The following is a 69718-nucleotide window of genomic DNA, read 5'->3' as shown; positions in this document are numbered from 1 at the left end:
GAAAGAAACCTGTTTCAACAGGGAAATGCAAAACCGACATCGTGTATGGAGCAGATCAGAGTACTGACTCCCCCAGTCAGGCTTGGGAGCCCAGTGCGTGAGCGGTCAGGATCCGTCCCACAAGCTCGGACTGATGGGTGCGTTGTGGGAACACGCATCCTTTGGAAACAAGAGACAATAACGCACCAACAGCAAGGAAGAAAGAATAGAGCTAAACCTTGCCGCTAATCCCTCGCAGATGAAGGTCCCACATGCAGACAGGGACTTTGGAAGTAGGAAGTTCTGGGTTGCTCCAGCGCCTAGGTATAAAGACATGCAGACAGCGACGTCGCACCCCGCGGCTCTGGGCGCGTGTCCTTACTGGGTTCCCATGTTGTTTGTGTGGGATTCGCCTGTGCCCGGGGGCAGAGAACTGAATGGACAAGGGGGACAAGGTCACACCACGGAGGCGTTCCCGCTTCTGTTCTCAGCGAAGGTCACAGAGCACAAAGGTCACGTTAGCCGAGGCCCCTGGCAGCTTGTGGAGGAGCTGGAAGCAGGTGGTTCCAAGACGTGGAGGGACAGAAAGGTGCTCCTTCTTTTGGCTCTGCGGGTGCTGCCAGAAAGAAGAGCACTGAAGGCTCCGTCCTCCCGTTGGGAGTTTCCACCCAGGGACCCATGGAAGGGCGGGGCGTCCCGTCAGGCAGGAAGTCAAAGTGGCATCCTGTCCTCTCCTGTTCAGGTTTTCAGGTCCCTCTGGAAATGAAAACACAGCCGTCACCTTCTGTCACACTTCAGGCCGACCCCCCACCCTGAGACAGAGCAGGCACCCTCATTTGGCCCTGAGTGAGCATGGACAGGTCCCCGCCCTGCATGGGGGACACAGCTGGCCTCTGCTAGAGGAGGCCTGACCGGGGGTGCTTTCCTTAGCCACCACGTGGCCTTTCCAACCCTCACATTGAGGTCCTAAGTCCCAGTTTGGATCAAAGCAGGTTTGTTTTATGGCCCCTGTGCAGAGCACAGTGGATGAAAGCAGGCAGTCCCGCGTCAGCGGATGACCGGGCCAATGTCCCTCGACCCGTGTGGGCCCTTGGAAGGCCCATGGGAATAGTCAAAAGGAACAACCAAAAATGCAGACCTCTGGAAAAGCTCCCGTGGGAAGGGAAGCCTCTTCTGGGTCTTCCCCTCCTCCCGGACATCTGAAGAGACTTGCTAAAGGGCAACTCTCACACTGGCCCCCAGGGGACCCGAGGCAGCTGGTGGTGGTGTCTCAAGCCTCCAGGAGGCCCCCAGCCACCATCTCTCCATCACTCGTGGACATGCTCATCGGGGCAGGGGGAGCACGGATCCAGGTGCGGGGAGGGGATGGAAGCTCTTTTTAAGCCCTCCCAAGTAGACACGGGGTCCCCACCCAGAGTCTTCCCTTGAAGGCCCCGTGCATCAGAATCGCCAGGGCCCTCACTGCATATCCCCGACCACACGGGGCTCCTGGGGATCCTCAGCGTGCACCTGTTTCCAGCTTGGCTTTCATGACAACTAACTTGGGCGCAAGGACCGTCTGTCCCAGAGCGGGGCTGCGTGGAGGGAGCACTTCCGCGGCCTCTGTGGGTGACCCCCCCTTTCCCACCCTTCATCCCCCGGTCCCACGGCCATCTGTACCCCAGGGGTTCTGCCTGAGAGGGGGCGGGGCAGGGTGGGGGGGTCGCTGCTCTTGCAAACATCTGTTCTCTTGCTTCCAAAGAGGTTGGTGGGTGTGGGCTGAATTTTGTGCTTAAGGGCGTTACGTGTCCCTCAGTGGTGCTCCCTGGCTCACAAAATGAGAGCCAGCAGCGTTTCTGGAAAAGGCCTGTCTTCTAGCACTGCTTTGCCAGGAGCCAGCCCTGGGGTAGGAACTATGTGAGCCTACAGAGGATGGGCAGTGCGGCGGCGCGGTGGGGCCAGAAGTCAAAACAGGCCTCAGCAGGGATGGGGCAGCCCTGACGCAGCTTTTCCTTCAAAACAAAAATTTCCAGCGGAAGCAGAACATGACGTCCAGGGCCCAGGAGCGGCTTCATGCCTTCCCTAGCCTGTTGTTTCCCGTTGAAAGGAGCTTTTTACAAGGTCTTTGATGGAGGGAAAGGAGCAGATGATGGCTGCTGGAGACCCGCTGGGGGGATGCGGGGCGGGGGGTGGAGGGGGCGGGGGAAGGACGGCTTGATGAGGTTGTGAAACGGGTCCTGGAACATCAGAGCCTCGAGGTGTGGGCTACACAGCTCCCCGAGGATGCTAGGCCCACAGATTGTCCACTTGAAAATGGTTAACTTTATGTCACGTACATTTGGCCGTACTTTTGAAAACAAAAGGCAAATCCCATGTTCTCTGAAACAAGTCCAAGGCATGATGTGGGCTCAGCGTCGGAGGGCAAGTCAGCAAATATGTGCTGGGGGTCCGCAAGGTAGAAGGCCGCGCTGCCGGGGCTTCCTGCGTGGCCGGCCCCCCCCCGCCGCTCCGGCCTGCTCCCCCAGGGGAGGCCGCCCCCCTCCCACCCCGTCTGCCTGGGCCACTCCCTTCTCCTGCCCGCCCTGGTCCTGGAAGCCGGCCTCCCTGACCTGTCTCCCTCCTGCAGCGCCTCCCTTTAGAGAAGCTCCCCCAAAGCCCAGAGCTCCCCAGGCCCCCCGAGATCAGAGACTGTCCAGCCCATCCCTGGCTCTTAGCCAGGTGCAGATTCTTCAGAGGGTGCCGGGGGCCTGCAGCTCAGACCCTCACCCACTGTCTGCAGCTTGTCCACCCTCAACTCTATGCACGCAGGCCCACTGGACTCACCCCCTCCCCAGGGTCTCCTTCTCCGTCACCCCTCCTCTTCTCCCCACCTGGTGCAGGAAGTTCTCCTTCGTGTCCCTGCCGTGGCCGCCCGATGTGCACCCATCCCCCAGGCCCATCCATCCCACACAGAGCCTTGCCTGTGGGACTGGCCATGCTCACATCCGACACCCAGAGGTCACAGGGCACCTCTTGCTGGACCAACCCAGGCAGTCCTGGGGCCACAGAAAAGGACGCTGGAGGCGAACGACGGGGACCAGCGTGAGCGGCACCCACCTCCATCTGCTCGTGAATCCAGTCCAGGAAGGAGGTGATGCGCGTGTAGACCCCGGGCTTGTTCACGTCGGCACAGCCGATGCCGAAGCTCGTCGCTCCCACCAGCTTCCACACCCTCCGCTCCTGACACACCAGTGGCCCCCCGCTGTCGCCCTGGATGGTGAGGAAAGACGCACTGTGGGGGTGTCCCTTGTCTCCACACCAGGATCCCCCCCTTCCTATCACGAACTCGGCTCCGTGCTCACACCCCCATCTCCGAGGACTCATGCTGGAAACCCCGAACAGAGGAGTCCTTGGCCCCCCAGGGATCGTCTCCCCAAGCTGTGTCCCTGCCAGATTCTAGAGGCGCTGACCCCGTGAAGGTCGAGGCAGATGGACACAGCCTCGGAAGCCAACTAGAGGGAGGGTCTGCCTGGCCGGGCTGGACCCCCGCGGTGTTGGAGTCTCGCTCCCTGAGGCTCTGGAGGCCAGACTGGCCAGTTCCCACCCGCCTACAGCCCCCCTGCGCCCCCCTGCAAACTCTGAGAACCAGGGCTGGGAGCGGGAAGCACCGAGACCGCTCCTGCCGCCAGCGCACAGGCGGAACGGGAGCGCCGGGTAAACTGGGCCGCCGGCCAGGAAAGGGAGTGCTATCTCGAGCAAACGTCTTCCCCACACCCTGTAAATTTGCTTTCCAGCCAGTCACGGAAATGCCGGCCGTGGCCCATCCCACGGGCTGGGTCACCGTCCAGAGCCCCCCGGCTGCTGGGGCACCCGGAGGTCCCCAGGGACCCCTACCTGACAGCTGTCCACGCCGCCCTTCAGGTAGCCGGCACAGAGCATGGAGGGTGAGATGATGCCACCATACACGTCTCTGTGGTTGCAGATCTTGTTGGAGAGCAAAGGCACGGCTGCGTGGTTGAGGACCGGGGAGCCGTCCCCTGTGTCAGAGAGAGGGCAGTACCTGCAGGAAGGAATTCAGGGCGCCCCCGGGGCGGGGCCATGCCACCACACTCTGGTGGCAGAGGAGGCCACTCCTGGAGGTGGCCAGTGCCTGGTCCGCGGCGAGCTCCCCGATGGGCGGGCCGGGCAGCCCTGCTCCTTCATGTCTGGACCACGCACTCCCCTAAAGTGGCCAATGCAGGAGGAGGTGGGACGGCAGAAGCCATCAGGGATCCCCCGGGATCCGCCCTGGGCCAAGCGCTCGACCCACACTGGCCTGTTCAGTCCTTAGAACAACCCAGGTTACAGAAGGGAAACAGAGGCCTGTGAAGGACACGGGCGCAGGGGCCCGCGGAACCTCCGTGTGGTCAGCAGAGAAGTGTCCTCCCAAAGGCGTCTGGGTCACCTTCCACGGCAGAAGGGCCCTGAGATGGGGACACGATCCTGGGCTGTCTGGTGGGTTCTTAATGGGACCACAAGCGTCAGAGGAGACCCCAGAAGGGCTCCAGAGGGAATGAGTCCTGCTGGCTAAGCCCCTCTGTTCGTGGAGCTTTGTTACGGTTGCCACTCTCCTCCCTTCAAGGAACTCTACCTTTCCTACCAGAAGGAAAGGGATTGATGGAAAACCTCTGCGTGATGAGCACAGGGGTGCCCCACCCCGACGGGACGGGCTGCGTTCCAGCGGCATGTCCTCTTCTCATTAGGGTGACTACTTCCATTACGATTATAGACTAAGTTTCCGTACGTCTGCTTCCGCTAATGAAATAAGACGTCTTCCAACCTCCACAAGAGGAAAATCCCTCACCGGTTACAGACATTGGCTTTCTGGATAAACCTTGGGAGGGGTTCTCTGTGGGCTCCTTCTGTGCTTTGCTAGCACAGTGGGGAGGAGGAGGGAGAGCCGTCCGACGATTTAGTGAATGTCTTCCCAACACGGGGTGTCCCCAGTCCTCCTTTTCCATTTATTTCTCTCCGGGCAAAGTCTGCAATTTCATGCCCCAAGACAAATAGAACCATGACTCTGACCCACAACCACTCTGCTGAGAGCGTGTGTCCAGCAGCAGACGCATACCCCCTGCCTGGGACGTGTGGGCCTCCCATGGGGACGCCACACAGGGACACGAAGGGCAGAATGTCATGGTGGGCGTCCACCCCAGGCCTCGTGCCTCTGGGCTCCCTGGACTTGGAATCTTGATTTTGGGTGACTGACCTCCATCCTCTGTGGCCCCCCATCCTGACGTCCAGCACATTTTTCCGTCAGGAAAGTTTTCTTCGGAGTTGGGCAGGCAGACCGGCTGGATCATGTCTGTTGCAGGGGAGACAGCAGCCTTGAACTCAGTTGAAGCACTCGTCCAAGAAAACAGTCAATGTCCCCAAAGTCTACCTCTCTGAAAAGCTCAAATGACCTCCTGAAGAAAAGTCAAGCCCTTGACTGGTCTGAAAGCTACCAGGCAGAGTCCGATTGGGACCGAGGGCCCTAACCTGCCCACTGCTGGTCTGGACCACGGCCGCATTGCCTTATGAAACACCCCCTCGTGCCTGCTGTGGTCCTGCCTGGCCCACCTGGAGGCAAGAAGCTGGCCTGTCCCCACGGGCTGTGTCACATACACCCTCCAGCAGAGATAGTGTCACGGCTGCCGCGAGGCTGTCTCAGGAACACGCTAGGCGATGCGCTAAGCATTTCCTCACGGGACGGTAATGGAAAGACAGAGAAGTCGTCAGCACTCACCTACTTTTATCAAAGTGCAGACGTCGGCCCCTCATTTTTATAACCAAGAACCACTAGTATTAATAAACAAATGTCACCGTTACAATTTCTCTCTGCTTCTCCAGAAACACGCATTCCAGAGCATTACAAGAGAACGTTCAGTGTGCGGTGTGGTGAACACGCGGACCCTGGGCCAGGGCTCCACAGCATCAGGGCCCATTCAATATGCCTGTGCCAACACTCCACGTGGCCGTGCGCTGGGCAAGGTGAAGGGGCTTGGGTGTGCTTAAGAGTGGGGTCCTAATCCTTTGTCTCTGCAAAACGTTTGGAAGTTCTATCCCATGTGCTCCGGTATAGAATAAGCTCCTGGGCAGGTAGGAACTCTTTGAGCCCACGGGGCCAGCGACCCCCCTTCTACCACCTAGAGACACCTGTGACCTGGCCTGGGGAAGTCCCTCTCATCTCCAGCTGGCACCAGCAGGAAGAACGTGGTCCCAGCATGAACCGAGCTGACCAAATTCGGACCACAGGTCTCTAAAATCAAATGTCCACAGAAGCGCCACCCACGACATAGGCAAGTCACACGTGGGAACCGCAACGGGGACCTCCTGCAGAAGCTGAGGAGGTAAATGGACCCCACGTCTCCTGAGGCAGTAGCCCGATGTCCAGAATGCTGTCAAAAATTTCCAAGAACCAGGAAAATCACAACTTCAGTGAGGAAAGGTGATCCCCATGGCCAGCGGGGAAACGAGTGAGCTCCTGGAACTGCCCGGCAAGGACAGCAAAGCGGCTTCAGCAAAAGGCTTCAGGGGGTGACTACAAACTCTTCTGAAAGAAGGGAAAGCAACAGAGCGGGAGGGAACCCGGACGTACCGCTGAAGGTGAGCGGCCCGGCCAGCTTCATGAGCGCGATGTCGTTTCCCAGCCTCTTGGGTTTGTACTTGCTGTGGTAGATGATTTTCTCCACCAGATGGGAAGGGGCGGGACTGTCCAGCAGGGACACCAGCCCCACCTGGATCGTCCAGGACTTGGGGAGATACAGGCTGAAATGAGAAGGCAGAGAGTGAAGCAGTGGCTCCCGCAGAATGTTAACCCGTGGACCGCGGAGGTCTGGAGACGCAGGGCCAGGCGGTGGCAGAGCCGGCCGCGCTCCCTGCTTGCGGATGCTCGGCCCCGGCCGAGGGTCCCGCGCCCTGCAGGAGCAGAGACCCGCCCGAACAGCCTTCAGGCAAGCCTCGGTGCCTGCGTCTCCGGACTTCTCAGCGTCCGAGGGGTCCGTCAGAGCCCGTTCTCCGTCAGACAGCAGCCAAAACAGAAACAAAAACGGAGAATTCTCCTCTGTGCTTGGGAATCTTCCTGTGGTTTTTTTCCCTGTGCTCAGGTCCCCCGAGACACGGCCTGGGACCCCGGTGCCACGCGGCCAGAGGCCCCTTTCACTCTCCCCATTAAGTAGCAAGAGGGAGGCTGGCGGTTTCCCTCCTGGACGGAAGATTCAGCCCAGAGCTTTCTACCTTTTCTGTAGGAGCGGAGGTCTGACATCCTTAGAATGAGCTCAGGGTCACCGGTCACAGCCAGCAGCGACAGGGATGCGTCCCCTCCGCGGGACATTACTTTGGGACAATCTGGCTGGCTTCCTGCTCTCTGGAGCTGCTGCTGACCGCTGGAACCGACCCCAGCCTAGCGCCCCCCAGTGCAGGCCAGGGAGCGTGGGCAACGAGCACTCACTCATAGACGCAGTGCGCGGCGGTGACAATCCACACGGGGGTGATGACGGAGCCCCCGCACAGGTGATAGCCCTGGAACTGAAGGCTGGCCTGCCACGGCCACTGCATGAGCGAGGACACATTTCCACCCACGATGCGCGAGCTGTAGCCCATTCTCAGACCACAGACTGCAGAGGGAGAACGAGGGCTGGGGTCGATCCCACAGACCTTTCTAGGGAACCTGCTGTCACCGCCACAGACTCCCCCCGCCCCCGTCGGCCTGCTGTCCTCGCAGAGCTCACAGCCCAGGACGAGAGCTGGGAGGGGAGAGGGTAGGAGCAGGGGTGGAGGTGCGGGGGGAAGAGCCGGTGCTGGCCGCGCCCTTCACCATGACGCCCGCGACCCCAGTAGGACCACAGCTCGCCAGGTGTGTGGGAACCTTGCGCAGCCCTCTCCTCAGTAATGCAGGGCTAGTGGGCACCTGCCTGACTCCAGACCTCACCCCTGCAGTGCGGACACCAGGCAGGGAGCCCGGGGCACTGAGCAGCCTGGGCCCACTCCTCCTTGAGGTGGGCAGGGGGAGAAAGTGACAGCGAGTCAGGCTGCCGGAGCCACCGCGGTGACAGGGCATCACGGACCACGGTCCTGTCTGCCGCTGAGGAGCGGCTCTGGGCTGCCTCCCCCTGCCCACTGGAGGCTTTCCTCCTCCATCGGGTGGGGTCCGCAGGGCCCCCCACTGGCACCCAGGATGAGGGACCTGAGCAGAACAAGCAGGCGGGGGAGACGGAGCGCGTGAGCGAGGGCGGGCTTCGGCTCCTCTGCCCTGCGAGATGGCTCACCCGAGCACTGCAAGGTGACCGCACGGCCCGAGACGCAGCCCTCCCTGAGGAACAAAAGAGGGGGCTTGCGGTAAGTGCCCGCGGGCGAGCACTTGTCTAAACTTAGTCTTGGGGTAAAAGAAAACCGGACTCTATTCCCCGCTCTTAAATACAGATGGCAATTTTGGTCCGTATTTTTTTAAAAATGCACGCGAGTGAGGTCACACATTCATCCCAAAACTTTTGGCCACAGTGCAGTGCTGTGTGACAGGTGACTGTTTCTGAGCTCTGCGCGGCTAAGGACAGGACGCATGGGAGGGGCTCTACAACAGAAACGTCACTGCCGTCGTCTAGAGGCCAGCTTCACCCCAGCCTTCTCCGCTGGCCCCTGGAGGACACAGAGTGCCCTTGGGACAGCGTGGCAGCCTCTCCTGGCACCAAGTCCTTGCAGCCTGGATCGCACTGCTGTCCCCTCCCCCTGCGAAATGACACATGCTCGCCCTTGCATGGGGGGAGGGGAGCAGGGAATGTGCTTTGCTTATAACCCACTGCGTCCCTTTGTGACTCATCCTGCATTTAGAGCCCCAGTCCACTCGTGAAATCATGCAAGAAAATGGGGGCATCACCAGACCAAAGTTTTAGGACCTAAGCGATGAGTTGTCCCCACAAATTGCATGTGGGTCCCCGAGTGACAATCAATTACACAATGGACAGGCTGACAAGCTGTTGTTTCCCAGAGCGGAGGACACGCTCCTGGGATTTGGTCCCAAGTGTCAGGAAGAGCCTATGGGGACGCCTAACTGTAGAGGCAGGGGACACACTAAGCTGAGGGTACCGTCACTTACGGGCACCTCATTTCACCTTTCTCGTGAGTCCTCGGGGGAAACACGGAACACGAACGGTAAACGTTACCGTACCTTGTAATACTTTCTAGTTTCCTTGCCCCTCCGCCCCTGTCCGCACACACCCCTGCTGCCCACGATGAGAACAGCAGGACGCATGCGGTGCCCCTTCCTCCCTCTCTCTGTTGGGCCCTATCTGCCCTTCCGGGCTGGGTTCCCGCATCCCGCGTGGAGCTCCCTCCCTCCAATCTAAGCGAGGCGGCCAAGCCCCTGCCTTGCATTTGGAGAAAGACACTCTCACGTCCCTTGGGTCCTCGCGGGGCCGTGCACAGCTCAGCAAAGCCAGCGGGGACACTGCAGACGACCGCCCTGCCCGGCCGCTCACCTCGCGTACACGGAATGGTGCAGAGCTGTCACCTTGTCGTCGGGCAGGAGATGATTGATGGAAGCAAAGTCCTCCCGGAGCCGCTCCTCGAGCAAGCCCACGCTGAGGGTGTCCGAACTCACGTAGCTGCAAGCACATCGGAAACACAGACCCAACGCGGGATGCACTCCGGGCTCCAACCAGCCAGTGCTCAGTCCCGGGGCTACCCGGGTCCTACCGGGCGATGTCGGTCCCACCCCTCCATCCATCAGCAGCTCCTTTGCTGGCTTAGGAAGCCACTGCAGACCTTGTACTGTCTGGGCCCACAGACCACCGGGTCCCCACCCCACTCTCAAGTCTCTTGGGTCCTCGTGGGCCCCCACGGCCCCTCCACCCGCCGCAGGCTCCCGACATACGCCGGGGAGACCACTCCCTGATGTAGCCAAGCCCCACCTCGATGCATCCAGCTGAGCTGACCCTTGCTTGGCCTGACACGAGCCCCAGACAGAGCAGAACACAGAACTCGGCGGAGAATTTTTGGGCGGGATCAGAGTGGGGGTGCCGAGCACCCAAGGACCATAGGTTGGGGACAACGAAAGCCAGAGCTGGGGGGGTTCCCACTGGAGAGAGATGAGCACAGAAGGAAAAGGCTCAGGGTGCCCCAGCAAATGATGAAAGTGTCCAGAGACAGGTCTGGAGAACCAGGGTAAAGAAGCCGTGATCTTTAAAAAAAAAAAAAATCAGGTGTTGGAAGAGTTACGAGATGGGTGACAAGCGTCCTCCCCTTTTCTCACAGAATGAACAAAACATGAAGCAGCTGGTTGTTTCGCTCACAAACACACCAGTTTATCAAACAGGATTGCATCCCGTTACAGAGATGCTATGCGCAGGGGGGGTAGATGCAGACGAGGTTCCGTCGAGTTTGAGCCTGGGGGACAAGGGCCCTCCCAGCCCTGGTGGGGACGGTTCTGCCACCGATAGGGCAGGCGCCCGAGGACGAGCTCCCGAGATGAGACAGAGAGCTGTGGGACACACAGGGGCCCTGAGGGCCACCCCGGGATCCCCAAAAAACGGCCCAGTCTCCAGGGGGTCGTGACCATCACAGCGGCCAGCTCTCCCAGCACGTTCCTGTGTGCCCGGCTCGCTCTGATGCGAACTGCACCCCACCCTTCAGAGCAGGTCCTACTGTTGTCCCTGTTTCCGAGGCCGGGTCAGGGGACTGGGCTGAGGACTGAGGATTCGAACCCAGGCCATCCTGCTTGACAGTCTCCCCTTTGGCTGCCATCACAGACAGCTGACATGGGATTCCCCCCGCAGAGATCAAAGAAGGGCTTTCGGGAGAGGAGGAGGAAGGAAAAGGCTACGGAAGTCAATCTCGGAAGGGGAGCATCGATGTGGAGGGCAGAGCAGGTTCACGGGGAGGGAAGCAGGCTGTGCTGAGGGGCCGCCTGGGGAAACGGCCTTGGCTAGATTCCCCCAGGGGGGCACGCGGAGGGCAGGAGGAACCGTCTCTGGGTGGGCGGATGGGAATCTGACGGAGAGGAGTCTCTGGGCCCTACTGCATGGGAGAGGGGGGCCTGGGGGTTCAGGGGAAGGGGGAGCATTCCAGGAGGGAGAGGGAGGAGAGCTGGGGAGCGGTAGGGACGCCCCCCCAAAGTCCAAGAAAGGGCCTCGGGAGGGAACAGAGATGCCTGAGGAGGCTTTCCTTGGTTCACAGAGGTGGTGGTTTGTGTACGTGTGCGCACAGGTGTGTGACTTAGTGTTTGTGCAATGTGGGTATTGTGTATGCGTCCATACGAGTAATGTAGCTGTGCGTGCATGTGGTACGTGCGCGTGCGTGTGTGCCTGCACGTGGGCTGCGAAGCCCCTCCTCCCCGTCTGTGGGGGGTGCGATCCACAGCCCCAGGTGTGTGGCTCAGCCGCTGTCCCCAGCTGGACCGAACTGATTCCTGAATGCAGGCTGTCACAAGGTGAGAGGGATGTGGTCTAGGGACACAGGCTGGGGGACGCTGGGGTGCATCGGGCACCGGAGGAAGGAACGGAGACAAACATGCCCCAGACCTAGAAACCGAGACTCCCTGGACTCCAAGCAGTTTCCGGCTTTGATGCTGGGGTTGGAGGACTGGGCCAAGGACACGGGGACTCGGGCGCAAACGCCCAGGAGCGTGGGAACACAGAGAGCCCACTTTGAATCTGGGGCCAAGAGCGAAAGGGGCTGGGGTGCCGTGGTGGGAGGCCACGGAGGACAGCGTGGTCGGGGGTCAGAGGAGGGGCCAGGAGAGAGAAGAGACGTGTGTCCCCTCAGCGCACAACAGCCCGGGACAAAACCAAACACTGAGAAGTGAAGACCCCACTGCCAGGGCTGTCCCTTCGACATCTTTCCAAATAACTGTGGGAAGGGACTGTGCTTTCACTATGTGGCGGGCGTTTCCAACTTGGTTCTTTGGGGCTCCTTGGAAGTGTGCGTGCCCGCCTGGGGGGCCGCCAGCACCCAGCGCGTGGGGGCCCTGTAGGTACCCTGTGGCTGCAGCCCGAGCCGCTGGGGGCTTAGTCTTTGGCTCGGAAGTTCCATATTTCCCGTGTGCATCTGGGGTCTGGGGTCCTGTCCCGACCATGAGACGCCCCCAGACGTGTCCCTTCCCACGTGACCTTGACCGAGCCACTTAGCGTGCGAGGGCCTGGTGTGCGCACCAGGGGATCAGGGATGATGTCGAGGTTGGCGTGGGGTGCGCTGTGATGGCGGGCAGCGGCACCCCATAAATGCCCCCTAAAAGGAGGCTCTCTCTCCCCATCGTCACCACAATCAAATGCTTTCTTTACCCATCGGCGGGAAATGTCCTTGAAGTTACCTTGGAAAGCCCAGCTGGGCACAGGCGACGTTAGCGTGGTGACCTCTCCAGTCGTCAGAGCAGACGGTCCTCCAGGCAGCAGCTGTGAAAACCTGGAGCACGGCGTTCTGGCCGCTCACACGGACTGCCCAGCGCACGGGAGGAAGAGCCATGAGCCGCCCGCGGGCGCAGAGGTCTCTCTGCAGCTGGCTCAGGTCCCCGCCCTGCTGAGTCTGACCTGCCCCTCCCCCGCAGCACCCCCACCCCGCGGGGCCGCGCCAGCTCCTACGGCCTGGACCCCCTGAGCTCTCTTCCTTCCGCCCCTGTGTTCTCCCCAACCGAATTTTGGCCCCAAGGGACAGCCCCCGCTTTGCTCCCAGCTCAGCCACCCCTGAGGACGAATGCCAGGGGGATCCCACTTAAGGACGTGACTTGACCGTGGCATGGATCTGGGCCCATGGATCTCACTGCACAGATGGGTAAGGTCAGGTTTGGGGTGTCCTTCTACAGGAGGAGCATGGCCTTACCGCACCGGTACTCGTCTTCCCCGTCTCTGCAGTCGGAGACCCCGTCGCATCGAGCAGTCAGATCGATGCACTTAAAGGACGAGCGACACCTGTACTTTCCGGAACAGTCGAAGTGGACTGAGGAGAGGGGAGGACCAGGGTGTCAAGGACGGGCTGGCTTTCTCAGTGCACAACACTAACCTCCATCCCCAGGCCGCCGTGGCCTCGAGCGTTTCATTTCATCAGTAATGAAACCTGCGTTGAAACCGCAGCCACTTTCCTTCAGCCCAGTTTCTGTCCCAAATCCCAGAGGGTGGGGCTGCTACACCCCACTTTGGCTCAGTATGTAGCCTCGAGCCCCAGGTCTGGGGCTCAAGGTCAAGAGAGAAAGTGCATGGCTGTGGGCCGACTGGCTGAGCCAGCTGAGCAGGGGGTTCCGAGTGAGGACGCCTCGGCCCCCCAGTCCACCTCCTGTCGTCTCCGACCCTGGGCGAGAAGAGACGGGACCGGGGACCCCACAGCTGAGCAGGGGGCTGGTTATTTGAAAGAGAAGAGACAGTGTTCTGTATCAGAGCCGCCCGAAGGACTCACTTTCTCGAAAGTCACATGAACCTCTTTTTAAAATAGCAGGTAGGCTTGGCCCAGCCTGAATGGCCTCCTTGTCTCCTCCTCCCGGCCCCGCACCCCCTCCAGGCCCACAGAATCGCATTTCATCGGCTGCCTCTCGACGCTTCTAACTGGGCAGGCTCCTCGGTGACAAAGCCCCGAGCACGGCCAGCAGCCCTCCCCCAGCCCCCGGGCCCCGGCGGGCTCCACGTTCATGCAGGCAAAGAAAACTCCAAGTCAGCAAGCCCCAGAGATGTTGGTCTCCAGTAATTAAGGCTGGGGGGCAGCGTCCTGATGGTGTGAGCCATGGGGGGCTCATCAAAGTTTAACCACCTGAACAGGCATTTGAGAGCCCACTGAATAATGAATTGTACTCACTGCCCAGCCCGATGGCCAGCGCCAGTATCAGGGCAATGATCCCAATGACGATGATGGGGAAGAAACGCAGTGGCAGCAGGGACAGGATCTGCGCCGCGACCGCGTCTGCGTCTGGAAACCGACAAGGGGGCGTGGGGAGAGCAGAAAGCCGCAGAGCCGCGGATTTGAATAAGATAAAACTTGAAATTGAGCTATTCCACCCTCCTCCCCTCAAAGCGGAGAATGTTCTGGCCCAAAGAAAGTCGCGGTAGTTAGAGCGAAGGTCATCTATCTGGGGACACACCCTCCGGAGGCTCAGCCCCAGCCAGGCTCTCCACCCCTGACCCAGTTGCAACCGTCCCGGGTTAGGGGATGGCGTTACTGACGAAAACGTGTCCCCCCCCACCCCGTCCACCCTGCAGTATGTTGAAGTGTGGACCCCCAGGACCTCAGAATATCGTCTTGTTTGGAAATGGAATTTTTACAGGGGCTGTCGAGTTAAAACAAATAATCATGTGCGTCTAATCTCATCTCACTTGTGTCCTTTAAAAAGGGGAGATTTGAACCCAAAACAGACATGCCCAGAAGGGAGTGGTGTGAAGAGACACAGGCAAGACACCATGTGAAGGTTCAGGCAGAAAGGGGGGTGACAAACCTACATGCCAAGGAACCCCAAAGATGATCAGCAAACACCAGAAGCTGGGGAGAGAAAAGGAGGGTTTCCCTGTGGGTTTCAGCGAGAACACAGCCCTGCTGGCACCTGGGTTTCGGTCTTCTGGTCCCCAGAGCCATGAGACAATAGACCTGTGTTCTTCTAAGCCACCTCGTTTGTCGTCCTCTGTCTCCACAACCCTAGGAAAGTAGTACAGGGGCAAGTGGAGCCCAGGTGCCCAGAAACACTTCCCCATGGAGGACAGTGACCTGTATGGGTGACCCATAAAACCCAAAGAGGGTACTCTGAGAAGAGGGAGGGCTGGGACCTCTAAGATGGTCACGAGGTGATGTAGCAGCCCGTTCTCCGTGAGTCTTGTGCATGGCAACACAGACAACCTTGTCCCAGACCGTCTCTTGGAGGATGCTTTGCCGAACAAGCAGCCTTAGAAGACAGAGAGGACATCTCTCTCCAGAGCAAGGAACAGGCTTGCTTACTTTCTGGCTTAACAAATGCTAGGTCTTCCTTTGGGACAAATTGTATACAGGTGAGCTTGCAGTCCGTTATGAAAGATTTGAGTTGGCCTTGGCTCTGGGTTCCTTGGTGTGCTGCAGACCCCCCCAGGCGTGCAGTGTGTCCCTGGGCTATTCCACGTCACCCTCATGGGACTTGGCGGGCATGGGGAACTGACTCGAACAGGACGCATGTGACACTCATGCCGTAATAACATCCTCCGTGTCTGAGCTGGGAGTCTCTTGTCTTCTGCCAGGATCCACAAACTGGCGGGCTGACTTATTAGCTTGCAAGTAAGGTAAACCCCAGACCTGTCCCAGCTCTTGCCAAAGAACCAGGCAGATGGGATGCTATATAAGCATTACGATGCCCAAAGTTACGAGCATCTCTGAGCAACTAGGAGAATTTCCATCAGCACTTTTACTCCAAGGAGAACAAGCCATGTCCTGCAAATTATCTCATCAGACCTGAAAATACATCCATGCCACAGTTGTCCCACGTACACCGAGGAAGATGGGAATGTGGGAAGGGGAGACGGCTTTCTTCACAGCACATGGTTACTCGGGACAGAATATCCCTTTCTCTCCTCCCCTAGTCTTAGAGATTTTGAGCTGAGAGATCTCCCCCTGCCTGTCTTTGGAAACCCAGAGCTTCACCCTCTGGCAATGAAGGGTGTGCTTATAAAATGGCCAATATCATTCAGGGCTACTTAAAAAGGAGGGAATTTGAAGACAAAAGTGGGGAGAAGGAGGTGGGAGAGGAGGGGAAGAAGAGAAGAGTAAGAGAAGGAATGAGGAAGAGGGAAGAACGAAGTAATTAAGGAGAATAACGAAAGGCGCACGCTCCGTGGCTTGAAGGATTCAGAATGAAGAGGGCGAGGCAGAGGGCAAGGTCTTGTCTTGGCCAGGTTGAGTAGGCGGTTTGCTCTGCAGCTGTGTTCTCAGAGCCTAGACCAACACCTGGTGCACAGCAGTCCTTGATGAAGATCCCTGACCCTTGAACAATGCAGGTTTGAACTGTTCAGGTGCACTCACACGTGGATTTTTAATAGTACCATGTATTTTCTCTTCCCTGAGATTTTCTTAATACCTCGTTCTTTTCTCTCACTTACTTTATTGTAAGAACGCAGTGTATAATACGTGTAACACACAAGATACTTGTCAAATGAGCATTTATGTGATCAGGAAGGCTTCTGGTCAATCAGTAGTAGGCTATTAGTAGTTAAGTTCTGGGGGAGCCAAAAGTTATACGTAGATTTTTGACTAGGTGGAGAGTCAGCAACCTAATCCCACCCCCGTGTTGTCCAAGGGTCAACTGTATCAGTAAATTGCATGAACGGATGACATCGTGAGAACGGAGCTTGTTTTATCTCAACAGGGGAGACCAATTCCCTTCAGGACAACCAATTCGTGGTCTTGGGTTAACAGACCAGTCTCTTCTTTACAGCCTTCCCCACCCCCAGAAGCCTGAACCAAATTAAGAACTCCCCTTCCTGAGAACCCACATTCCCTTACACTTTAAAAATCTGCAGGAACCCCAAGAATGACCTCTTATCACTCCAATTGCTGTGTCTAAGAGTTAGATTTAGGAAATTCATCCTAATTATAGACTCCAAGATTGGTACTCAGTGAGAACCTTTGTATCATTCACATTTGCCCCCTTACAGGTCTTCTGCCATCGTGTCCTGTAGTGTTACCATGGACCCGCTCCCCCTCCTTGTTCTGTCTTTGAGGGCATGAATGAATGGCATGAAAAGCAAAATGCATAGCACCTCCTCAAAAAAGAAATGCAAATGATCGACACACAGGAAAAAAACCTTCACCCTCTCTGGAAATTTGAAAAACTGCCAACCAAATGTAACGACATCTCAACCTCACAATATTTATTATGATTGCTGTTAGGGCATCCCCACTGCAGTCCAAGGTGAAAGGAAATGGACCTTCACTTACAGTCAGTCAATAGGTGTGTATGTTGCATAAACTTTTTTGAGAGTCAGATGGGAAATACGAACCAAAAGTCTTGAAAATGGGTGGAATTTTTGACCTAGTAAGACCACTTCCAGAAGTTTATGTTAAGATGTCATCATTGATGTACATAAGTTTCTACCTACATGGACAGTTAGAGAGGGGACGTGTCTGATACTGATGCATAGGAAACAGCCTGAACGCCCCTCAGAAGGAACTGGTGACAGAACACGTATAGCATTAGTTCCATGATAGGGAAAGGGGGTTGGCAAACCTCCTCTGTGAAGGGCCAGATAGTAAATATTTTAAACTTTATGGTCCATATGGTCTTTGTTGCTACTGCTCAACTACTACAGCATGAAGGCAGCCAGAGACAATTGCTGAAATACGAATGTGTCTCTGTTCCAATAAAACTTTATTTATAAAACCAAGTAGTGGGCCACATATGGTCATCAGGCCATAGTTTACAAACCCCTAAAGAAAATTTAATTATTTAATGCCATGGAAAGAAGAACATGATACTGTTTCATTTGGGGGGGATAAAAAGCTTCAAAATAGAATATTCCACTTCCAACAGAAAATACAGATAAGTAGATCAGAAAAAGGCAAGAAATCCAATACTAAAACACAAATAGGGTTATTTCTGAGTAATGATAAAATTCTGAGTAACTTTTAAAAAATCTCTTTGATTAACTGTGTTTTCTAAATTTCTATAATGAACAATACATTGCTTATTTATTTAAAGCACTACTGAATTCTCACTACTGGAAATTAATCATGAAGAAATGAGAAATCAGAAGTGAATACGTAAAGTGTTATTCATGCTTGTATTATTTGTACTATAAAAATATTGGGAACAATTATATGTCAAATGATGACTTTTAAATTACGTGAATTACACATCTACTTGATCGAATGTTGTGATGTTATAAACAAAAGGCATTTACAAAAACCAAGTAGCACATGGGAAAACGCCTTCTATACCTATCCATCATGATATACCTAATGACACGAGGTCATTTTGGGGGTTCCTATTCATACGCAAGAATGCGTATTTATGGGCAAGGACAGGAAGAGAATGAAGGCAAACATAAAAACCAGGTAAATCTTGGAGGTCAGATGATAGCAGGGTATTTTTTAAATTTACATTTATGCTCACTTTTTGAGCTGTATTTTTAAATAGTGTGTCCTTACCCTTACTTAAAACCCTGTCCTCCCACCTCCCATCTTCTCTGCCACCCCCAACCTCCATTGCCCTGAGGGTCTAAAAGGAATCACTAGGGCAGCCCCCACTCCATGCTTTCTGGAACTTCAGCCAAAGCCCCCCAGGTGTCCCCCTTCTCAGCCCCCGAGGTCAGCATTCCTGACTGTACCTGGGACCAGCGAGCCACAGCTTACCAGCTCAATGGGACAAGTCCCACATTTGAGACCGATTTGTAAAACCAACTCTCCCTGTTGCTCAGAGCAGCTCTTGTCTTCTGTGGCTGGATTTTAATCTACGCATCAAACACCTTCGGCAATGCCGGGCTTACTTTAAGTTTCCTGGAAGAGCTGATGGTTCTTAGGACTCCCTGGGGGGCTCAGAGATTCTCCAGCGGGACCTGACCCCTCTCTCCCAGGGGCAACAGGAGCCTGCATTTCTGAAAACCTCCATCCAGAGAATACAAACTTCTGTCTCCAGGAGTTGGCAAGGGGCTGATCAAGGGGATGCCCCCATCTAATGCTCCCCCCTCTCCAGGGCTCCATAAACCCAAGGAAATGCAAGCAATCAGTGTCACTCGGAGGAAGAACACTCGGGACACTTCCCCAAAAGTCACACCGGGTTCCACCTACCTGGTACAACAGGACTTATTTTCAAATCCTCGAGTCCGAAAAGTGATCTGAAGGAGAAGGGGGCCTCCGCCGCGGGCGGGTCGTTTTCCCCCATGGTGACTATCTCAGAACCTCTGAGGTCTGGCTCTACCTCCACCTCCTTCACCAAGAAGAACAGATAGCGTTTGCTCCCCTGTTTACATTTTTAGCGTCAAGTGCATCTTTGTCACATTAAATCTTTGAAATCCAACAATCCCCATAAAGCACATTCGGTACCGATAGATCAAAACTCTTTGTCCAGGGAGAACAAGTTCTTTTCATGAGCCACAACAGGTCACAGAGAAACTTCCAGTTAATGCAGAACTATGAACTTAATTCTGCTAAAATAATGACTTTCTCACTGTGTATTCTACCGATCTTAAAATCAAAGGACTAGCCGTCTTCAGAGATATACCCTCTTATGATTTGGAAATTACTGCACCATTATTCTTCAGAAGATAAATCACTTTCAAAGCACTTTCCTTCTTTTTTTTTTTTTTTTGTCATTGTTCTTTGTCCCACATAAACTCAACCCTTTGCCTGCACCTGTGGGACACCTATTGTAACCATAAGAAGTTTCTTATACTCACAGTGTCCACGCCCAAAAAGTGTCCACCAGGGAGGGGACAGTCATCCACAGTATTTGCAGTTTCCCATAAACACAGCCCTTCCCTGGCTCGCGCAGGCGTGACCTAGTTAAGGATGGAAGTATCCATGCCTTCTAGGTGCCCAGTCCCCCACACGGCAAAGGGGGGAGCAGCTGGGCACCTCTGGCTTGCACCAGCTACACTGGGGCTTTGTTTCCTCCAAGAGAATTCCACCTATCGCAAAGCCAGAGAGGTCAGAAGCCTCCGAAAGTCATTCCTGCGGCTCTAAGAGGAGCAGAGTGAGCGAGGAAATGGCGGAATGTTCCCAAATAAATCCCAACTCACCTTCCCAGTTCATCAGTCAGCCACGAGTTCTCTGGGAACCTGCTTCCTTAAAGGAGGTTCCAACAGTCACATAAACATAGATCCTTAAATCACCCCTTTTTAATTTCTGTTTACTGGCTGTAATGTTGGAGATCCAACAGGAAACTACGAAGCCGTTTAAGGCAAACTCTGTCTTCACGCTGCTCCAGGCAGTCTTAGGAAAAAGGAAGCAAGGATTATGCACTAAAAATATTTATTTCATCTCCACCTCAAAAGTGGCTCTGAAGAGAATCTTAGAAAACTAGTAAATACACACCTGGCATTTTTGCTTCTGATCCTTGCTGACACTTGCCGCGTACTATCAGCATGTGGCAAATGACGCAGCCTAACTTAATGACCAGAGTAAGAACAAGTGGTAAAATGCTTTCTGAAACCTTGAACCTAGGCACGGAAGTCCCTTCCCAAACGGGCCATCCTTGGTCGGTTTCAGAACACGCAGAAATGTCGAGAAACCATCTCTCAGAAGCGTGATCTCTCCCCGACCCACTTTACTCACCATTTCTGGGGCCGCCATCATTAAAAGCAGAAATATTTTCCTTTTTCATTATAAAAGCAAGTGTGATGGTAAGCAGGCTGCCAACAGGTTCTTCCAATCGGGAAATACTTCCCCAAGTCACTCAGCCTTGTCGACTCAATCATCGCAAATGCAAATGGCATTATCGCAGGCAGCTGTGTAACCGGACCTGGATGAGGCTATCGGGTGGCTGTTGGTGGGATGACTTCAGAGACCAGAGAGGGGGAAAATGTGACTTGCCTTTAATTAGTAAGCAAGGTAAGTGAACCTTTTCAGAAACTTCACATAAGAGAGTCTTTGGAACACAGATGCTCCTTTTATAAAAGAACGGATAGGTCCTGCCCGGTGCTGAGCCAACACACCAAGAGAGGCAGGCAAAATGGCAGCTCGGGGTGGGGGGGGGGGTTCTCCGTGTGATTGAGTCCAAGCTTAGACTCACAGCTGCTCTGCAGACAAAGGAGAGGGAGCCCAAAGGTGTTCTCACAGCACTCGATAGAGACTAGAGACGCTTCGCACATTCTGTAAGGGGCCTCTCCGTCCCGAGGGATTTCTGCACACACAACACAGCTTTAAAATGTTTAATCAGGAGAGAGCATAGCCCCGCTGCTGTGGGGACGGAGCCCCTTTGGAAGTCTAGTGGAGTAGAGCTAGATGCATTAATTGATTCACCAAATATTAATGGCCATCAGCCATGAGCCAGGCCTTCTAGACTCACAGCAGATGGCAGAGGGGACAAAGCCTTCACCTGTGGTCTCAGGTGATGACAGATGCTGGGAAGAGATGAGGCTGGGAGGGGCTTAGAGAGTGATCAGATGGGGGGTTGGGGGAAGACTTCTAGGAAGAAGTGGTATTTCAGTGGAGACCTCAATGATGAGATAAAGTAGGTCTTGTGAGCTAGGAGGGGAGACTGTTTTAAGCCCAGGACCATCAACTCCAAAAGCCTGGAGAATATGAGCTGGGAGTCTTCAAGGATCCCCAAGAAAACCTGTGTGCTTGGAGATCAGCAGATCATGGAAGGCCTGGACCATTGGAAGAACTCTGATCTGGTTTCCGTGTGATGAAAATCCACCAAAGATCTGAGCAGGGCAAGGTCAGATCTATGCATGTGTACGGAGCATAGGGACAGAGGTGAATTCACAGGAAGCCAGCAGGAAACTACTGAAGACCTAGGCCACCAGGGCAGTGACGTGGACCAGGACTGGTGGTGCAAATGGAGAACAAAAGCGGGTTTGGGGGTTGATTTTAAAGATAGAGTGAGCAGGATTGGCCAATGGCAGCTATAGCCAGAGAGATACATTCAGCCAATTGTGGTGTGACTCAGTTTTGTTTTCCCACCTCTCAGCACCTGTGCACACACATCTCAGTGTTTTTGGATTTAAGACCAGGAATATTTCAAGCTCATACACACCCCTTCACATCTTCGCTAACTACTCTCTCCAGTCCTTGAACAAATGTTTGCCCTCGAAGACAGGGATCGGTGACTTAGAACTTGATTCTTTCTGTTTTCACTGGAGTGCTGTAGGCAATGTGCCAACAGAATACGACTCTCAGAGGACAGTCTAGAATGTACACTCATGGCGCCTGGCACGGGGATGAGTGTGTGATGAGGCTCCAGGCGCACGGTTGAGCTGATCATAAACTAAGGTGATGGAACAATACTGAGTAGACAGGTAGAAAACCAGAAACAATCATGAATTCACATATGTTGTATTAATACATTGACAGGTTAACATCTTGGATGTGTGTCAAATGAGGTCGGTTTGCTAGGGTAGAGCAGGGAGATGACCCATGATGATGGCTGAACTTCTATGACCATGTAGTAGCTCTCAGAAAGCTCACCTACAAATTGATTTCATCAATCTCAAAACACAACTTTAAGGAAAGAGAAATCATCGTACCTAGAACTGGCATTCACCAAGGTGGTGTCTTGCGTGGTCTTGGTTTGGAGGTACGAGAAGGGGAGGAGACCCCCTGAGGGGTCCTCTAGGAGCTGTGAAGTTTTCGTAACCATTGGCACACAGCTTGAGTTCCAAGCATTGTATCAGTTTCCACCTTTTTATTTATTTATTTTTTTAATTTGAGAGAGGAGAGAGAATATGAGCAGAGTAAGGGGCAGGGAGTGAAAGAGGCTGATGGTGGGCTCCATCCCAGGACCCTGGGATCATGACCTGAGCTGAAGGCGATGCTCAGCCAACCGAGCCACCCAGGCCCCCCTCAGTCTCCGCCTGGATCCCATTGGTGAGAGAAGGAGGCTTTAGGAGTCAGCCCCAAGAAGTGTCCATCAAGAAGGTTTTGTCTTTCCACTACTCGTCTTGGAAGATAAGTTTTCAAGCTGAGGAAAAGGGATGAGGCTGGATTGGTCCTTTCCTGGCTTACATAAATAAGATTATTTTTAAAAAAGAGAGAGAGATTTGTATTTTATTATGTTATAAAGACAATTGCTCAGAAAGTGGTTTACTATTGAGAAAAGAAAAATATGTTTGAGTGGAGGCTATATTCCAGACCCCAAATCTACTTTTTTTTTCCTTCTGGTCACAGGCTTTTTCTACTTTGAGGCTTTCAAATTTGAGCTATTTGATTATGAAATTATTTCCTTTTTTTAATTCCTCAAAGAAGAAGGATATTCAAAAACATAATTAACTTATGTTTAAAGATAAAATATTGAAAGATTTTCCTCTGAAATGCAGAACAGCACAGGGAGATGCCCTGTACAGAAAAATACCATATCTATTCAACAATTGGGGTCCAAGCCAGTGCAATAAAACAAGAGGAGGAAAAGGAAGAGGAAGAAGAAGGAGAAAGAAGGAAGAATAAAGAAGAGGAGGAAGAGAAAAAAAGAAGATAAGAAAAGGGAAAAAAGAAAACTAGAAAAGAAAAAGAGAAATAAAAAGAAATTTTAAAAGTAAAGAATATGTACTGGTAAGAAAGAAATAAGTGTATTATTCATCGACACAACTCCTTTTGTACATAGAATATTTTTAAAATTCTAGAGATTAGTTACTGGAATTAATAAGTAAGCTCAACAAGACATTTGGATGTAAATTAAATTAAAACAATGTGAAATCAATAGTATTTTGAATCACCAGCAACAAAGAGTATGAGTATGAAATTGAAAAAAAATAATTTACAGTGACATTGAAAATGATCAAATACTTCAGAATAATCTAACTAATATTGCAAGATCTCTACACAGAAAATTACACAACAGAATTGAAAGAAAATCTGATAACTCTATTCCAGGAAATTTAACAACTTAGATAAAATGATAAAGTTCCTTGAAAAACAACTTAATGAAACCAATGCAAGAAGAATATTCTTGTATCTATTAAATAAATTAAATCCATAATTTAAACCTTTCTAAAAAAATTCTAGGCCCAGGTGACTTTACTGATACATCTTTTCAAACATTTAAGAAGTTACACCCGTCTTAAAAAAACTCAGAGAATCAGGAAAGAGGAAATATTTCCCAACTCATGTGTGAGGCCAGAATAACACTGACACTTAGGGCAACCAACTGTCCTCATCTGCTAGGGATTGAGGTGGGGTTTCCTAGAATGGGACTTTCAGTGTTGTGACCAGGAATTCTTCGGATTATCAGAATGAGATGATCACTCTATTGCCACCAAAACCTGACAAGGAAATTATAAGAATGGAAAAGAACAGGCCATGCTAATTAACAAGCACAGATGCCAAAAATTCTAAATGAAGTATTAACAAATTGATTAATATCTACAAAGGATAACATGATCAAAGCTTTATCTTAGAAACCAAGGTTGATTTAACATTCCAAGTTCAATTGGAATAAGCTACCTCATTCACTGAATAAAGAAGAAAAACAACATTATCATCTCAACAGATGCAGAAAAAGCTTTTGATAAAATTCAGTACGTGTTTTAACGAATTTTTTTTTTAAATCTCAGTGAATTAGGAGTGAAAAAAATTATTTAATATAATAAGGGGTACTTACCCTAAACTTATATTCAGCATGTCACTAGAGGTCTTTGCCACAGTGATATGGCATGGAGAGGAAAAAAAGTTTATCAGTATTAAAAAGGAAGGGGGAAACTGGCATTTTTTGAAGATGACATAACTAAGTACCTAAAAAATCAAAAAGAATCTACAAAATACTAGAATTAATAAGTGATCTTGGCCAAATTGTTGGATATGATGTCAATATATGAGAATCAATAATATTTCTGTATACTGACAACAAATGGAAATAGGAATTTTTTTAAACTATAGCAACACATAGGAATAAACTTAGTGATGGAAGTACAAGACCCTGAAGCCACAAAACACTACTAAGAGAAAGTAAATAGAGAGATATACCATATTCATGGAATGGAAGAATCAATACTGTTAAAACTGACCTATAGATTCAACATAATCCCCCCAAAACCCCAGTAGGCCTATTTTTGTTGAAAATCAGCATACTGTTTTTATTGTTCTTAGTATTCCTTCCCTTTCCTTTGTAATATAAATTTTATTGAGGTTTAATTTACACATCCAATCTAAGGGTTTGGTCCAGTCGGTCTTGAAGACCTACACATCCTTATCAGGATAGAGGACATTTCCATCACCCCCAAAACTCCCTCAGACCCTCGCCTTGGGCAACCACTTATCTGTTTCCTGTCCCTGTAGTTCAGTTTTACCTGGTTTTAGAGTTTCATTTAAGTAGAATCATACGGTATATATGATCTTAAATCTGCCTTCTTTAAATCAAAACAATGTTGTTTGGAATTCATCCTGTTCTCTCACGAGACAGAAGCGTGTTGTTGCTATTGACAAGTGTTACTCGTGGACCGAAGATGCCATAACTTACATAGGCGTTCAGCAGTGGAACAAGCCTTTCTTCACCTTAAAATTCGAGTTTACCCAAATCCAAAAATTTCTGGATTCCTTCTAGTTTGGGTCTACTGTGAATAAAGCCATCGTGGACATTCACATAAAGTCTTCATGTTGTCCCGCCTTTTCACCTCCCCTTGGTAGATAGCTAAATTTGTAGGTTTGTCACGGAGCAAATGTATGTGGAATTGTATGAGGAACTGTCCAAACGTTTTCCAAAATGCTGGGACAATGCCTAAGAGCTCCAAGCGTTCCACGGCCTTGTCAAAATGTAGTCTTGTCGATCTCTCCAACTTTTGCTCTTCTGGTAAGCGTGTTGGAGCTCTGGAACGCAAACTCCATGTGGGAACGGGGCTGGGGGATGCCATACCCCAGCACCCTGCAAAGAGAATTCTGAAAAACCAACATCTCATGCAAACAGGATATTAGCTATTGTCAGAAAGATCAAAAGGGCTTGAGGTTTTTCTTCACAGTCTCAGGAAGCCTTGCCTGTCTCACTCTCTCTGGCTTTATCTATTCATTTCTGTCCGCAGGCAGGAAGAGATGGCAGCCGCGGAGACTCAGCTCTACGCCAAGGTCTCCAACAAGCACAAGGGCCGCGGCACCACCTCACTCCTGGACCCCCTCCTGGGAATGGGCTTCCCGGCACACACCGCGTGAGTACTGTCCCGGGGCTGCAGCCCCCCGGGGGTGTGTCCTAGGCCCCCAACCCTTCTGCCCTTTGTCGCACAACAGCAGGGAGCTCAGGGTGCTTGCTTCCTGCCCAAAGAGTGCACCTTGCAGGGTGAGATACTGTCTCAAAATAGAGCCCTTTTCTGCTTCTTCTAAACGACATGATCTGAACCTTTACAGAAAAGCTCTGCTGGCTGGCAGGTCGAAGGACCATGAAATATTAAAAAATTGGGAGTCATGTATTACTGGGGCACCTCCATTTTTCCGGGTTTGGAGGAGTGTGGGCCTAGTTATGCCCTCTCTGAGATGACACTACAAGTGTTTCTGACTCCCCGTTGAAGGGGGCTGTTGAGAGAACCCCCAACAAGGACGTATTTCTAAACGGTGCAGGGCAACCTTCATCTACAGGGAAAAATCTCTTCAATGTCTGATGAGTGAAAGAGGTGGTTAGAAAGTGAGGAAACAACATTGACTCGATGCTGCTTACCCAAGGAGAAGGTCCCCACACGGAACATTTTAACCTTAAGAGCCACCCTGTCAGATAGGGAAGTGCCTAAAAGCAATAAGCTATGATAAGGGCCTGGGATACTAAGTTTTTACAGGCTTATTCACATGGGGGAATGCATCAGAAGACCCGTTAAAGGGCACTAGACTAAGCGTCTAGTCTTCAGCTCTGGTTATGATCCTGGGGTCCTGGGACTGGGCTCCTTGCCCTGCGGGGGGCCTACTTCTCCCTCTCTCTCTGCCACTCCCCCTGTTTCTGCTCTCTCTGTCTCTCTGTCAAAGGAATAAATGAATTCTCAAAAAAAATTCAGAAACTAAAAAAAAAAAAAAAAAAAAAAAGTACCTGTAAGTAACTTTGGACTGGGGAGGGGACCAAAGGCTCCTTAAACATTAAAACAAAGCCTGAGCAAATTGGCCAAAATCACTTGGGAGCTACACTCCTTGCTTTTCTAACCTAAATCAGAACTTTGTAGCCTTTATGCTAATGATAAACCAGGGATCTTTGACATAAGCCGTGGAACCATGCGCCAGCCCCAGCCTGGGCACCTTCCCTCGGGTGCAGCCGGGGACATGGAGGCCCAAGAGCACAGGCAGTGGAGGGAGGCAGGACCCCACTCTCGGCCCCTCTAAAGCCCATGCTTTACTATGCTACTGTAGCTGGAGGCAGACTCAGAATCCCTCGAACTGAAACCAAGGGCATCGCCATTGTGCCCACCAGCAGCAGCACGGGGCCTTGCCATGTTGCTTTGCTCATTGACTCCAGAGCCTTCCGGGCTCTGTTCCCAAGTGAGCTGCCTTAGTGAGCCGGCGTCCATTCTGTCCAGTTGGTCCCCTTCAGCTACACTTAATTCAGCGTGTACGTCCTGGGTAACCGTGATGGGCACAGCTCTGCTGGGCCTCGGGGACCGTGCGGGCTGGTGGAGGGACAAACAGACACAGGTCTGTAGAGGTGAACCACGGTGCCTGGACGTGCGGTGGGGAAACAGGATGGGCTGCCCCGTCCACCTCCCTGGCAGGTTTGGGGAAGTTATCCCGGAGGAAGGACGTCTGAGCCAGCTTGGGAGAATCCGTGCCGTTTCTCTAGGGGTGTGTTAGCACATGGCTGCCTTTTGTCAAGGAGGTACGTGTGCAAGCCGGGGATGCAGCCCCGCACGGCCACCTTCTGGACCCGAGAGTGGGTTCACCTGGCTTTGGGGTGGGGTGCAGGGGCTGGCCGAGGAGGCAGGATTGCCAGCAAGGTTGGAGCTGGTGCCCAGAACTGAAGGCTGGAGCGCCTGAGTGGGGAGGAAGGAGCAGGTGTGCATTTTCAGAAACCACAGTGATGCCACACGGAGACAGAGGCCCGGGCAGGGCATCCAGCTGCAAAGTCCAGCTGTCCAGGCCCTCATGGGGGCCCCCGCAAAGGTCCCCTGTGCTGCAGGGCCTCCCCTGCCTCTCCCCTGCTTCCCCAAAGAACGGAAGGCAGATCTCTGAATGCTCCTCTCGTCTCCTGCAGGCTGAAGGCGTTGGCAGCTACGGGAAGAAAGACAGCGGAGGAGGCATGTGATTGGTGAGTAGGGCTGTCTCTGCAGACCCGTTGAGTACTTGGCTTTGAAAGCTCTGTAGGGTGGACACGGGCAAGTGCCCCACACACACCAGGTGGCCAGGGACGGAGTCCCTGCTTATCCACCCAGAGCCAGAGAAAGGAGAAAAGAATCAGCGTTTAAAATGGCAAACAGTGGAGAGAGATTGAAATTTGAACAAGCCTTTCTTCACCTTAAAATTCGAGTTTACCCAAATGAGACGATCAAAGAAGAAAGACGTCCACGTAATCTGTTGAGTAAATAGGGAAGATACAAAGTAGAGGTCCCCACTCTCTCAGGCCACCTCTGATGGGGAGAGAGTTTGCTGCTGGTCCTGGATGCCCCCTGAGGCATCAGGGGCCAGGGAGTGGGGCCCGGGGGAGGAACTCGGGGTTCCAGGAGGCTCTGCTGTCAACCAGTTACACACTCGGAAAGCCGCCCACTGCTTCAGGCCTCGGCTTTCTGCTCTGGGAGAATAGGTGCCCTCTTCTCTAGCACCCAGCCTCCTCTGAATGTGCCATGATGCTCTCATTCTGCTCCAAGGCGGAAAGTCCCCTCACACTCTGTTCTGGAAAATCGCAGTAAAAATCAAGCAATAAAAACCAGGTCTCTGCTAGCTGGGTGCCCTCCCAGAGCAGGATGGCAAATACCGACAATGGGTCTCTGAGTGGCCAGTATGTCCTCACTGGGAGTCCCCCTTGTCCTCCAAAAATTCTACACCAAGGGCAAATGATGTCACCCCTTTGCCAGACAAAGGGAAACACCCAGGATCCTCTGGGCTAGGCTAACTCTAAAGTCGGTTGTTAAATTTGAATTTCAAACGAAACTGACTGCCTCGAGGGCTATGGTGACTTCCTGCAAATTGCAACTCAGCCAAGAGGACCGCAAGTCCCACTGAGACTTGGGGAGACAGTGGGGTCCTCCAGGCTCTACCGGAGTGGGCCGACCTTAGCTAACCCGGGAAGTGCCGTTTCAGATACCACTAAAAATGAAAGGCAGCTTCAAGGGTCCGCATGGGTGAGCAGAAGGGGGGTCTCTCCTTGTCCTGGCTGCGGTCTGGGGGTGCACCAACGTTGCCGCCCACCATGGACTTCCACGTCCATGTCCATGTCCAGGTTCACGTCTGTGTCCAGGTCCATGCCTTGGAAACATAGAAAGGGCCCAAGAAACATGAACAAAGATCTTGATTACCGTGAAATGAAACTGTTCACCGAGAAGCCAGCATAGGTTTTCCAGGAGTGGAATGGAGGAGGGAAACACCACCGGCGTGACGAGTGTGCACGGCCCTCGGAAGGGTCATACTGACACGCCCAACCCTGCGCCTGCCCACGGACAGGGATAAATCACGATAACACGGTGTGGACTAAAAACAACGCTACCCGCAGAATAATTTAAACTGTCACTTAGGATTATAAAAAACACACGCGCATGTTGTCTGCATGTTGGTTACTTAAGTTTCTGGAAGGAAAAGTGAACAGTGAAGGAGGCATCTGCGCAGGACAGGGGGGCGGAGCGCCCCCGTTGGTGTTTTGCTCCTAAGGAGACCCCATGGGTGCCTGGCGCCTGTTTCCCCAGGGGCCACGTCCCGCCCACTGAACTCAATATTGCGTCTCGGGCCTTTCTCTGCATCACGAGAAATTCTTTAAAACCGTGACTCCTGATGAATAACCCCAACATAAAATACCTCGCGCGGGTGGTGTGACTTGCTTTCCCCTTCGGAGAAGTTTCTGGAAGTAGAATTGTCAGCTCAAATGGGATGGGCCTTTGAAGGCTCTTGGTGCGGCCTGACAGTCTGATTTTTACAGACGTTCCACAGACCCACTGCCCCTTTGACATGGGGAGCAGAACCTTCTTCCCTTCAAAAATGTGTTAATTTGACAGATGAGGAAACAACGCCTTGTAGTTGTCTTAATTCTTGTTTCTGTTATCGGTGAGAATGAACTTGAATTTGGGGTTGTATATCATTTCTCCTTGTCCTTAAAATAACCTTCCGAATTCAAAGAAAGTATAGAATAGCCACCTACATTTTGTCTAGTTGTGTTTTGGTGGGGGGTTTGGTGGTTTTGACTTTTATACTCAATTTGAAGTCGGATGGAATGAAATGTGAATGTTTTCTACAAGTTTTCTGGCCCCCAGAACTGAAGACCAGGCCAACTTCTCTCAGTCTTGGTCTTTGGCTGGAAATCAGACCAACGTGGGGCACAGCCAGGGGTGAGGGGACCTGGTGCCACTCTGCGGCCACACCAGCCCTGGGTGCCCTGAGCCTCGCCAAGAGGGGCTGGCGGTGAGTTTGTGCAGCGTGGACGTGGCTGGCACTGAGTGGCCGTGCTCCCCACGTGGGGCGATCGTCCCGCCGTCACGGCAGCGGGCGTGAGCTCCCTGCTCTCTTGCAGGCTACGTTGTCATCGCAACGACCCATCTCTGGACGACCCCATCCCCCAGGAGTATGCCCTCTTCCTCTGCCCCACGGGATCCCTGCTGGAAAAGCTGCAGGAGTTCTGGAGGGAGAGCAAGCGTCAGTGCACGAAGAACAGAGCCCACGAGGTCTTCCCTCACATAACGCTCTGTGACTTCTTCACGGTGAGTCGGCCCCACATGCCTTCAATGCCCCTTAACATGCCGCTGGGGGCAGCTCCCTGTGACATCTAGGCGCTGCTGGAAGTCACTGAGGGCAGCCCCATGATCTATTTCCACGGGGTGGCCCGCAGCTGTCATACTTGTTGGCCCCTTCGTGTGGGACACCCTTCACTCTTCTCATCTGGGCAACTCCTACGCATTCCTCAAAGTCCTGCTCACTTAACCCCTCCCTCTGTTGAGTCTTATCCTGCTCCCCAGGCAGAAGGGGCCACCACCCTCTGTGCACCCACCATCGTGTTGTTTGTGTCTCTAGTGGCACTGTCCACGTGCTGTGACAATGTGTCTGGTGCTACCCTGCACCCCATACGAGACTGAATCCCTCAAGAGAAGGTAGATGCCTCCCTCCTCTTTGTACCCCGAGCCTAGCACAGTGCCTCAGAGCAGGTGTTCCGGAGATGTGTGATAATGACCTGAAGAATAGTGCTGCTGGCCCGTCCCAAAGGTCACAAACACGGGACTCTTCCCTGCTTCAGGGACCAGCCCTGGTCGAGAAGTCAGTCAAACAGGCAGCCTCACAGGGTCCAGGGAATGTGAGGAGGACCTGGGCCCTCTCAGAAGAGAAGAAGCAGGCAGGAGAGGGAGGGAGGCAGGGAGGGACAGGCAGCCACTTCCTCTGCAGCTCCCCACCGGAGGAACGTGGGGACACTCCGGGGCCGGCCCCCCTCTGCTGTCAGCCAGCTCCACCCATTTCAGGGGTCCCACCAGGACCTGAAGAACGCCCCATCCCCAACTCCACAGCGTGCCTGGGAAGGGGGCTACAAGCCTCTGCAGGAGACCTTCCCAGCAGGTGCTCCGGGAGCCTGTGCGCCATCCCCATCTGCCAGGGGCTGTGGGGAGGGGGTCCCAAGGCACGGAACTTCTGGAGCTAAAACCAGGAAAGTCTCAGGCAAACCGGCGTGAGTTGGTCTCCCTCCTTTGCCAGTGACAGCATTTGTGACAGTCAGACTCCTTCCTGGCATGTCCTGGTAGCTCATCAGGGAAAGGAAGGCAGCCCAGCCGGTGATGAGAGTAACCTTAGAAACGGGCGTGCTTCATCACGGCAGCCAGGGTCCAGCTGGCCTGCCAGCTCCTCTTCCCAACCCCCGGGGACGCGTGCCCAGCACGCACATATCCACACAGACACTCAGAGACACACTTACTACGTGACACACACAGACACAGACTTAGATACACACGCATGCCCCTTCCTTCTCCTGTGTCAGCCGCCCCGCCGACCCCCAGCCTGGGCTGGCCGAGCCCCCTTTCTGGCAGAAGAGCGGCAGAGGGGCCGAGTGTCTCCCTCCGGTGCCATAAAAGGACAATGTTCAGCCTCACAGGCTGATGTCCCGCCGCAGCTCTGCTTGTACCAACTCTGGGCTTCCAGACCACTTACCGGAGACCAGAGACGCAAGGTGGATGGACAGTGACTTATTCACGGTTACGCCTCCCGGGTGTCGCGCACTTTCCCAGGCCCGGCAAGGGCCTCACAGATGTGACAGACAGACAAACAGGGTGAGCTGCTGGTCAGAAGGGGACATAAAAATGCATATTACACTCTATGCATATTAATGCATGTAATGCATCTTGAAACCATAATGCGGTTGGGTCTTCGGAGGAGGAAAGGGGCTGTGAGAAATTTGGAGGGAGCCCGCTGCTGGGAAAAGCAGAGCTCAGGCTGATTTCCTTGGGGAGTGGGCAGGGGTGCGGGCAGGGCAAGGGTCTGGGTTTCACCGTGGTTTCACTGTGGTCCCATGTGACTGTGTGGCTCTTCCCCACGGAGGAAGGTCTTCAAGCCCAGGAAGTGGCTTGGGCAGCGCTGAGCCCCGGAACCAGGAGGGCAAGAGGGTGTGAGTGGGGAAGGGCACCGAGGGCACCAACCGTGTCCACGGCCCTGGCAGGCAGGCTGAGCAGTGTAGACAGCCCTCTGCAGGCCACAGGGGAGCACCTGCTGCCTCGGGGTAGAGGGTGGCACGGCATTAGGTAACATGGTCAGGCAATAGTGTGTGCAGGGAACTGGGGGGCAGTGGGGAGACTGGGTCGGAGCCCATGTTAGTCACGGCCCCCCAAGAAGCAGACCCCAAGGTGGAATTATAAGTGCAAGAGGTTTATTTGGGAGAAACACCTGTGAATGGCAAAGAAGAAAGGGACAGGCAGGAGAGGGGAGGGGGACTGGGTGGCTCCAAGAAGGACAGCAGTGGGCCGACAGGGAGCCTGGGAGCTCGGACCACTTCCAAGGAAACCACATCAGGGGCAGTGACTGGCTTGGTCACTGTGGGATTGTGGCCACATGCCAGGGACTTTGACCACCGTCCTCCTCACTGTGAGCTCTGGGCAGTGCATGAGTACGGCCGCCTCAGAGTCTACGGGAAACCTCTAGAAGCCGAATGATGCAACGCTGACCACAACTGTGGGTTGAGTTGACATTACATGGAGAAACGGGAGGTAGCTATGGTGACAAGGGATTTCCAACCCAGACACTTGAAAGATATTCCATTCCAAAAGGAATTTTACCCGCGATCTCTAAGAAACCTGGACCTACCAGGTAATAAAACAAATCCATAACCCCAGTCCGTAACGCGATGAGAGAAGGGAGTCCAGCATTGCCCCCAGAAATAGGCTCGGTTGGCTGCACGATTTTTCTTAACCAAGTTCATAGTTGACCTCCTAACAAGAGGCGAAAAAACACACTCTCTGTCTCCTCTCCCTCAGTGCGAAGATCACAAGGTGGAGTGTCTGTATGAGGCTCTGAAGAGAGCTGGGGACAGGATCCTGGGTTCCTTCCCCTCGGTGGTCCCTCTGGTCCTGCACTCTTCCGTCAGCTATCTGGGCTTCTTCGTGAATGACAGCCCCGCAGACGTCATCCGGGAACTCGCCCTGACGTTCGCCACGGAAGCCTCTGTCTTAGCAGGTAGGCGGTCCTGGCCAGTTGCACACGAAGGGCGCGGATAATAGGGACTGACCGCTCTGTGTCTGGGGCCGTGCTTGCTCCTGAGGTACGGTGGGTCGGCCACGCGGAGTGGGGTGCAGGCTGCTCCTTACTTACTTCAGAGAGCAGACCCTGAGGACCCGCGGTCCCTTTTTTCTCTAGGTGAAAATACCTTTGTTTGCATCGATGTGGTTTCTCTGAGCACTTGGCACGTTCCAGCTGCCCAGGGAAACGGTCCCAGGAGGGGACGTTGTATGGCCGTGTGAAGGCCGTGGATTACAGGCTGGTGCCCACATTGGGGGAGGGGGGCTACCCAGCCCTAGGCCCACTTTGGGCAGATCCCCTCCTGGGGTCAGCGCTGTGTCTAAAACCAAGTCCTAGCTGGGTTTTGTTGATGTTTTAGGAAGGAGCATACTCTTCTCTTGTTGGCCTCTTGGGGAAGGGTTGTCTGGACTCCCTTTGAGCGTCTGCAAATCTCCCTTCCCCCCAGCACCTGCGCTGATCTGGAGATGGGCTCCAGCTGGGGTCGGTGGGAGGGACTCTGGACTTCCTCCCGGGTCTCTGGTCGGCGCTGGGCCTTCATGGAGCCTCATCAGCTCCATGACTTGTTCTTGTTTCCCTGAAAATTGGTGAGGGCTCTGACCCTTCCAGCATCAAGCCCGTTTCTGTGGCCCTTCCCCATCGGTCCTGGCACGGGGAAGGCACTCAGGGCTGTGACTCCAGGGACCCTGACAGGGAGACCCCACACTGCCCTCTGCAGGCGTCCAGCGGCCCCGTTCTCAGATGCGCCTGGTCACGGATCTGGCCACATTGGGAGGTCACTGAACCCCGGCTTTCCGCTTGGAGGCTGGCCTCTGGCCTCTGGGGTCCTACTTCCTGGGTGATAATTGCCTTACCGTGTGTCTTTGCAGATCGGTGTCCTTTATACGAACAAGAGTCGAGCGGTGGCTCTTTAATCTCCTTGCTCCCAAAGGACAACGTGGTCTCCTCGTGTCCTGTCGGCCCCTGGCCACGGAGCGGGCACGCCACCTCTCTTGATGCCTCGCACCCCCCCAACAGAGGTCTCATGGGCCCCGTTTTAAAAGTGAAGAGACAGAAGCCTATGAAGTGTAGCCTGCCCAAGGTCACTGTCATGGAGTGAAAGGGACCCTAAAGTTCCCATCCCCCCAGAACCTAGAGAAGGACTTTATTGGGCAACGGGGTCTCTGCAGATGTAATTAGTTAAGAAGAGGCCAGACTGGACTCAGGTAGGCCCCCCCTTCAGTGACCGGTGTCCCTCTAAGAGAGGACAGGGCACCCAGAGACGCGGGAGGAGGCTGCGGGCGAGGAAGGCAGAGATGTGGGGACGCAGCCACAAGCCAAGGAGCACCAGGAGCCCTGGGAACCCGACGCGGCAGGAGGGACCCTGCCCAGAGCCTTCAGAGGGAGGGCAGGGCTGCCCACCCCTGGGTTTCAGACTTCTGGCCTCCAGGCTATGAAAGAACATGTTTCTGTTGGTTCAAACCCCGCAGCCCGAGGCCATTTGTGAAAACAGGCCCAGGGGACCGCGTCCCCTAAGCAGGGGTCAGAGCTGGAACGTGGGTCCAGCCCTGTCTCGCTCGCCCACCTGGGTTCCTGCTGACCCACCCTGCGCTCCTACGGAGTGGCTGCAATGGCCCCGTCTCTTGCCCAGGCTCTCCACACCTATGCCCTGGGCTGGACCCCGCGGGGTGGGGAGCAGCCGTCACCTCCAGCGTGTCCTGCCTCCCTCTAAGACAAGTGTGTCCTCCCCCGCCACCGCGCCGTCGCCAGTGAAATGCCCCCACAGGCAGGGCCTGCAGAGAGCAGACCAGACAAGGCCCCATTCAGAAGTCGTGCGTGATTCACCGATCACTCGGAGGACAAGCCTGGGTCTTTCCCAGGCCACGCCGACTCACATGGCAAGGTCATCCTCCCCCCAGTGCTGAAACACCTCAGGAAGGAATTTCCCTACCACCCACCCACGACCTCAATCTTGGCTTTTCTCCCCAACAGCTTCTCGTTTGCCGCTAAAGGCTCATGTAGGGGTAGGAGGCATCGGCGGGGCCACCGGGTCTGGGTCCAGGAAGCGAAGGCACCAGCGGTGACATTTTCCAGGGGAGATCAGAGCCTGTCTGCTGCTGGGGGTTGCCCAGGGGAGGGGCGCCAGGGCACCAGTATTTACTAAAAGACTCCCAGAGATGGGAATGAAGAGACTGGTTTCAGTGCAGCCGCAGCCGGTGGTGGTCCCTGTCCCCAAACTGTTGCTGTCAGAACGAAAGCTGAGTCAGGCCAGGATGCTCCCAGGGTCACCCACCATCGGTCTACCTGATACCAAGTCTGTGTGCTCCGTTGGTCTCTGCCTCCCAGGAACGTAAAGTCCTTTGTGGCGCAGCTGAAAGCAGATCCTGGGCGACATCAGGGCCCTTGGGTAGCGGGAAGGAGCTGGGGCCCCCAAAATGACCCGGGGCTGGCTACTCCGAGGGCTTCCTGCTTCACCAAAGGGACGGAAATCATAGCGATCCTGCCATGTTCGACATAGCTGAGTTGCCTGTGATGTTTTCTTCCTGAGATTCCGCAGCCAAACCAAACCCCACTGAGCTACAGCACCAGCCTGTCGGACCAGGCCGCTGCGTAACGTGCCCATCATGGGGAATGAAGGAGACGCTGTTCAGTGTCTGCTTTGGTCAACTGTTTGGGCACCAAGCTGGCAAATCCCCAGGCTCCAAACACCCCCCAAGCCATATCTCTACCCCTTCCCTGCCCCTTGTCAGATATGCAGTACCCAACCATGCCCTCTGTAAGCTGAACTCAGTGGATGGCACATGGGGGGGTGGGGGGGTGGTCCTTGCCTTACCAAGAAAGCCCCAGTGCCTGGGGGAGGGAGTGGGCAGAGGCAGGAGGCATCATGCAGAAAGTCTTTGCACCAGCAGTCCTGGGTGCATGGCCCTCATGGGTGCGTGGCCACCGTGGGAAGGCAGTGCCCACGGTGTGGATTAAAGCGCCCACCACCCTTGTGTTTACGCGATCTCCCAGACTGCACTGTGAAGCCTTGCACCAAGCAGCTGCATCTGACCTTGGCCCACAAGTTCTACCCCCACCACCAGAGGACGCTGGAGGAGCTGGCCAGAGCCATCCACCCGGGTCACAGCTGCCAGTGGACCGCCGCGCTCTACTCCCGAGATATGCGCTTTGTGCACTACCAGGTGAGCAAACCCCGGCCTGGGGGCCTTGGCCAGAGCAGCCCCGGTCGGGCAATCCTCTCGGGCTGGATCCTCCGTGGAACAAGTGGCCGGTGAAGCCAGCGGAGCACTGACCCCCGGGAGCCCTCCTCTGGAGGTATTTCAGGAAAAGGAAAACCGTCTACTGTTTTTGTCTTCCTTTTTTTTTCTTAATCATGTCCCCTTTTGTGCAATGTGGAACGCGCATTCTTTTATATCATTGCAAGACCCCAAGTTGAGTGGCTGACACGGAAAGGAGGCAGTGCTCCGTTTCAGACCCAGGGAATTAGCGTGAATGAACCCAGCACGTTCTCTGTTGTGTGAGAAGCTACAAGTAATCCTGCCGAGGAAGGTAGATGTGAAAGTCGAATTATGCTCTGAGCTCTTTCATATTAGAGATCAGTAGATAGTGATATGAGACAGATAGATGATAGACAGACAGACACCAGAATGCATGTCCGAACCTACCCAAGAATTCTGTGCCACCTTTTAGTATAAGTTTTATCTGTCATCGAAAGCCTTGGTGTGCCTTCAAGTTCTTGGCTGAGACGGGAAAACACTTGGTCTTTTCCAGACCCTCAGGGCCCTCTTCCAGTACAAACCTCAGAACGTGGACGAGCTGACACTAAGCCCCGGCGACTACATCTTCGTGGACCCCACTCAGCAGGAGGAAGCCAGCGAGGGCTGGGTGATTGGGATCTCCCAGCGGACGGGCTGCCAGGGCTTCCTGCCTGAGAACTACACAGAGCCAGCCAGCGAGTCTGATACCTGGGTTAAGCACAGGTGAGTGCTACCTGTGGCAGCCGCCCCGACGTCTCTCTCTGAGGCAGTGTCTGAGACCGTCCCTCCCAAAACACGGGCTGCCATATGTGTATGCTTCTGGACCATTCCATCTCTGGCAAAAATTGCCTTCTCCAAGCTGGCAACATTATCCCTGCAGGTAAACAGTTACTATTTTGGCCAATTCACGGTTTTCTGCGGATCGTGTTCGGAAAACATGAATTACTCTATTTGGCTTCTGAGATCATAATCCCAAAATGACTATAAAAGTCACCTCCTTATTATGGACATAAGAGATCACAGAGATCCTAAGCTTGGCTTTATTTATCATTCTGCTCGATGTGTCAGCTGTAAAGTGCTAAAATGCGTGGCTGGTTTTCCATTGGTCTACGGCAGATGACCGTGCACTTCCCAGCTAAAGCAACGCACGTCCGTTTTCTCCTAGTTTTCATGCATCAGGAGTCTGGGCATGGCTTAGCTCTGGGTCTCCCAAGGCTGCAGTCAGGTCTGGGCCAGGGCTGGGGTCTCATCTAAGCTCAGGGCCCTCTCCCAAGTTCATGCGGTATCGGCAGAACTCGTTTCCTAGAAGCCGCAGGGCTCCTGGTGGCTCCCTTCTTCGAGTTCAGCTGGAGAATCGCTTCACTCGAGCTTTTTAACGTCGTCTGGAGAGGCTGAGTTTGCTCAGAATCGCCAGGTCCTGGTTCCTTTCGTTCAATTTTCTCACATGTGTTACTATGAGCAACAAGAGGAAAACAGGCCATGCCTTTAGCACTGTGCTTGGAAACATTCCTAGCCACACGACCCACCTCACCGCTGAAAGTTTCTACTTTCCATCCACAAACTCACTAAAGCTTTCCCCACTATGTGGTAAGGTCCCCCTTCCTCCGACTCCCTGTAATACATTCTCCCCAGCACCCACGTTACCTCAAACAGTCGGTCTGAGCCAGTTCCTGTATCGAGTGTCTCAAAATTCTCCCCACCTCCACCCACTGCTCAGTCCCAGAATGGCTCCCATGTTCTAGGGATTTGTCCCAGCAACACCCCACACCCAACACCAGACTCAGGGCCAGTTAAGGTTTACCAGAGAAGCAGAACAGCAGAATAGTAATTTATACATATATATATATATATATATATAATATATGTACAAATTTATATATATTATTGTACATATTTTATACATATAGATACATGTATAATATGAATACATCTCTAAAATATATACTATTTTATAGTTAATATACAAAAATGATTTCTTAGTAATACAATAGTTTCCATTCATGTCATGTTACTTATATGGTGATACATGTGTATGTTACACACCACGTGTATATGCATCCATTCAAGGATTTATTACAAGGAAGTGCCGTGTGTGACAGCGGGGACAAACAGGGAGGGAGGGAAGGGACCCAATGGGTGGAAACCATGATGGTAGAAGAGCTTGTCTCCGCGTGACAGTCGAGAGGGACTCCCCAGGCAGATGGGAGAGCAGATGCAGACACACCAGCTACTTGGAAACTCTGAGGTCAGGGAAGCCCTAAGCCTGTTTTAAAGACCTTCCAACTGGGTAAGTCAGGCCACAGGAGATAACCTTGGGATTAACGTAATCGCTGTCTGGGACTTTAAGGACTTGCTCAGCAGTAAGCAGCTTAGGGATTGATTGGATGGCCAGGGAAGGGTATGTGTACGCTTCCCACCATGACCTAAAAGGTCTGTAAAAGAGATCGAGAAATTATGAAATAATGTATTAGGGAAATAAGTTAGGATACATCCATACAATGGGGTACTCGCCCATGTTTAAAAATGGTCACAAGGAAGTAATTTATGTGCTGATATGAAAAAATCCAAGACAGGTTACAGAACACCATGGTGAGCACAGGACTATTGGAGGGAAGGGGGAAGTGGAACACAATCGACTGTACGTGTATATGTGTGATGTGTATTTATATGCATGCCTGTCCCTAAAAGTTCCCTGGAAAGGAGCATCTCTAGAAACTTCCAAAAGTGAACCCGGGGGAGGCGGGGGGCAGCGTCCGGGAGTGGAAGAGAAATTGGAGAGGAGACTGCTCTCTGCGGTCCATGATTTGTCAATATTTGAGCCCTAAATATTCATTACTTTTTCACACTATAGATTCACCCCATTTCAAATTTAAGGAAAAGACTGTGAGGACATCAGGTCAAAGAGATTAAACGGGAGAAGTCAGACAATCCAGAGCTGGGGTTGCACACATCATGCAGGCCGGGAGGGGACCGCCTTCCCACACCTGATGCAGAAAGGGACATGGTTTCCACGAAATGATCACAGCCATCCCAGGCGTGGAAGACCAGAGGGGACATCTCTGAGCTTGTAGCCATGCTGTTCCACTTGGGTGCTGTGACATCCGTCGACCATCAGCCCACCTCCAACTCAACTTCAGCCTTTTTTGCAATGGTTCTTTGGATTGCAATGAGTCTTTGGATTCACTACATGACAAAACCATACCCCAAAATCTGTCCGTAACCTTGAAGAAGATGAGAGGTGACCAGCAGTGTACAAGGGGGGCGTGTCTTCATGAATCTTAGTGGCTTTCAATGCGCCACATAGAAGAACACATGTAGCATGATCTAGAACAAAGAGTGGAGAGGCCATGTGTGTTACAGCTTAGAAAACAGTCTGTCTTCTGGCCAAGTTGAGAAACTTTCAACACTGAAGCCACACCCATCCAGTAATTTCCCAAACCACAGAGTGAGTTGGTGGCGAGTATCTCAGTCGTAAAAAGATGCTGTCAGAGGCTAAATATTCGATCTGCCTCAGATCCCTGTGCTGAAGTCCTGGCCGCCAGCACCCCAGAACGTGACTGTAGAGATGGGATCTCTATGGAGGGGATTAAGGAAGAATGAGGTCACTAGAGGGGCCCCCAGGCAGTCTGGCCCATGTCCTGATGATAGAAGATCAGCACACAGACACGCACAGAGGGAAACCACATAAGCGCCCAGGGAGAGGATGGCATCCACACACCACCCATTAGAGGGACCTCCAGAGGAGCCAGCCCTGTCCAAGTCTGGATCTCGGAACTTGACCTCGAATGGAGACAATAGATGTCTACTGGATCAGCCGGCCGGTCTCTGTTACCATCTTATGTCTGCCCAGGAATCTAATATGGGGATGTGGTCTGTAAAACCCCATAGACGGTAGCTACACCCCTTCTAAAAGCCAGGGAGAATTTGAATCCATCTACTCTGTGTTATAAGTGGACACTTAAGTCATTCTCCTGAGAAAAAATGAGAAATAGTTAAATGTTAAGTTCTTTCCTTTCTCCTCTCATTGTAATCTTGATTATATTTCATTCGAAAGACAAGCAAAAAAACAATTTGGTTTTCTCTCCAACTGTAGTTTTCACAGATGCTATTTATAGATAAGGAGGCTCTGTTGTGTGCACGGCAAGGCTTGAGCAGGGTAGCCGCCCGCCTCATCCTCAGGAAGAGGAAACCCACCGACATTTCCTTTGACAGCAGGAAACTGTAAATAGGGTCTATGCTCCGGGAGGAGGGAGGTCAATGGTTTGGACGTGGACGCCAGAGTTCTCAGAGCCCTGCAGCTCTCGGGACCGGGCCTCGGACACTGAGAGTAGGTGAGCAAAGGAAATCCACGTGAGCTAGATCTCGCTATGGAGAGTTTCCAGCACAACATGGAGGTAGGCGACAACCTGACTAGAGAAGGTACAATTTGCAGACAGTTTGAGAATGTGTTCACCAAATTCACCACATGGGCATGAATGGTCCGCGGCATGAGGTGGTGGCAGTAGAGGTGGAGGTGGCAGTGGAAGGCTGGTGGCCAGAGGCTGGGGTGCAGGGCAAACGCTCCCGAGGAGCCCCAGGCTCTGGCCCTGGTCACGTCTCAGCATGGACGCATTGGGACTAGCAGTGGTTCAGGAGAATCCGAGACATGAAGTGTTTACGGGAGAAACACTAACATTCCCACACGGAGGGAAGATGTAGACTCACAGCACGTTCATGGTTGAGGAAGATGAACTGGGAATGTATCAATTCCTCCTGGATTCACTGAATCTTCAGGTTTAGCGAAATTCCAGGAATAATCTCAATGGGATCATTTGCTGGAACTTCCCTGAATGGTTGAAAAGTATATCTGGCAAAATAAATGGAAGAAGAGCTGAGAAAACGTTGAAAAATAAACATGATGAGAAGAGATAGTTACTTTACACATATTAAAAACCTATTATAAACTGAGGATTGAGTCCTGGCTTGAGGGAAGGAGGAAAAGCAGATCCGTGGAGCAGAACACGTACCAGAGCAGAGGCCAGGCCTGTTCACAGCTGCTGGAGCATCAGAAAGAGAAATGGGTATAAAATGAACGGTATTTTATGTGGTCTCCCCTCACACGCAGAACTCAAAGCCAAGAATTAAATGGAAACAAAATCATATAAAGTAGAAGGCACTTCAAGTGAATTTATTTCTGATTTCTGGACTGAGGAGAGCATTGAAAGCATGGAAGCGGCAGAAGGAGTCTTCGTCAGACACCTGGCAATCGATGTTTAATAGTGACTACTAAGTGCTTAGAATGTAAGGCTTCTCGGTGTAGAAAACCATGCAGCAGACTCTAGTTGGAAGAGCAAGAGGAGACGATGCTCTTCAGAACACAGGAGGGAGGGCAGTGCATCCTTCCCAACCACCCCAGTGCGCGTGAGCCTGTTACCTCCGCCCGCAGTTCCTCTGTAGCCATGTCAGCTGTGGCCAGGCACTTCTGTCCTCCAGTGGATTTGTCTCTGAAGTTTTCACATCACCAAGAGGCCACCTACTGGATTCTCCACTTCTGGCCACTGTGGCAGGTGAACAGTCAAAAGTGTCCACCAGCTCTGGCCACCAGGCCGCCCACGTGCAGGTTAGGCCCACGTGCCTTTCTCCCTCATCAGACTGTGCTATGTAGTCTGAGCTCCTGCCCAGGGGTGCCAACCCACCGTGCCCCCTTCCCCACACCCCATCCCTCTGGGCATCCCAGGCCCTGCAAGGGCACCACGCCAGCACCACCTACCATTCCCAAGACTCTCATCATTCCCACCAGCAAACAAACACACACTTATCTTAAAAACAAACTGAAACATAAACCCTTTTTTGTTTCCCTTTCTAATTACTGCTCTTTTTGTCTGTTCTGATGTAGATTTTAAGTTTTTTGTGTATTTTTTATCATGGTAACTGTACTCTTTAATCCCCATCCCTCATTTAACCCATCCCCTTACCCACTTCCCCTTTGGTGACCATGGGTTTCTTCTCTGTAATTAGGAGTCTGTTTCTTGGTTTCTCTCTCTCTCTCTCTTTCTTTTCCTCTTGCTTCTTTCTTTGTTTTGTTTCTTAAATTCCACACATGACTGAGATCATATGGTATTTGTCTTTCTCTGACTGACTTATTTCATTCAGAATAATACTCTGTAGCTCCACCCATGTCATTGGAAATGGCAAGATTTTGTTCTTTTTTATGACTGAGTAATATTCCACTGTGTATAAATACCACATCTTCTTTATCCATTCACCAGCGGATGGACACTTCTGTTGTTTTCATATCTTGGCTACTGTAAATACTTCTGCTATAACCATCAGGGTGCATGGGCCCTTTGAATCAGAATTTTTGTATCCTTTGGTTAAATACTTAGTAGTATAATTGCTAGATGGTAGAGTAGTTTAATTTTTAACTTCTTGAGGAACCTCCATACTGTTCTCCAGACTGGCTACACCAGTTTGCATTCCCACCGACAGCGCACAAGGGTTCCCCTTTCTCTACACCCTCATCAACACTTGTTTCTTGTGTTTGATTTTAGCGATCTTGACAAGTGTGAGGCGGTATCTCATTGTAGTTTGGATTTGCATTCCCCTGATGATGAGTGATGTTGAACATCTTTTCATGTATCTGTTGGCCATCTGGATATCTTCTTTGGAGAAATGTCTGCTCATGTCTTCTGCCCATTTTTCATTGGATTATTTGTGTTTTGGGTATTGATTGTAGATTATTTTAAAATAGAATTTATAAAGATGATCTCCCCTTTTATAAAATGAGTTTCCCCTGGGGAACTTGGCCATTTGCTTATTCTTAGAGGATGTAAGTGACTGTTCACTATCCTCCTCTGGCCCTTCCCCCATTCTTTCCAGACACACTCGACCCCCCTCATGTCCCGGAGTTCACATGACTCTGCTTAGCTGTCATCTTCTCCCTCCATTTCCCCCCAATCCCCTTAAATGTGTGCCCACCTCATGGCATCTTCCTTGGTTCCTTGGACAAGTGGCAATTTCCTCACCACCCTCTACTCCTTGGGTCCTGTTTTACCCACCACCCCCATAAATCACCCACTCCTTTCCTATGTGTTTCCCTAGATCTTAATGTGTCTCTGACTGCTCATTCATTCCTGTATCCCTGCCACACCTGTCTTCACACCTTTGCTATTTTAGAAGGTGAATCTATATGGATGGTGCCCTGGTTTGCCTGGGCCACATGCCACATCCACCAGCCTGGGGACTTAAACAACAGACGTCTCTCCTCTCACGGTCACAGGCTGCAAGTCCAAGGTCAGGGTGTGGGCAGGGCTAGTTTCTCCAGAGACCTCTCTCCTTGGCGTAGAGATGGCCACCTTCCTGATGCCTCTTCATGGTCTTTTCTCTGGGCCAGCATCCTTGGTGTTTCTCCATACTTCCTTGTCTCCTCTTATAATATAGAATTGGGCTACCCTACTTGGCCTCATTTTACCTTATTTACTTCTTTAAAAACCCTGTTTCCAATAGAGTCGTACTCTGAGATGCGGGGGGTCAGGACTGTAAATGTCGAGGGGACACAGTTCAGCCCATAAGGGGATTTACTCAGGATTTGTTATGTGCTGAGCCCTGGGCTCTTTGAACACCCAGTTGTTTCATCCTTGACCTTCCCTGCCCATCCTGTCATGCACGTCCCCACGCATATGCATGACCAGATGCAGACAGCTGCTTCCCCGTGTCTGCATGGCAAGAGCATACTTGTTTCTTCTCCCGCAGGACTTACACCTTCAGCCTGGCTATGGACCTGATGTCCAGAAAGGACGGTGAGGCCAGCAGCCGGCGAAACGGGGAACCCCACCCTTCACAGACATCAAGGGACATCAGCAGCATCCAGGCTTTACAGGTGACAGAATTCTCTGTTTTATAAGATGAGCGAAGGGAAGCCACACTTTCTATTAACTCCATGGTAGTCTTGGGCCCTCAGTACAGCTACAGACCCGGGTGTCTCTGTGACACACTCTGCCCTGTAGTGCAGAGACATTGACCCTGCTGCTCCATCCACCCCGGGGCAGAGGGGTGGATCCCCCCATAACTGTGAGCCAGACTGTGAGCTCCTGAAGGCAGCCTTCTGGATGTCACAGGAATGCGCAGCACATGTCTGTAACTCAGTGGATCATGGCACCAGAACAAGGGGCAGGGAAGATGTGGGGACACAGCCCTGCCCAGAATCCCAGACTCTTATGTCAATTGTTTCATCAGCACGCTGTGTGGCCCTGAAGAAGTCACCTGCCCCAGAGCCCCAAAGATGGGGGTCTTTCAAGTCGGTACTGGGGGAGAGAAGGGGGCTGGTCCTTGGTAACTCGGAAGGCCGGCAGCCACATGGCCAGGCTCTGGGGCACAGCAGGGACACATGAGCCCTGCCACCTATGTGGGGCATGTCCAGGAGGAAAGGCTGCCTGCAGGGCCTCCATGAAGCAGACAGCCCCTCCCTCAAAGCAAACAAGTGACATGGTGTCCCTGGCGCCATCTGGGTAGTGGGCAGCCTGGCGCTCAGGTTCCTTATGCAGGAACCCCCAGGGGGCAGGGCAACTCCTGCAACTAGCCCTTGACCCCTTCCCACCTCAGGGGAGGTGCCTCTCTGACCACGTCGTTTCCTAAGGGGTCCCTCCACGTCCTGGGTCCCGTGCCCCCACAGCACATTAGGATTTCAGTGTAGCCACCTCCAACCATATGGGAGATGTTAGTCCCCATTTCACAGACTGAAGACTGAGACTCATGGAGGGTAGGAAGCTTGTAGGGGATAATCAGGCACCTAAGCATCCCGGAACTTGGTTGTTTGGGAGGATCACACGGGACAAGGTACCCACCGCAGGCCAGGCCCTCAGTGCTGAGAGTCTGTCCCTCGGCAGAGGGCAGGGCCATGATGTCTGTCTCATCCCTGTGTCCTCGGCACCTGGCTCGGGGCCTGGCTTGCAAGTCTCATTGGGTGAATCACAGAATGACCTACAGAACTCATGATCCAATCGCCCTAAATCCAAAGCTCACCCTCCTTCCCCAAGAAGCCACCCGCCCTCCAGGCTGGGGTGCGCTGGGTCCAGACGAGGGCTGAGCACCAGATGCTGGCCCCGGGAAGGCCACAGAGCGTCCCCGTCATACGGGTCTTCAGTTGGAGGGAACACCGTAGGCCGAGCGGCTGCCAGACAGAAGCCAGAGACAGACAAAAACAGGGCTCCCCTACCCAGACTGCCCAGACTCTGGAAGGCACAGCAGAGGCTGGACAGGGCCCCTTAGTGGGAGAGCAGGCACAGACTGGGATGGGGTTCCCTGAGGCCATGCCCCCCTTTCCAGATGGAGGACAGGCAGCTAGAATGGAAGGGTCAGCTCATAGCTCGGCCTACATCCGAACTCACTGCAACTTTAAATGAGTGAAAACCTCACAGATCTCCCCCTGTGAGCCAGCCCCTTCTCGCCTGGTCTGAGCTCACCCCTCCATGTAGAGGAAAAAAAGATTGTGGTACCAGCTTCAATACACAGACACTAGTGGGCTGAAAACTGGCCCCAAAGATAGGAGCCCCGGTTCCTGAAACTTGTGAGTGTTCTCTTATGAGGAAGAAGCATCTTTGCCCTAAGGCTGAGCTAAGGGTCTTGATGGAGAATACCCCATGTGCCCTCAATCCAATCACAGCTGCCCCTAGGAGAGACAAACATGGTGTCTGATCCACAGGGAAGAGGAGAGACCAGAGACACACAAAGGAGTAGGCCCCGTGAGTGTCAGGGCAGGCTGGAGTGTCTCCGCCAAGGTCAAGGACTGCTGGGGCCCTGGGAGCTGAGAGAGCCAGGAAGGATCCCTCCCTCAAAGCTCAGAGGCAGCGGCCCTGCTGACACCATGATTTTGGAATCCTAGCCTCCAAACTCCATGACTGCATGGCTTTTGCTTGAAGTCCCAGGTGGTGATGCTTTGCTACAGGAGCCCGGGGACCTCTCACATTTAAAGAGGCAATGTGGTCCTGGTATCCCCTAGGCCCCAGGAGCGAGGCCTTTCCAGTCCCCGAGGACCTTGCCTTTTATCTCAATATTTCTGTCTCAAAGCTCTGCATTTCGAAGTTCAAATGCTCTCAGCATCTCAGGGAAGAGAATGCTCTAAGTTCAGAACCTCCACCCAATGCATCAGTACTGACAATGGAAATCGTCAGGAAGCAGACTCAAGCTGGGAGCCCACGTGTGTCCTGCAATCTGCCTGCAGGTCAGCCCTTGACAGGGACAGGGGCTGAGCTATGGTAAAATTCATTCCCCTGGGGAAAGGCAACCTGGTGCCCATAGGCATCAGCCGCCCTTCACAACTGCAAGACAAAGAGGCAAACTTCCCTTTGGGGCTCTGTCTGGCAAGGTGCGTTCGTCCCAGCACCACCGAGGTGCACACTGTAGGAAGAGACCATCATAATCTTTCCTTCGCCTTGATCCTATGTCCATTGCGGAGAATTGGCCCCAAGGCACCAAGAATCTGCACGTGGAGATTTGGAAGTTTCCACAGGCTCACACATATTTTCGTGCACACATCCGAGTGCAGTCAGACCGTCTACATCGCCTAGAGGGCTGTGGACTCCTCAAGAGACAGGAGGGTCTGGCAGGAGCTACCTGGGTTGCTGGCCCCACAAACCCTGGGAGGCAGGTGACCTTGGTGCCCACCCTCCTTCTCAGCATTTCCTCACTGCTTCCCGATACATTGTCCCACTTCAACCTGCCAACGAGCTCAGAGAAGTGTTGGAGGAAGCAGGCAGCAGGGGCAGGCCCTCCCGGCTCCGCCCTGTGAGCAGAATCAAATCCGAAAGGGAATGGTCAGGAGCACTGGCTGGGTCCGGAGGTCTTGCTGCCCCCACAGGGGGCTGGGGGTTCAATGTATCTGCATTTTCCTCTCTAGATTTTAGGGAAAGTCAGAGCGGGTCTGGGGCTCACGAGGGGACTCCACACTGAGGAAGGCCACATCTTACCACCTCCCTTCCTTATGCCACTCAGTGGCAAAAACACACAAAGTACCAGCTCTTCACTTTCACCCTAAGCCCAGCCTCAAAGAGCTTTGAGGCCAAAGACAGGGAGAGGGAGAAAAGGCTCTACTTAGGGGAAAGGAGCTGGGCAAGGATGAGCAGACTGGCAGCTAGAGCTGCCTCCTACCCGGATGCCCTTCCCATTCCAACCATCCATGATGAGGTTGGCCTAGCCATCCCTGATTACCGTAACCCATCCATGCCGGTGACCTTGGCCCGTCCATCCCTGTGACCTTGGCTCCAGGGATGACCAAGTTCCATGTCCAAACTGAAGTCCCCCAGCCCACCTCCCGTGGCACATACTGTCAGCTCTGTATCCCAACATCTTCTATGACTTGTCTTTCCATGTTTGTTCCTTGGTACCAAGCTCCCTTGCTGGGGAGTCTGTGAACTGAAGCTTGCATCCCAAGGTCAGACAGGCATGTTGCCAGTATGCTGGGCCCCCAGGATACTAACAGTAGTATCTATATAGAAAGAAAATATGTAATATCTATTATATGATAATGTGTGGATATAGCAAATGTCCTAAGAAGTAACTATGGAGGGATGCTCTGGTCTGAATGTTTGTGTCCCCCCCAAAATTCATGTTGAAATCCCAAGCACCAATGTACTAGCATTAAGAGGTGGGGACTCTGAGAGGTGGTTAGGTCAGGAGGGTGGAACCCCCATGATGGGATTAGTGCCCTTCTGCAAGGGACCCCACAGATTCCCATGCCCCTTCTACCCTATGAGGACCCAACAAGAATTTGGCCAAGAAGAGGGCCCTCACCCAATCTCATGCAGGTACCCCAATCTCAGATTTCCAGGCTTCAGAACTGTAAGAAATAGATGTCTGTTGGTTATGAGCCCCCAGGCTGTGGCGTTCTGTTATAGCTGCCCGGAGGGACTAGGACAGGAGTAAGGACTTGGAAGAAATGGAAAGGTAGGAAAGTTGATGTGCTTTCTATGGTATGGGCTGTTCCTATTGCTTTTCATCTCCTTGGTAGTGTTATAATGCCCAGAAAATAAAAAGTTGCTAGAAATTGAAGAGATTTCCACCTGTAATTCCTAACCTCCTTTTGTTGCAATGATTTTGGTGAAATGGGCTGTAGCCACTGAGGCAGGAAGAAAGAGATCTGTTTTCTAGGCCACCGTGGGATGGCAGGGGGAGGTGCCCATTGAGAAAGTCTAAGAATGCAGATGTAAAAATGCATGTGTCTTTCCTTCCATCATCTCAGGCCACGATAGCGAGAAGGAGTGTTTTGGTGGTGCGCCATGGGGAGAGAGTGGACCAAATCTTCGGGAAGTCGTGGCTACAGCAGTGCTCCACTCCGGATGGTAGGTAGCATCCTGACAGAATCGAAGCCCAGAAAGAAGGTAGATCTAACAAATGGCATCCCTCCTCGACCTCCTGAGCCCGCTCTCTTGTGATACCGTTCTCGAGAGTGACTGTGTAGAGATAGTATGTGTGGGAGGGGTGCCCCCACCGTCTTTCTCGGTGGGACGTATACTCATACCCTGAGTGTGCTCGCTGTCTGGGAGTATCTTACCTCACATGCTGCGTGGGAGGTGGAGGAATGGCTGCCAACAGTAAGCAATCGGCTGGTGTGACCCGCAGATGGTCGTCTTTCTTCTGGACGCACACGCGGTAGTTGGCTGGTGAGCAGCATTGACTCGAGAGGATTGAGGTCTCTGTGCCATGCGGTCCCTGAACCCTCAGCTGCTGGCACAACCCAATCTCGCAGGCTCATTGCTGTATCTCTCTGAGTGAGTCTTCACTGCTGTGGTCATTTCCCTACAATGTTTAACTGTGCTGCTCAACGGGGAGACGTATTTCGAACATGCATCTTGCGGACCCCAAGGTCACCGCCCCCCTGGAATGCCAAGAACTAAGGACAGGGCTTGTAAACACAGCCCACCCACTAACAGTCTCTACTAGTGACCCGCATCTGTACCAATGCACACCCCTTGACGGGAAGCCCAGCACGTCACGATTTCAAAGCCACAGATAACTGTATAAATGAAGATATTGAATGAATATAGGTTCACAGTACCTGGGCTAGCTGAGCTCTTTTGGAATTCCTCCCGGAGCCCAGCAGGCTGAGAAGAGGGGGAAATGCTTGGGGAAAACCGTTGGTAGATGACCAGCTCACACCGGGAAGATTCTGAGCAGATTACATCATGACCGAACATACCTGCAGGACCCACAGAAGGGATGCGGTAGTTGTCTCTATAAAACAAGATCAATCAGAGACCCCGGAGAGAAACCACAGGATGGTCAGTGGCTGTGGATGGACTGGCATTCACACCAGCAGTTAGAAGAAACGTTCTTGTAAGACAACAATGACTGAGACCACGGACTGAAATGGCCCCTGATGTCAGTGTGTGAGTGGCGGTGTTGGTGTGAGGACCAGCCCAAGCCAACCAGCTCCAAAACCAGGGATGGGACATCATGAAAAGAGGAAGGATATTGGTCATCCAAACAAAAGCCCAGGTCACCTACAGGGGAAAGGACTTTAAAGGTGCTGGAGAGCCCCAGCTTGAAGGAGGCTCCTGGTGGTTGTTTGCACTAGGCAGAGTGGCCTGCAGTGAATACTGATGGTCTTATTTGTCCGAATTCTGCATATCATGTTACAATGAGGTGTTTGGGGGAACGAGCTGTCAGCCTCTCCTCTGACCCTTCTCATTCAGCTCACTTCTGGGCCAAATGCCCACACCTCATGCAGCCCCTCGTTTCTCAATGCTGTTGGCCAGGTCACCCCCACGTCTGAAAGGTTCTTCAGCACCAGAACCTAACGTTGCACCAGATCCTTGTCTTCTCCTGAGCTCTGCTCCCCACCTTGCACAGACAGAGCATCAACAAGGACAAGGGACCGACGTGGAAGCAGGTCGACCTTTTATGACCACAGATGCCTTTGAGAAGACAACACAGTCAATGGATCTTCTCTTGGAAAAAACAAAAACCAAAAAAAACGAATTCCACTTTTCCCAGGGAACACAAAATGTATTTTGGTATTTAAAGGCCTTCCTTCAAACAATGTCTCTGCCAGTGGATATTCCAGGGAGGGAACTTTCAGGAGAATCGTGCACGGAACTGGAAAACCAAGGCATTGAAAGTAGCAGGCTGCCTCCCTTGTTTGTGAAGGGCTGGGAGGCTGTGAGCAGGGCTGGGCTGGCACGCTCCGGCAGGGCATATGACAGGCCCTGCCCCCCAGGTGCAGCAGGTTTCAGGAAAGGCAGCTTGGCTGTGGGAACCTGCTGACAGCCAGGAGGTTTGATGCTGCTTGAGAGAACGTGAGGGCTGGACATGGCGCCATGCGCTCTGCAGGCATGATGGATAATTCGGTAGGAGATGCGGCCCGCCACTTGGACCCTTACCCTGAGCCAGGCCCTGGGACCCGGGTGATATCGGGGAGACTCAACTGTAACAGCTCTATCATTTCCCCCTTTTACTGATAAGGCAGATTAAGGCCATTGCCTCTAATCACACAGTTAGCAACCCACAGGGGCAGGATTTGCACCAGGCTGTCAGGTCGTAGAGCTCAAGGTCAAACTCTTCACAGTCTCTACATGGAGGGTCGGGGGAGTCCCCGCGGGTCCTCCTGATTTCCAGGTGCACCCCAGCAATTGGCTGAATAATGCAAAATGCAGGAGCACTTAGCCGTGAGTCCTCCATCCCCGGAGACAATATGGCACACTGCCAGCTATGGGGACACGCAGAATCTCACCTCTGTAATTGGTGCCAACTTGGGATTCCCATCAAGTTAAGCTCAGCCAGGAATGGAGACACTCCATTCTTAGTCAGGAAAATTGCATGACTGAACCTTTGTGAGAGGTCATCAGGAGACAAAGAGGGTCTCACGTTTCCTGAGGTGAAAACCTGTGTTTTCTGTATTTGAGGAAATGCGTGCAGCAACTTCTCTCCAATGGAATCCACATCACAGAGCACATTCCAGAAAAGACACAGCTGGTGACAATTTAAGGGATAACACCGATTCCGATACGGGTCTCTCTCTTGGGGGTTTTAAAGATGCGCTAAGTTGGGAACCTGAACGCCTGGTGCTTATTATGCTTTAGGGAAATACTACCGGCCAGACCTCAACTTCCCTTACAGTCTGCCCAGAAGGAGAAACGGAATCAAAGACTTTGAGAACGACCCGCCCTTATCATCGTGTGGAATATTCCAGTCCAGGATGGCAGGTACGTGTGGGGACAGTTACCGTGATCACAGCAGTGCTTATCCTCGCTACACGCCCACTCTGCTGAGGAGAACACTGAGGCAGGGCTCCATCGGCCACATAACCAAGTGCTAACACGGAGTGACTTCTCCAACAGGGATGCGTTCTCTCTCGGTTCTGGAAGCCAGAAGTCCGAGTTCCTCCTGCGGCCATGAAGGCATTGTTCCGGGCCCCTCCCCGTGGCGCATAGACACGTCCCTCTGTCCCCCACTGTCTCTGGGTCCAAACTCCCCCTTTTACACGGACACCGGTCAGAATGAACTAGACCCCCCCACACAGTGACCCAGCATACCTTGGCCATGGTTATGAAGGCACCGTGCCCGAGGAAGGTCACACTCAAGGACCTGGGGGTCGGGACCCCAGCATATGATTTGGGGGACACAGTCCAGCCTGTGACACCTTCTTCTGTAGCCTCACTGGCCTTGGCACTGTGCATATATCCTACTGAAAAGACCCCTTCATTCCCAAGGACCAGGCTGTCTAGTTTTGTGAGAGGCAACAGGACTCCCAGGCTTGTCCTCCCAGGAGTCTCGGGTAGGCTTGAGTTCCCCGTTGCTGCAGCAACGTGACCTTGAAACCACACCCTCCTGCCAGCTCACGGTTCCCTGAAGCAAAGCTTAGGCACTGCAAGGCTGGGTTCTCTGCTCAGGATCTCACAGCCCGAAAGCCAGGTGTCCGCCGGGATAAGTGCCCACTGGGGGCCTCTCGGAAGCAGTTCCAGTTTCTCCCAAAAGGCTGTTGGGGGGATTCTGTTCCCTGCGGTTGGAGGACTGAAGCCCTCATTCCCTTGCTGGCTATCTGCAAAGGTCCGTGCTCAGCTCCCATGCCCCCCACATTCCCTGCCACATGGTCCCCTCCATCTCTGAAGCCAGCAGTAGGAATCTCTTGCATGTCGAATTCCAGGACTCTTTTGAGAGAGAAAGAGAGAGAGAGAGAGCAGGAGGGGAAGTGGGGACAGAGGGAGAGAGAGAGGGAAAATCTTCAGCAGACTCCGTGTTCAGTGCGGAGCCCGACGTGGGTGGGGATCGATCTCACACCCGCGAGATCACCACCTGAGATGAAACCAAGAGTCAGACCTTAACCGACTGAGCCCCTCAGGCAATCGAATCCCCGCCCCTCTGAATCTCTCTTACTTCTTTTCTCCGACAGCTGGAGAAAAATCTCTGCTTTTAAAGGGCTCACCTGAATAGGTCAGGCCCACCTGACCCCCTTCTGCCATGTGACACAGCACAGTCCCAGGAGGGCCATTTCATGTCCCCACGGCTTCCAGCCACACTCAAGGGAGTGATACAGGCATGTGCCCCAGGGGTGGGGATCTCGGGGCCCCTGAAGACCCTGCCTCCCTCACGTACTGAGCCACCCATCAGAGGCCACAGTTACGAGGAGGCGTTTCTGCACCTGCTCTTTTCCAGGGGAAGCACTACTGGACAGTGGCATCAGAGTCACCTCTGTCTTCACCTCCCCGGCCCTCCGCTGTGTGCAGACAGCCAGATACATCCTGGAAGGTCGGTGAGAACCGCAGGGAGGTGTTCTTGTAGCCCTGCCCTCAGGGCTGTTCTCCAAGGGGAGAGGGAAGTGGGCGGGTCAAGAATTGGGTGAGGGGCAGTGAATGGCCACGGAAGTCATAAGATGGTCATGGAGCAGCCCTCTAAGAGGCAATAACATGCACTGAGCCCCCCACATTTCTGGAACGCCAGGATTGTAATTGAGTGCCAGGAGCCTGTCATCACACTGTCCACCTTCAGCCTACGTCCACCGCATGTAAAAAAAAAAAAAAAAAAAAAAAAAAAGTCGGGGGGGGGGCAAACAAAAACCCGGATTGCTGAGAATGGCCGTGGTCCCTTCTGAGTCCCAAGCCCGGGACTCTTGCCAGGGCAAAGGGATGGGCTCCTGGGAGCTGTCCAGCACCATCGAAGGCTGATGTCTCTCAGGAAGCCACGGGCAGGCCTTTTGCAGCTTCTGCCGAAGAAGGGCAGCCTGTGTGGGGACCTTGGTTCTGCATCTCCCGCTGGACCCCTGCCCTCCTTGTGTGGGGTGGGGGGGCCTGTGGTGTAGGTCGTGGTGCGGGAGCACAGGTCGAGCACAGCGATCGGATGGAGGGCAGAGCACGTGGACACAGACGCAGCAGGGTGCCAAGGCGGGGGAGGGCTTGCCTCCACGTTCTCAGAGGCAGAGGGCCACCAGCTGAAAGTGAGAAAGGGAAGGCCTCCTGGAGGTCTGGGGACACACGGACGGTATGACACGCCCATCAGAGAGAGGGGCCAGGTCACGGCGGGGAGATGGAGGATGGCCGCTGGGCAGCATGAAGAGCCGAGGCCCACGGAGGCTAAGAGCAGGAGTTTACACTGAGACCCGCCCCGACTGGGCCCAGGGCTTTCCTGCAGGTGCAGACGCAGAGGAGCAGGGGAACAGCTCGCTCTCACGACGGCCGGGCTTGAGAAGCGGGATAAAAAGTTCTCCAAAATGGTCCCTGGTGGGGGTAACAGCAGTGTCTGCCATGTGGTCTCTGGGGGACTTGTGATCTACGCACAGAACATCCTTACTCTTATCATGATGCCTGATAAAGGCGCCAGTTCACACACCCTGGGTCCCTTCAGAGAAAGGAGGGCACTCGACCTTTGTCCTGGGTCCTGGAACATGACCGATCTGTTTCCCGACAAACATCTGAGATGCTAACCTGCTGCCCTTAATTTCAACGCCGTGTCAGTGGCTGTCTGGACCATCTCCCAAAGGGTGACCCACAGAGCCGTGGCTGCCCGATAGCTCCACAGACGGAGTGGCCAAGCCCACTGAGGTACTTCCACTGCTCCTTCAGGTGACCTGCACACAGTGGACACGGGCCCTCCACGGGCTGGTGAGAGGCCACAAGCCGGGTTAGACCCTGTAACTCCCTTTTCTCCACGTGCTTTGGCACAGGGACCGGTTCTACAGACCTGGAATGCGTTTTGGGAACTGATTTTATTTCGAGCATTTGAGCTGAATGACATTTGCTCCCTTGCAAACAAAAACACGCAGGGATGGCCTTCTGCCGCAGGTGTGCTCTTACCTGAGGGACACAGTGCTTGGGAAGGCGAGCTGGGGATGTCCGGGTGTTCCAAGAGACAGCTTCCTCTGCCTTCGCCTTCTGCTCGGTCTGGGGTGCTTGTCGGGATGGGGCCTCTGCGGGACCAGTGCGCTCCTCCACCGGCCGTGTCTTCCCGGGACCATCGGGTTGGCCGGTGGGGTGCGCTCTCGCTCTTGACCAAGGACCAGACCCAGAGCTGGTCCGGCTGCAGGGCTGTGTTGGACCATCAGAGTGAGTGCTGGGGTGAGCCCGCTGCCGGTGGAGCCCCCCAGCCCCGGTCCCTTCCCGACGGACGGCCATCACCGTGCCTCAGTCACCTCCCAAACACCCAGTGGTTTTTGACTCAGAAAAAGCACGGCGATGAGTAATCACAGAACAGTATTTGCAAAGGGGAAAAAAACTTTTAAGGATGTTTTCTGAGGATGACAAACGTTTGCGTTCCGATTCAGAGCTCAAACTGGAGAAAAGAATCAAGATAAGAGTGGAACCCGGGATCTTCGAGTGGACGAAGTGGGAGTCCGGCAAAACCACCCCGGCTCTCATGACCCTGGACGAGCTGAAAGAGGCAAATTTCAACGTCAGCACGGAGTACAGGTACGCCCGTCCTCTCGCGTTCTGCCGGGGCCGGCGCTTCTCTAGTTCCTGCTCAAGAAGTATTCCTGACACCTGTTAAAGACAGTAAGCAAGACGGATTTGGGGAGACTGCTGCACTGGGGGTTGTCACAGGGGAACAGGACAGGACTCCACTGTGACACAGCGAGGACAAGTCGGGGAGCAGTGGGGGGTGGAAAGTGGCGAGGAGGGTGGGCAATTCTCCATAAACTGTCCTAGCAGCGTCTGGTTGAAGGCAGGCCAGAGTGACCGGACACCACCTGGGGCAATGGGACATGCGGGGGTCACTCAGCTATCATGGGGGAGCCCATGTCACCGTGTTAGTAAGAGTCTTGCTAAAATTGACTCTGCACAGTTGGACACAGATGCCCAGTGGTCGGCCTCGAGAGCTGGAGGAGCCTGGCTAGGGTGCGTGGTCAAGGAGACAAGTTTTGTCATTCTCTGCCAGTGGCCAACTCTTCACCATCACAAAACCCTCTGGTGTTGAGTGAGGGCACTTGCCGGAGATTGGACGTCAGCCTTTCGCTGGTTGGGGACCATGAGCAGCCTTGAGGCAGGGCTGTCCTGGAAGGGCCTCTCCTTCTCCCGCTGACCACACAGCGAGCAGGCCAGCGTGGCAGGGTCCTCTCTCCTATCCTTAGGCCTGCATTTCCCCTCGCCTCCCTCCTGCCGGCCGAGAGTTACGACGAGTACGTGGAAAGGTGTGCGGTGAGCGTGGGACGGATTATTAGCGCCTGCCCGCGGGATGGTAAGTGCCTTCCCTGTCCCCTTCCTCCATTCCAGGGGATGGGCAGCCCCCCAGGGGTTGGGGTCTTACCCCTGGGGTGGAGACTGGCCAATATCGTGAACCTAAGAACGCCCCCACCTCCTCCACCCCCACCCCAACCAGCATGTCCTATGGCAGCGTCTACAGGAATGGGGTGCATAAACACATCTCCCCTGGGCCCCCAATTCTGAGGCTGAGAGCCGATGGGGCCCAGGACAGCAGGTCACCACAGGCCATGCACGTCTGCTTCCTGGGAAACAAGAGACCAAGGATGGAGGACCAGAGGTCAGGCCACATTTGAATGCCGATCGGCGCAAACATCTCTATACAGAGACGGCCGATACCCTTAGAAAAGTCCAAATGTGGGAATGCCTGAGAGACTGAGTAGGTCCTGTTAGGTGGGACAGGGGCAGGTTGGGTGTGGGAGGGTGGGAAGTCCTCACAGGCAGGGGCCGCCCTGGGTAAAGCCTGAAATACCACGACATCAGGGACAGCGGGGAGGGCAGGGGAGAGTTCCAGCGGCGCACAAAGCACAAATGTCAGGCCATTGCGGCTCCGGGAGGCATGAGGCCCACCTTGGGGCCTCTTTGGGCTTCTCTGAACATGTCTATAGTAAAAAGTTAAAAACTAAGCATTTAAATATATAGCTTAGCGAGGGTGCACGGAACACCGTGCAGTGTCAGACACCAAGTGAGACACAGCGGGGGAGACCTACGTGAGGAAGGCGTGGTCTACCCTCAAGGGGTTTGAGTGCTGCTGGGGAAGGTGTGCAGCATCTGGAGTATTAGGGGTTTTGAATTACACCAAGAAGAGTCCCGGAGGTGTTAAGGGACCAGCAGACCCCCTCCCTGGCCAGGGTCCTTTCGTCCTTCATCCCAGAGACCTGGGATGGAGATGTATGCGGGCAGGGGACAACCATCTCTGCTCTCAGGGAAGAGCTGAGCCGCTGGCCTCCCCGAGAGTCCCCGGTGCCCAAGGGGACACACTCCCAAGCGTCCTGCAGGAAGAGCCCCAACCTTGCCTCCCAGCCCCCCAGACACGGCTGGCACGAAGCTGCTTTACGTTGCCTATTCCGACCGGCCGGTCTCCTGGGAAGCTACTTTTGCAAACTGCACCTTAGTGACATTTAATCAAGGACCAAAGCCCTGTCCTCACATTGACTGCCACAGAGCACCGAAGGACAGAAGATGACTTCAGAGCCTTCCACTGCACACCAGGTCCCTCCTCAGCCCGCCACTTTCCAGCCGTTCATGTCAAGCCTCTGTTCTGAGCTGAAATTCAGAGGCCGTGGGAGGCTCTGCCCTTCTAAGGAGGCCCTACAGGGGTGAGGCCTTCGGAAATGGGGATGGAGATCTGCTTTATCAGCTCCCGCTCCCACGGAGCACCATCTATGCGCTGTTCACTGCAAGGAACACAGCCCGTCGTCCACAGGGCCACACGTGTGGCAGAGACTGAGTCATGGGACAAGCAGTGCCTGGAAGGCAAACAGTGCCCCAGAGGCAGAGTGTGAGCAAGGCAGGAGGGTGGCCTGTGTGGCAAGCCACGAAGGAGGAATGAGAAATCCAGGTGGACTGGAGGGTGAAAGCCAACACCTACCGGTCCCCGGGCAGGGAGCCCTCCAGGGACGTCATCTGTTAACTGCTCACCTTCCTGTGCGGTCTGTGACGTCACCGCCACGTACCGCTCATGACACTGAAGCTCTGAGGGCTGGAGCGCGCGCGCCCAAGTCGCCCGCGTGCTGAGAGCACAGGCCGAGTCCAAGCTGCGCGTGCACCTCCTGGACGGCACCTGGCCACCGCACCGTGACTTGGGAAACCAAAGATGCGTCAAATGTCAGGCCATTGCGGCTCCGGGAGGCATGAGGCCCACCTTGGGGCCTCTTTGGTGGAATGCGCGAGTGGAATGAACAGGAAATAACACAGGAGGATTCCATCAGGGCCTTGGTCCTGCTGGAGAATGACAGTCATGTTAGGAGGCAGTGCGAACGGATTGTTCTGTGTCAGCTGTAGCCCTCCGGGGAAGCCCACCACCAGCCTCCCTCCTGCAGGGGAGTCTGGGGGGTCCGGCCAGGGCACCTCCCAGACTCGCCCAGCTGGGCCAGCTCTCCCCTGCTGTGCTTCTTCCTTGAGTCAGTCACGCTGCTGGCAGAAGACATGCCGCACCTGTGGACTCGGAAGTTTCCTATCGAAGCAAGAGGCATCAGCGGGCTCATGGTGGCCAACCGGCTGATGATTCTCTAGCTAAGAGACCCAGCCTGGGCGGCAGCTGCCACAACATCCTGCAAGAGGTGGGGGCCTGGATCACGGCACAGTCCCATCCCCGAAGCTCGCGGCAGGTGCCACCCCAGACTGTAGACATGATGCCCCACGGACGAGGCACACGTGGCTACCTGCCACGCCGCTTCCTCCCTGGGCTGGGCTCTCTCAGGCTGCGTGCACCTCGAGGTGGCTCCCCCTGGTAACGCTGGGGACACTCATTCTAGCAGAAGCCGCTCTCCGTGCCCTCTCTGACCCTGAGTGTGCTTTTCCCTACAGCGGGCGTCATCCTGATTGTGAGCCACGGCTCGGCACTGGACTCCTGCACACGCCCGCTCCTTGGGCTGCCGCCCCGGCACAGTGGAGACTTCGCCCAGTTAGTGAGAAAGGTATGTGCCTGCCCCTTTCTCTTCAGGCCATGAAGTCAAGCCCCCGGAGCCCACAAGCTCATCACACTTCCTTCCCAGAATGGAAACAGGTGTCCAGGCCACCCAGGGCAGCAGGGACCACCCTGCCCACCCGTTCTCCTGAGGATGGGCACACCTGCTCTTCTGCACAGGGCAGCCCTGGGCGGGGACTGACGGGAGCAGTTTACCATCTTTATCATCATTATGGCAACTTTGGCCATTTGCTGCCCACATTACTATCATTATATATTATTATTATTACAAAAACTAAGATACGGTAATGCCATGCAGCTCAGTAATGGGGACAAATGGTCCAGTGGGGAGTAAGCCATGTGGACACCAAGAGAAAGAACGAAGGCTGGCCTGGCTTGTTCTGGGAGCCAAGGGGTGGGGGGCAGGAGGACAGAAAGGAATCCCACGCTCTTCCTTTGGAGTCAGCCCGCCATGGACCCCACAGGACACTCTGTAGCCTGAGTGCCTGGGGCTGGGCTGGGGCTCTGCAAACACTTGCAGGTAACCAACATGTAGAGAAGGACAGTGGGTACTGGGACTGGGCTGGGGCTCTACAAACACTTGCAGGTAACCAACATGTAGAGAAGGACCGTGGGTACCTTGCACCCACCTGTTGACCATCACCCGGCAACACAGAGGCAGCTTTATCCATTGGTGAGATGAACCCAGGCAGGCAAACTGGGGGCTTAAACCCACCCCTGCTCTGGCCCGGAAGATCTACTCAGGGCCAGACTTGCCGCCCGTCCATGGCCTTTGCATCAAATGAATCAGTTGACCAATGACCTTGAGGCTAGGAGTGCAGTGTGTGGACAATACCTGTGATGGGAGATGGGTCCCTGAGCCGGTTCCTTGGCGCGAAATTGTCACAGGACCGTGAGCGGCCACAGCTTGGCCACAGAGGAGCAGACCCTAAGACCCCCCTGTCAGCACCAGCTCTGAGCCTGTGCAAAGTCCCTGGCTTTCAGAGCCCGCCCTGCCTGCCTGGGAAAGCCCGGTCAAGCCCGGTCCTCCCTTGCGGTGGGGGTGGTCGGAGAGCTCTACCTGCATGCCCCTTCTCTCTTCTCGTTCAGTTTCCTCTGGACCCGCGTGAACGCATGTGTCCCCTCCAAAGTGTCTCCAAGGTGGGGTTTCCCAACAGTGACCCAGACATTCCCAAGCCCTCTGGGTCCTGGGCCCCTGGTGGACCGCTTGAGCCTGCCCGCCATGCTAGATGACGAAGGAGTTTCCTGGGGCTTCTCTTGGTGGCCCCTGCACCCCCTTTCCCTAAGCATTGCTCTTGCAGATGTCACCATCTCCCTCCCCTGTCCTCCTGTGCTGTGCGCTCCCGATCCTACACCCTTCCCAGGCTGTCCTGGGGCTCCCGGCCCCCCACACAACAGCCGGTAGCTGACAGAGCCGCAGGTTTGGTGCTGTTCCAAAACCCCACTGTCTCCGCGGCCAGATTCCCACCCACTCCCCTGAGCCTCGGCCTCCCCTTCTCAAGACACTAGCCTTGAACTTCCAAATTCCCATGACCTCCTCACCCTGACACTTTGGTGTCCGCCCCACTCCCTCCCCAACGGCTGGACTTGCCTGCACGTATCAGACATTTACCAAGGGGCTCTGGGGACCACAGGCCTTCAGGTCAAGGACAGGTGGAAACAGGCTGTTCACAACCCTCCTCTCACCCAGGGCACTGTGCTGCCCCACATGTACACTCACATACACACATGTGTGCACACATACATGTATGCACACATACACACATGTGTGCGCATATGTACACACTCACATATATGCCCACGTGCACATATGTGCACTGAGTGCATACGTGCATATGCCCGCAGACCACATGCGCGCGCACACACACACACGCCAGGTCTAACCAGGACAGGGTTGTCCTGTGTCAACACCAGCCTCCATGGGGATCCCCCCGCATGTTGGCATTTCTGCAGACTTTCTCTCATTGAGGAATTTCTAAGCATCCAAAGGGAGGGGAAAGAGGAAAGCAAAACATGCAAACAAACCCAAAAAAAGCCTTAAAACCAAAAATCTACACAAACGCTTTGCAGAAGAAGATGTTGAGGTCTAATTCACTTCACTGGGCTCTGAAAACCATGCCAGTATCTTCTCGTGACGCTGAATTTGAGAATGCCGGTCAGTCCCCAAGCAGTCGCTGGGGCTTCTCAGCCTGGACACTGCGAAGCTCTGGGGCAAGGTGCTTCTGCAGTGGGGGGGCCCCGGGCCCCGGGCCCCTGTGCCCATAGGACATTAGTAGGGTCCCGGCCTCTGCCCCTGCCCACAGGACCCCCATCCTGACAGCCAATAACGTCCGCAGGCATTTTCCTCATGCATGGGGGTGGGGGGCACGGTGCCCACCCAGGACGGCTGTGTGAGACATGGGCGCTGTGTTTGGGGCAGTGACGCCAGTGTGGGCCCATCACGCCCGCCTCCCCGGCCCAGCAGGACCTGTCGGTTGGGTTTAGAGCGAGCGTGAATGCCATTGACCTGGTGTAAAACATTCATAAGCAATCGGAAACCCCGTCCTAGGTTCCTTCCCTGGGCATGTCCTTCTGTGAGGAGAACCGAGAGGAAGGCAAGTGGGAACTGGTGAGCCCTCCCGTGAAGACGCTGACCCACGGCTCGAACTCGGCATTTAACTGGCGGAACTGGCTCCCAGGCAGCTAGGAGCCGCGCTCCCGTGTCCTCCGTGCCCCCCATGGGAGGTGTAGACGCACGAGATGCACTTTTGGACCCCCGGATATTGGCCATCTGCTGTCGCCTGTGCAGCGGCCACCGGTGGACCATTACCCCACCCATGCAGCCCTGGTAACATGTGAACCCACCGTGTGGCCCGGACGGAAGGAGCCACGGTGACCCACCATGGAGCACTGGAAGGATGCACCCACTTTGTTTCCTGTGTTCTGATGCGTCGGGTTCCCCGCCCTGTTCCTAGTTCCATCCCAGTCACTTTGTGGCTCTGTCCACACAGGCAGAATGGGGTCTAATATTCAATAAAATGGAACAGGAAACCACCCGCCAGCTTGAAGGCCGGAGCCGCGGCTCGGCGTCCCCTCCCCAGGTACGAGTTTCCCACATCACCACGGAGTGGCAGTTGGGGACGACACAAATTTTTGATCACACGTGCACAGATTAGTTCTGTTACAGCTCTGGGGGTCAGGATTTCTGAGACAGGTCAGCGGCGGCTTTCCTCCCAGAGGCTCTTGTGGAGGCCTCAGAGGTGGGGGGTGTCCACTTGCCTTTTCCCGCTGCAGAGGCACCTGCTGTCCCCGCCTCCTGAGCTCTACAGACAGCCTCTTCTTCAAGCCCCGCCCCCCACCCCACCCCTCCGCTTCCACTTGCCCTTCTGCCTTGGACCTGTCCCAGTTTTATAAGGTCCCTTGTGATTCCAGAGGGCCAGCCCGATAGTCCAGGATGGTCTTCCCTCTCGGGATCCACAACTTACACCGTCTGCAGGGTCCCCTTTGCCCTGGAAGGAACAAGGTCACAAATCTGGGGTTCGGATGTCGAAGGTTTTGGGGACCCTCTCCACCCTCCACACCCCACACATCCGGCTGCTTGTCCTGGGGCCCCAGTACGAGGATGTGAGACGCCCTCTCAGTTCAGACCTTCCCCAGATTCCCCTTTTCTCTGTTTTTGTCAAGAGGAAGGGGAGGTGGCTTTGCAAACAGGGGGACCCTGTCCCGCCCTGACTCACAGGAGAGACCCACCACCACCACGGGGCCCCCTGCCCGGAAGCTGCCAATCCAGTGATGCCTCTGACTGTCTGGCCGGTGGCCCAGGTGGGTGATGGGCGTCCCCCGCATGGTGTCCTCTCCCCCCATCCCCCACGGGTCACACCTGTCCCCACCACCAATGCATTCAGTGTCCCAAACGAAGTCCCACCGTGGCACCGTGACCCCGACTGGCCTTCCTCCTTTCCCACCGTGTTCCAGTTCCAGTGTTTGGGACCATTGTTGACCCATGCCTGGCCTTTCACAAAGCAAAGAGGGAGGCTGGCGGGATGTGCCAGCCCTGTCCCCGGCTCTTCCCTGCGGTCTCCCAGGCGAGGCTGGGGGCACGCAGTCTGTGGAGCTCTTGAGGAACAGAGAGGGTGGTCCCCGGAACCCGGACAGGGAAGCAGCCACGTCACAAAGAACACACAGGCCACCCTAAAGGCTCTTCGCTTTACGGTCCTGCCGTGTCTCCCGAGAAACACATCAAGATGTTTGTCCCTTGTTTTACTTCACTTGTGACGTTGTTTTCCTGTCTCCAACATGAAGATGTTTGCCGCCGGCCAAGAGCAGAGGCCAGAGGGCAGCCCACTCACGGGCTGCTCCCACCCCTGGCCTCCAGCACCAGAGTCTTGGGGGGAAACCCTGCACGCCTCCCAGCGGGCACCGACCAAAAAGCAAACGGGCCCCCAGGACCGGGAGGGCAGCACCTGCCGCAAAGTCCTTGCCTGCCTGGACAGCTGCCCACGGTCAGGAGGAAATCTTCCCTTGTCCTCCCCCCCAGATAGCCTGATGCCGCCCCGTGAGAATGACCAAAACCTTCACAAATCAAGCAAGCGGCCCCTTCTTTGGGGTGGTCCCGCGGTGTCTGGGTTCAACCCATGGGGGATGAGACTGCTGGGCCGCCCGGCCCTGGGTAACGAGAGGGAGGACCGTCCTCCTTGCCGGGCGGCCGGTGGGGGTTTGCAGGGACCACGAGATGGGCTTGGAGCTCAGACTCCAAGGTCAAAAGAGCAAGAAACCCCGCTTTCTTTTCTTTTCTTTTTTTTTTTTTTTTTTAAGATTTTTATTTATTTGAGAGAGAGACAGGCAGAGATGGTGACAGAGAACAAGCAGGGAGGAGAGGGAGAAGCGGGCTCCCCACTGAGCAGGGAAACTCCATTTTCTTTAGGTTCTGTCATTCTTGTTCTCCCCAGTCCCCCATCCTGATGCAATGGCAGGAAAGCGCGGTGCCGTCCCTTTGCGCTTCCAGAATGGCCTCGTGGTGAGGACGGGCCCTGAGAACAGAGCCGCGGGGGAGAAAGGGAGGGACGGACGTTTATCTCCGGCTGGTGCAAGTTTGCAATTAGACCAGCGAGGGAGACGCCAGGACGCAGATCCTAGCGCCCTCCGCGGGAGGGGTGCGGGGCGGCGTGCATCCGGAGGCCTACACTGACCCCTGCTGGCTGCCTCTGGGAATGGCCTCCGTTACAGCAGGCCCCGCGGGGACCCCCGGGCATCCCCGGGGCATCCCGTGATGCCGCCGCGTTCCTGGGAACACACGAGCCTGTGGCGCCGTGAGGAAAGCCTCTCCCTGACCCACCACGAGCTCTTTCAAAAGATGAAAGGTGCTGAGGGGCCGAATGGCCTCCCCGAATGGCCTCAGGGCCGGGGGCCAAGGACCGGGGAGCCTGCGTCTGCTCTGACCAGGGACCTGGAACCTCCCAGGGTCACGTGCGTGGTGACAGGTCTGGGGCCACCGCCAACACCTTCTGTGTTATCCATAGTAATTCCCCACGGGAGCAAGTCTTTTAGAACCAAATTTGAGATTTTTTTTTTTGGACCTGGTCACGTTGGTGAATTTCATGGGCTAAATTGCGTGCCTCCCGCAAATCCCTAAGTTGAGGTCCAGACCCCCAGCACCTCAGAATGTAGCCTTATTTGGAGGTCAGGTCTCTAAGGAGGTTAAGTAAGATCACGTGAGGTCCCCAGGGTGGCCGTGATGCGATGTGACCTGTGCTCCTGTGAGATCAGGACGCAGACACGCACACAGGGAAACCACGTGAGGACACAGAGGACGGCCTCAGAGAGGATGGGAGGAGCCAGCCCTGTCCACTCTTGGACCCTGGACGTCCAGCCTCTGGGCCGTGCGAAGAAACACTTCTGTCGCCTTTGTCACCTTTGTCACAGCAGCCCTAGGACAACACGGTGCATGGGTGTAAACACCAAAACATACAAACCCCTGAACGGCTGAGCACCAGCCACGTCGTGTAGCTCGGCACAAGGCGTGTGGCAAACGGCACCGTCGGCCGAGCCGGTTACACACCCACCGCCATGCGCCTCCTCTCCTGACCTTCTTTTTTTCCTTTATTGTACTTATTTTTAAGTGTTAAATATCAAAGTCTGACTCCCTGTGGGTTAGATGGTGTGAGGGACAAAGGCAAGAACACGGGTCATCCAGCTGCCCCGCGCTCCCGGCCTGGGGGAAGAACACGGCTTCTACATTCTGGGCTCCCCTGACCCTGCCCAGGTGTTCCGGGAGCCCCCAGGGGCTCACAGGGGCTCAGGAAGGAGTCTGTGTGACACGGCCCCAAGCTTCCCCGCAGAGCCCACGGCCCTTCTCAGCCCTTGAGTGAGGGGGCTTATTGGTGGCTTTGCCAACATGCCCATCAGAAGGAAGACCTGGTCCCCACCTGGGGTCACCACCCAGTGCTCCCAGAGCCTCCTCTGCAGACCCAAGAACCTTCTCCACCCTGAACCACCATGTTGCCTGGTCTCAGGGGCTCACAAAACCCCATGGACAGCCGTAGCCGGAACCTCCATCCTTCAGGCCCCCAGATCAGTACAGGGAGCCACGGAGGCTAGAGGTGGGGGCGTGGGCTCCACTCCTCCCCACGCAGAGCCCCCTCCCTCCGCTGGCACGCTGAAAGCGGGTGGCGAGTGCTCACAGATGCCTGGACCACAGGCCTGGAGCCCCAAGAAAATCAACCAAGCTTCTAGGACCACCAGAGGAGAATTCAGTAAGTGCCTGAGCTCAAAGGAAAAGGTCAGACGTCGACAGATCTCGTGTATGCCAACGTCATCAGGAGATGCAAAGGAAAACATTATCAATGACAGCAGAACAGAAGATGCCCAGGGCGATGCTTAGAAGAAAGGCTGAGAACCTAAACGTACCACTGCAGGCCCGGAAGAACACGGTCTGGGTCGACAGGCACGCTGTGTCCTTGCATAGGAAGGTCCGGCACTGTCAAGCTGACCCCTCCCCACATTAACCCATGAAGTGCTCATGGAGCTCCCTGGGGACCCAGCACCTGTGATCACGGCTCACTGCACACCTGTGCGCCCTGGGTTGAAACCCTCAGCACTGCTGACATCTGGGGATGGGAGCTCTTTGCTGCGGGAGGTGGAGGGGGCTGTCCTGCCCACTGTGGAGTGTTTAGCCACACGTCTGGGCTTGACCCGGGAAGATGCCAGTAGCACGCCCCTTTGACAGTCACACTCACCAAACACGTCTCCAGATCTTGCCAAATACGTCCTGAGGAGCAAAACTGTTCCCCATTGAGAAGCCCAGATGTGTTCCCTGAGCCCCGGTCCCAGGGGTGTGTCACAGGCCTTGGGCACCCATGACAGCCCAGGTTTGCGGAGGACCCTGGCATAGTAGCCATTTCACGCCCTCACGGAGTAGATGCACAATTACAGAGAAGAACATCAGGAAAACATGTGTCCGTCTTGAGTTGAGCAGCGTGGGGCGCTCTGAAGGGTGGGGTCCTGTGACGTGAGGACCGAGGACATCCAGGCATGAACCGGGCCCCCCTCCCACCCAGATTCCAGACCTGGAAAGTGTGCCACGAATGTTAGAAGGCTCCAGGGTCCTTGGGGCCGGGGCCAGATCCCGGCACAGCAGGGCCAAGGAGTTCCTTCTCACACCTGCCCCCAACGTGTGCCCCCACAGACGATCCACACACACACGGATCCTTGGAATTGCCAGAAATGGTTTCCAATGATAAAGGAGACATTCATCGGACCATTGGGCGAAAGACTGCTCTGGGTGTCAGGAGACTTGGGGTTGTGCCCTGTTCTGTCTCCTGCCTGCTGTGACCTTGGGCGTGATCTTGGTGTGGCTTGGGTGCAGGCTGCCAATGGGCTGACCCCATCCCAGCCCCCAGCCTCTGTCCCCGAGGGAGGGCTGTCTTCCGAGCAGTGAGCAGCGGTGGGCTCAGCTGGAGCATTTGCGGGGTCTGCCAGTTTCCAGGGTGTAAATTCTCCCACCACGGCCAATTCTGAGCCACCTGTGTCTTCATCGCCGATTTATAAAATGCCTGAAGATGTAGAAATCAGCCGTCGTGAGCTGATGAGCCGTCTTCAGCCCACTGCTGACGGGGGGCCTGAACGCTGTTCTCTGTGTGGGGCGAGGTCACCTTTAGTGACAAGATGCTAGGACAGGCCTGCCAGGGACCACCCCAGTAGGCACGGCGGGCTCTGCCGGCCTCCAGCAAAGCGGGGGAGGAGGGAACGAGATCTGGGCTTCGGCAGCGTCAGGAGAGGGGAGACGACGACCCTGGAGCCCATAGGGAAGCAGAGCTGGGGGGCAGCTGGGGAAGGGCTAGGACCTGGACAGACAGTTCGATTCCAGGGTCCCTGCAAGGCTGCATCTCTTCCACGCCCCCCGCCCGGCCGGCAATTCCGGTGCCTGGAGGGAGCCCCCCACCTTGTCTCCCCAGCCTCCCTGTTCAACAGGATGCTCTGCCTCTCCTGGCCCCATTGGCTCAGCCAAGAAAGCCACACGGAGTCGCTGAGAGCAAACTGGCAGGCGGGTGTCCAGCTCTTAAGCCGGGCGGAATTTTGAGAGACTGAGGGAATCTTAGAGATGCCCCTCACAACTGTAACCAGAATCCAGCCATGTCAAAAGGCGTCCGCAAGTTGTTGCGGAACATTCTAGAGTCATCCACTTTTCACCCCCTTTTGCTTCCAAGCAAATGCCAATTCCAACTGCTGAGGACCATTTGCCCCTAAAACTTAAGCTAAAAATCACACACACGCATGCATGCACACACACACACACACACACACACACACTCACACGTGCATGCGCGCTCACAACACACACACCGTCTTCTTAGTGAAGGCTGCAAGCAAAGAAGTTCCCTAAGAAGTCATTCAGAAAGTGGATGATCTGGAAATATCAGATTTCTCCTTCTCTCTGCAAAAGTGTATTTCTCTCAGGGCACCTGGGTGGCTCTGTGGGTTAAGCCTCTGCCTTCGGCTCAGGTCATGATCTCAGGGTCCTGGGATCGAGCCCCACATCAGGCTCTCTGCTCAGCAGGGAGCCTGCTTCCTCCTCTCTCTCTGCCTGCCTCTCTGCCTGCTTGTGATCTCTGTCAAATAAATAAATAAAATCTTAAAAAAAAAAAAGTGTATTTCTCTCCCCCAGGAACTCAGGGTCTTGCGCTGTGTGCCGTCCGTAAGGAAATAGAAATTCCTTAGCGCAATAAAGCAAAGCATGACCCAAACAAGCTACGACACAAAACCCGCACAAACCCCGAAGGAGAAAGGCCGTGAAGAGCTTACCTCCCGGAAGGACGACGGCACCGCTGAGCTTAGCGACTGATTCTGGAAAATGAGCATTTTATTTGCCCCCACGGGCCCTTGGACCGCTTTGCCGTCCTTGGCCTGGGCACTGCTCGAAGGCGCTGAGTGTGCGCCCGGCTTCACTTCGTGGTCCTACAGCAGGACCCCCGGAGCGCTCTACCCGGAGAATTGTAAGCAGCCTTGAGGAGAGGTGAGGAAACGCCGAATAAGACATTTCCTATCTGCTTCTCTAATGCGTGGTCCCTGGGGCGTCCCCGGGGAGCTTGTTAGCAATGCAGAGGCTCAGCAGAGCCCTGGTCCCGCCCCCACGCAGCAGCTCCCGGGACCCCATCCTCAGGCGGCCCTCTGGGAGTTTGGGGCTTGGACCTTCTGAGCCTAAGTCTTTGCTGCCCAAATCCAGACGTGGGAGGAAACCATGTCATTTCCCCGCAGGTAACAGGGGAGCTGCAGCAGCCGCGTGGCGTGGGCCCCTCTGTCCACGGTGACCTGCTCTGTTTCCATGTGACCGTGATGGAAGTTGTTGTGGTCTTGGGGGCAGGCCACCTGGACGGGATGTGGGGCTGCCTGGGTGGGACCCTGAGCAAACCAGGGCACTCCCTTTGGTTCGCCCCTCGGTAAAATCCAAGCATTCTCTTCTCCTCCTCCCGATGGCCAGAAAAGAGGACCACAGGACAGAAGGACGTGCACCAGGGGCGGGGCTCGGGAGCAGAGAGGCTCTCCAGGAGGGGCACACAGCCCGCCTCGGGCTTGGAGCTGAGCGGTGCAGGAAGACCAGGTGAGCTCACAAGGCTGGCAACCCTTCCCCAGACCCTCCCTCCCCGGAATGTTCTTCAGCATTCCTTGTTGAGTGTCTGCTCCGGACCAAGGGCTGTGTATGCTGTGGCTGAGCTGGACGGCTTCCAGGTCCCTCTCTGTCCCCAGGCTCAGCCGTGCAGACCTAACACCCAGGCTCCCGCACCCTGGGGCCAGTGGGGAGCCCAGGGGGACGGCATGAAGGAGGACGGTGGCACTGGGGTATCTCTTTCCACAGCTCACTCCCTTGCAAGCTTTCCCTCATCTTGTGACTAGTTCTTTTCAAACTACCCTCACCTGGGGCAGGGAGGCGGGTGCTCTTTCCCGCCACAAGCTTGTCATCAGCACAGAGCGGCTCAAGGACCACGTCCTCCCATTACCCGATCCCGGGGTACTCACGTGTGCGGCGGGCTCGTGGTGGCCTCCTCGCCAGTCAGGAGAGGGCATGGGTGGCCCACGGCAGGCACGAGCGTCCTTATTGCCCACATTCGCACTGGTGATGGCAAGGGCTGGGGGCATCCCCAGCTGCCGCTCTCTGTTCCCATAGCAACTGTCATGTCACAGATTTCACATCCCCTGGCTGCTTGGCGCCCTGGGGACACACCCCCGGGGAAGAGAAACGCTGTGGACGGACAAGCAAGACCAAGCTGAGGAGCCAACATGAGTCTCCTCGTAAGGGAGGCAGAGCCGAGGGCCGGTTCAGTGCTCAACCCTGGCAGATCCCTTCCAGGAGAGGACGC

At 54.4% G+C, this 69718-nt stretch overlaps 2 protein-coding genes across 3 annotated transcripts; one reads left to right on the top strand and one right to left on the bottom strand.

The window, feature by feature from the left end:
* Window positions 1-675: 675 nt before the first annotated feature.
* TMPRSS3 (transmembrane serine protease 3) lies at window positions 676-18802 on the bottom strand. The gene is made up of 12 exons (XM_032865537.1): window positions 18670-18802; window positions 13729-13839; window positions 12766-12882; window positions 12260-12383; window positions 9432-9557; window positions 8226-8269; window positions 7409-7574; window positions 6557-6726; window positions 5186-5281; window positions 3832-3974; window positions 3055-3207; window positions 676-735 (listed from the first exon to the last, which is right to left on the bottom strand). Exons 1-12 carry the CDS (start codon window positions 18761-18763, stop codon window positions 718-720), a joined length of 1362 nt encoding a protein of 453 aa, XP_032721428.1. The 5' UTR covers window positions 18764-18802; the 3' UTR covers window positions 676-717.
* A 6705-nt stretch (window positions 18803-25507) lies between these two features.
* Window positions 25508-61720, top strand: UBASH3A (ubiquitin associated and SH3 domain containing A). Of its 2 annotated transcripts, XM_032865283.1 has the most exons (14): window positions 25508-25673; window positions 27689-27742; window positions 30149-30335; window positions 33081-33279; window positions 36331-36500; window positions 37090-37298; window positions 44307-44433; window positions 48790-48889; window positions 51629-51751; window positions 53202-53294; window positions 55303-55447; window positions 56107-56213; window positions 58766-58875; window positions 61435-61720. In XM_032865283.1, exons 1-14 carry the CDS (start codon window positions 25561-25563, stop codon window positions 61570-61572), a joined length of 1875 nt encoding a protein of 624 aa, XP_032721174.1. In that variant the 5' UTR covers window positions 25508-25560; the 3' UTR covers window positions 61573-61720. The 2 variants fall into 2 exon arrangements, with proteins under 2 accessions (XP_032721174.1, XP_032721175.1); XM_032865284.1 differs by lacking the exons at window positions 56107-56213; window positions 58766-58875 and having other exon boundaries at window positions 61435-61498.
* Window positions 61721-69718: the final 7998 nt, after the last annotated feature.

Source organism: Lontra canadensis, unplaced genomic scaffold (genome assembly GCF_010015895.1).
Source record: "Lontra canadensis isolate GAN:19392208 unplaced genomic scaffold, GSC_riverotter_1.0 scaffold29, whole genome shotgun sequence".
NCBI lineage: Eukaryota > Metazoa > Chordata > Mammalia > Carnivora > Mustelidae > Lontra > Lontra canadensis.
This window is presented reverse-complemented; position numbering and strand designations above follow the sequence as displayed.

Excerpts from the sequence above, each read along its gene's own strand:
- TMPRSS3 (XM_032865537.1), bottom strand. The coding sequence starts at position 18,763 with ATGGGGGAAAACGACCCGCCCGCGGCGGAGGCCCCCTTCTCCTTCAGA. Across the intron at positions 12,384-12,765 it reads GGAAGACGAGTACCGGTGCG|TCCGTGTGAGCGGCCAGAAC; the intron begins GTAAGGCCATGC and ends TGCGCTGGGCAG. Across the intron at positions 6,727-7,408 it reads GCCGCGCACTGCGTCTATGA|CCTGTATCTCCCCAAGTCCT; the intron begins GTGAGTGCTCGT and ends TTCTCATTTCAG.
- UBASH3A (XM_032865283.1), top strand. The coding sequence starts at position 25,561 with ATGGCAGCCGCGGAGACTCAGCTCTACGCCAAGGTCTCCAACAAGCAC. Across the intron at positions 27,743-30,148 it reads GCGGAGGAGGCATGTGATTG|GCTACGTTGTCATCGCAACG; the intron begins GTGAGTAGGGCT and ends GCTCTCTTGCAG. Across the intron at positions 37,299-44,306 it reads GATACCTGGGTTAAGCACAG|GACTTACACCTTCAGCCTGG; the intron begins GTGAGTGCTACC and ends CTTCTCCCGCAG.